Genomic DNA, 72,089 nt, shown 5'->3' with positions numbered 1-72,089 from the left:
AACGTGATGGTACGCATTTCTCCTCCTTACACGAGGCATCACAACAACGTTTCACCAGGCAACGCCGGTCAACTGCTGTTTGTGTATGAGAAATCGGTTGGAAACTTCCCTCATGTCAGCACGATGTCGCTCATGTAGGTTTATATAAGCGCAGATAAGCTATTGCCAACGTGAAACACTGGTTCATTAATAACCGGTGTGACAGCCAGAATGTTGAATGCAAGTATGCAAACGTGCATGCATTGTGTTGAATAGATCCAGGTTGTCAGTTTGTGGGATGGAGTTCCATGCCTGTTGCACTTGGTCGGCAGTATGGTACAGTTAATGGTGGCTGTGGATGGCGCTGCAGTTTTCGTCCGATGCTGTCCCATATGTGCTCGATGGGAGACAGATCTGGTGATCGAGCGGGCCAAGGCAACGTGTCGACACTCTGTAGAGCATGTTGGGTTACAACAGCAGTATGTAGGCAAGTGTTATCCTGTTGGAAAACACCCAATGTAACGCTGTTCATGAATGGCAGCACAACAGGTGGAATCGCCAGACTGACGTACATATTTGTAGTTAGGCTGCGTGGGACAATCACGAGAGTGCTCCTGCTGTCATACGAAATGGCCCCCCAGACTAACTCCAGGTGTAGGTCCAGTGAGTCTAGCAAGCAGATAAGTTGGTTGCTGGCCCTCAACTGGTCTTCTAATGAACGCAAGGCCATCAGTGGCACCGAGTCAGAACCAGCTTTCATCAGAAAACACAACAAACATCCAACCTGACTTCCAGTGAGGTCCCACTTGACACTACTGTCCACCCCGATAGCTGAGCGGTCAGCGTGACTGATTGCCGTCCTACGGCCCCGGGTTCAATTCCCGGCTGGGTCGGGGGTTTTCTCCGCTCAGGGATTGGGTGTTGTGTTGTCTTGAGCATCATTTCATCCCCATCCGGCGCACAGGTCGCCCAATGAGACGTCGAATGTAATAAGACCTACACCATGGCGGCCGGACCTGCACCGTCAGGGGCCTCCCGGCCAATGACGCCAAACGCTCATTTCCATTTTACTTGTCACTACTGAAGTCGCAAACGGAGATTTTGTAGTCAGTTCAATGCACGCCACAGGGTGTCTGGGTCGTAGCTGTCCGGTGCCAACCGCTTCTCAAATTTCTGCTGCATATGCAGTACGATTCGCCAGAGCCATACGCCGAACACGATGGTCTTCTCTCACAGTAGTGCCCCGTGGCAGTCCAAAGCCCACTCTTCTTGTGACCGTACATTCTCGTGACAACCGCTTCCAGCAATAATGTACAGTGGCTACATTCCTGCCAAATCTTTCTTCAATGTCGCGGAACGAACATCCAGATTCTCGTTGCCCTAATAAAGAACATCGTTCAAACTCAGTGTCGTGTTGATCATGACGTCTTTGTCGCCTCAAAGGCATTCTTGACTAACAATCAGCTCACCACGTCCAATCTCAAGGTGCAAGCTATAGGCGTCACTTTTGTGCGATTGGCGCGAAATCTGAACAGACATCATCTTTCGTTTATATCGCATAGCTCCTTCCTGGTGCTGCGATTTTTTTTTGCCAGTGTACATCGGCGAACGGTGAGAAACAACATATTTTAATCGAGTTACGAATTCTAAGAGTTCGTCCACACATGATCAAAGTTAGTTGTTTAAATATATTGTAGAGCACGAGAATCTGTAATGTTGATTGTGTGTTTAGTATTAAATTGTCTGTTAGATGCTAAACTTTGGCGCACGTACCACATCTTAAATCTGATAGCTTGCGTAACGCTAACTGTTGGTGACAGAATTCAACTTTGAGAATGCTTCTTGCCCTGTCTGAAAGTCATTGTTAGCACAATATCTGACCATGAACTTTGATGAAAAACTGATTACTTTGAAACTTAAGTTAGTCCCTGTGAAGTTTAATTAAAGAAAGAATTTGTTTTCTACACTGTTTGGATTACCTGGGCTCACTGGATAACGACATGCAAATTGTTGACTTGATTAGAACGCGTCTCGATAACGGAACTGCAAAGATTAACTACTGAGTTTCGCAGAGATGCAATGCGTTCTCTAGAAACATTGCTATCATTCTTAGTTCATAACTTTTGATAATGGCTTAGATAAACTGAAAACTAATTGACTCTTGGGATGTGGCAAATGACTCAGGGTTAAATGAACTCAATAACAAACTCATTTGACTTAATAACATTTAATGATACTTCAACAATAGTTAAGCCTTCTCCGAACTCAAGTAACTATAACCCAATAATTCCAAACATTAACCTTCACATCTACAAACTTAAATAAAATTCCAAAATCTAGTACCTAAATCCATTTTTCTCACAATATCTATAAATCCTAAGAAAAAACAGAAAAGCAAAAAGATTCCTGATCAGCGTGACTTTCGAACAAAGACTGCTGCATTATCAACCCGCTGCCGCCAATAAAAGAAACTTAATCATTACCTGCAATCCATTCCTCACAAAGAGTGTAATAGTACCAATGTAAAAATCAATTCTTTTTGTCTCCGCAACAAACCTTCCATTACCCCATAATATAATTCCCAAAAATCTCCATTGTGTACTTCTTACTGTTACGAAACCAAAACTCGACTGTTCACATCTGACACTAAAGCTCAACTACATCTCCTCTTCTCACTTCGCAACCAACGGAAAAATCTGGCACGCATTGTCGCAGATCAAATATTACCGCTAAGTCATCTCCGTGCACGGCAGCTTCTCTGCCGAGGCTGCGCGCTCATTTCTAAGCAGTTCCGACATGATGAGCGCGATTCCAGACATCCAAAACGAGATAAATTCCTACTAAAATTTACACACACGCACCTTCGAACGGAGCATGACGATTCCAAATCGCACACAAGAGTGCTGTGACAACTACAACAATTCGACGCCTCGGGTTTACTGTCGTCTATACAGCCCCGACTTGGCCCCATCCGATTATAATGTGTTTCCAAAACTTCAATAAGACATTCGAGGACTTGAATGTGATAGCGCTGAAGAGGTTCAAGCGGAGGTGAGTTTGTGGCTTCACCAACAAAGCCAAACATTCTACAGTGGCAGTGTCAACAAATGGTCTCTCGCAGGCAGAAATGTTTCGTCGTCAGGGTGACTATATTGAGAAATAAGTATGTAGACATGAAGAATAAAGACGCAGATTGATAATAACGTTTTTTGTTTAGAAATCTGTAAGAGTTTTTACTTTTCAGCACACCCTCGTATCTTACCTCACCGTCTCAACACCAGCATTCGAGAAGCACCGAAAAATCTGGTTGATCTTAGATAGTGTTCGAACAGGCAGTGGTAGATATGCTCACTCGTTCCGCTGATGGGAAAAAACAACTTCTCCCAAGTGAAATTGTACAGCTGCTAGGCAAACTTTTAAATATTTATTTGAAGTTGCCTATTGACAGCCTTCAGTGCTGAACGTTTCGGGTTTCTACATGTTGCCGAAAAGGCAGCAGACTATGTCAGTCGTGTTATACTAAAACATATTTTATGCCTTTTTATATCTATCCTTCTTTTTCTTTTTATGTGACATGTGTATTTTATGTGTGTACTTTATGTTTGTATTGTAGAATACTTACATTCATTCATGTGACGTACTATGCCCAATGCTAAATAAAATGTAGAAGTGTGCAGGGAGGAGACCCCCCAAGAGGGATCATTGCCGACAAAATTTTATTAAATAAAATTTTCCATGCATAATGTTCGGCCGTAGCATACTGTGGTGGAAGGTGCTGGCCGGAAGACCATGGTCGGCACATTCCTGCCACGTGCTCCTAGGTCAGACTCAAGTCCCACGGGTTGGTTGCGCTGACGGGGGTACGCTACTAGCAAGGCACGTTGGCGGAATCAATCCTCCAATCAGAGACTAATCGTGTGATCACGTGTGGACGCGGCCGGTAGCGGCGAGGGCGGCTCGGAAACAGCTCCGCGCTCTCTTAGCTTCAGACCTCGGCCCCGAGTAGTCGCTCCTCTAGCCTCTGCCTCTCTGATGAGCAGACGGCAACCCCTCTTGGGGCTACTCAGCCCAACGTAGGCACCAATGTATCATCGTTACAGGAATAAACTGGATCCATTCCACTTCATTACTTTTAATTTTACAACGCCCTCCGCTCCTGACCTCTATCCTGACGAACAGAAGCCTCAAATAATACAATAACGTCTCTTGGTATTTTTTTATCTGTCCAAGGCTTTTGATTGTGTAGATCATATTACTCTCTTAGTAAAACGTTTTTTTTTTGTTTCTTATGGAAATGATGGTCCTACAAGCACTTAATTTGTATTATACTTAACAAACAAATGTTGTGCTGACTAAGTCAACCAATATTGGGAGGAAAGAAAATTTTATTGAGTGGAGAGAAATCACGGAGATCCACAGGATTCTGTTTTGGTTCCACTCCTATTCCTTATAGTGAATGAACTTCCACTTAACGTTCACCAAGTGAAATTGGTACTTTTTTGTAGACGATACTGGTGTTACAGAGATCAAAAATTCATGTAGCATCTCAACAGGAGTCAGTAAAGATCGCAGAATGTTCGAGGTTTCTCGGTGTATACACTGATGAAAGTTTGAATACTGAACTTCGGTTACAATTCGGTTAGGCTATTTTTGTTCCTGGTACAGTTGCCAGTTTTTAAACAAACGAGTAAACTTCATAAAATACTTTGCATATTTCCAGTCGATAATGTCTTGCAGAGTAATTTTTTTAGGGTGCCTCGTCACTTGGAAAGAAATTATTGATTGCACAAAAGCGAGTAGCAAGAATAAAATGTGGTGTTCAGCTGCAGTCTCTTGTGGGATTCTCTCCACGGAGTTGGGCATTTTTACTGCACCTAGCCAATGTAATTTGTCGAAGATAATGCAGAGAGCTGGAGAAGAATAACGATGTCCGTCCCTACAACACTGGAAGAGAAAAAGGCCTTTGTTGCTTATTATTAAAGCTGTCAGTGGATCAGAGATGTGTTCAATGTGCATAAGCAGGAATGTTTGATCATTCACCCGGAAACAAAAAAATCACATAGTTTTTACTGTAGTTCCATGAGAAAGACCGAAAAATAATGTGTTCGTTAATACAGAACGAATCATTACTCTGCAATGGAGTGAGTTCTGATTCGGAAGTTCCTGCTAGGTTAGTACTGTTTGCGAGACCAGGACTAGAGTGTGGTGTGCGTACTGTATGACCTTCGGTACACACACCATCAGATTATTTGACTTGTTGCTCTAATGAAGTAGGCGAGTGTCAGCAATATGTCTCGTGGTCTTATAGTGGCGTGTTTATCTTCTGCCGTTAGGTCAGACGATAGAAATGCCACTTGCACGCTTAGAGTAGCAGATTGACGGTGACCAACTTTCAACAGAACTTGATTAATTTTCAAAAACATTTATTAAAATAGTAAAGAACATAGACACTACGTAACTTGATTCTGGATGCTGTTTACAATTGACAATCTGAAGTTCCTTTGGTCTTGGTACGTTAATCTTATTCTCACATATCTCTGATACTTGACAAGGTGTCTATTCATTTATCTTCATGGCTATGTACAGGAATATGATAATCTTATTAGGCACAGACTGTAACTGGTACAGACAAATGTAGACTGGTGCAGATAAATGCAGACTAATGCAGACTGACTAATCGGAGGTCTGTACACTCGTTGTAATACCTCGAGCATTCAGGTATCACTGCGCGAGTGTGATCCACGAGGAGAAAAGGTTCTACAGTAGCAGCAATCTCATTGGCTGCGTTACATATTAATACGTGGATCGGTGGAAGCAGAATTTGGTCCGTTTCTAAGACAGCGCCATCTCGTAGTGCGGAGACGGACGAGCGCTGCGCCTGCGCTGTTATGCTTAGCGGGGCGCGCTCTAGTGGGAAAGTTGTGTACGCGCTGACTACACGGAACTATGTACACAACATAGAGCCTTGCATCTCTGCCTTTCATAGTCAAGTTCTCTACTCACTGAGACAGATATCCAAATACAAATCGCGACTCATCATCACAGTCCACTCCCGACGGTACCTCATCTCATCTCCTACCTTCTAGACTTGGATAACTCAGTCAGTAGAGTACTTGTTCGCGAAAGGCACAGATCTCAGGGTCTAATCACGGCCTGGCACACATTTTTAATCTACCAGGCAGTTTTATGTCCACTAATGTTACTTTTTGGGCAAGTGCGGCGTTTAAGAACTTGTGAATTACCAGCATGTAGCCATATGTCAGTAGTGTCATTCCCCCTGAGATGGAATCAAGTTATGCTGCGAGCTTAAAGGGAGACATGCATAAGACGACGATATAAGCAAGTGGAAAGCGACATAGGACGTATTGTGTGGGGCCGGTGAGCGTGCACGGATAACCGAGGCAACCATTCGAGACAAACGGGCAATCCGCGTTTGCGTCTCGTTCCAGAACAAGTTTTCATTTGTTACATTTACGTAATACATCTGTATCCATTCCAGCTTTCAGCGAAAACTTGGAATAATTTCTCTTTTCGGCCGTTGCCGTTGTCTCCAATATTAGTCACTTGACCACAAGTAACAGGAATATTTTGTGAATCCCTGTTGCTGGCCTAATATCAAACAGATTACTTGCAAATCATCATACAACAACCAAGTTGGATGTTCAACGTATTTAATTTTCTCCAAAACATACTTTAAACTTTCATAATTCTCCTTCAGCTGCATTCAGTGTGCTAGTGGAAGCGAAGACAGAGTACTACTGCTAAGATCTTTTACTAGAATCAACAAATAGTCTCGATTCATTTGGATCATATTTAAGAGGTCGCTATTTTGTTTATTAAATCTCGAATATCACTACAGTAAAGTAGATTTTCATTATCACGTAAGTACTGATAGAGATCCTTTTCTCTGTACCTTAGAAAGACACCGACCTGCCAGCTGTAGGCGCAGTGGATTCCTATAGTCTGGAACCTAACAGCTAAGTTGAATCCTTGAGAAGGTTAGTAATCGTGATTGTGGCACTTTTGATACACTACTGGCCATTAAAATTGCTACACCAAGAAGAAATGCAGATGATAAATGGGTATTAATTGGACAAATATATTATACTAGAACTGACATGTGATTACATTTTCCCGCAATTTGGATACATAGATCATGAGACTTCAGTACCCAGAACAACCACCTCTGGCCGTAATAACGGCCTTGATACGTCTGGGCATTGAGTCAAACTGGAGGCGCAGCGTTCCTGTTTATCGTTCTCTGAAGGCGATAGACATTGATCTTGCTGGGCAGTTCAATAAACAACAGCTAATTAGAGGACCAAACGTATTTCGTGGACTACGTTTGAACTTTACATGTGATGTACAAGCCGTGTTTGGAGGTAGTACATGGCTTGCAGTTGTGTGGGGCAATCATTGTGACTATGGTGGCCTTGAAGCATTTCCAGATGCAAATATTCTTACATGGAAGACGTGGAGTATAGCAGAGACAACAGGACTTTTGGCTAAACAGCCAAATGGTACACTTGTTCCAAGTATGCCATTTGTGTTGAGTACTAGAAGCAGCTTCAACACGATACCACAGTTCATCGAGAGTAGTGACTGGTGTATTGTGACGAGCCAGTTGCTACGCCACCATTGACCAGACGTTTTCAGTTGGTGAGAGATGTGGATAATGCGCTGGTCAGGGCAGCAGTCGAACATTTTCTGTATCCAGAAAGGCCCGTACAAGACCTGCAACATGCGGTCGTGCATTATCCTGCTGAAATGTAGGGTTTCGCAGGGATCGAATGAAGGGTAGAGCCACGGGTCGTAACCCATCTGAAATGTTACGTCCACTGTTCAGAGTACCGTCAATGCGAACAAGAGGTGATCGAGACGTGTAACCAATGGCACCCCATACCATCACGCCGCATGGCGATGACGATTACACGCTCCCAATGTGCATTCACTGCGATGTCGCCAAATACGAATGCGACCATCATGATGCTGTAAACACAACCTGGAGTCATCCGAAAAAATGACGTTTTGCCATTCGTGCACCCAGGTTCGTCGTAGAGTACACCATCGCAGGCACTCCTGTCTGTGATGCAGCGTCAAGGGTAGGCGCATCCACGGTCTCCGACCTGATAGTCCATGCTGCTGCAAACGTTGTCGAACTGTTAGTGCAGATGGTTGTTGTCTTGCAAACGTCCCCATCTGTTGACTCAGGGATCGAGACGTGGCTGCACGATCCGTTACAGCCATGCGGATAAGATGCTTGTCATCTCGACTGCTAGTTATATGAGGCCATTGGGATCCAGCACGGCGTTCCGTATTACCCTCCTGAACCAACCGATTCCATATTCTGCCAACAGTCATTTGATGTCTACCAACGCGAGCAGCAATGTCGCGATACGATAAAGCGCAATCGCAATAGGCTACAATCCGACCATTACCAAAGTCGGAAACGTGATGGTACGCATTTCTCCTCCTTACATGAGTCATCACAACAACGTTTCACCGGGCAACGCCGGTCAACTGCTGTTTGTGTATGAGAAATCGGTTGGAAACTTTCCTCATGTCAGCACGTTCTAGGTGTCGCCACCGGCGCCAATCTTGTGTGAATGCTCTGAGAAGCAAAATCATATGCATATCACAGCATCTTCTTCCTGTTGGTTAAATTTCGTGTCTGTAGCACGTCATCTTCGTGGTGTAGCAATTTTAATGGCCAGTAGTGTATTTCAGGAACGAATTCGTTGGGCACATGTGACAGTGATGAATGTTACTGTCTGTATCTGAAATAAGCTCACTGCCATCTGTAGGGGGCTTAGTTATATAAATACCAGTGCTATGGGCCAGTGTCTCACAGCAGACGAAAGATTTAGGTACTTAATTCCTGTTTTTGTTCTTTGCATTAAAATTCACACATCATGTACGGAAGTAACAATCAGTGCAGCGATTTTGTGATTCGGGCCGCACCATCGGTATTCCAAAACTTAATATATGTTTCTTCCCTTTTGTCCAGTTTCGTAAGTCTTCAACGCAAACACTACACACAATATGAGGTGTCCAAGTTCGAGATTAATCTCCTAGTTCGATTCCGTGGTACTTCGTGTAAGAATTTTTTTTTACAAAACGGTAGTATTTATATCTTAATTTCTTGCTTTATAGAACAGCTGTTGCGGCCTGTATAGATGAAGTCACAATACAAAATACAAAATGGTGTAAGCAGCTTAGGATGGGCTCCCATCTGCCTTAAAAAGTTAACTGTTTCCTTTAAGCAGAGTTATTCCAGTAGATGACATCGTTATAATGGTGCAATGGTTCATGCTTAAACTAAAGATATTAAAACAAATTTTATCTATCACGTTTTATACACAGTTACGACCTTGAAATAAATAAAAATTGAGGCTAGAATATCATCTTACTTGAGACACATATGTCTCAATTTTAGCTTCGATAATGATGGCAGCTCGAGAAAATGAATTACAGTTTGTGTCCTAGCCAGAAATTGAACCCAAGTCGCCTACTTGTTGGGCATATATGCCAACCGTTACACCAAAGTAGCAGCATGGATTATGCAGCTGCACGGACTTCGCAAGTTTAGTGCCCTCCTCGAAACAAACTTCAGTTCACGCCTTCAGCCCTTTTTTTTCCCCTTCTCAAATCAACAGTATTGCTGAGGCCGAAGGTGAGAATTAAAGTTTGTGTTGAGGAGGGCATTAGACTGGGTTGGTCTGTGCTGCTGCACTAGTCATACTTCTACGATGGTGTAATGGTTAGCATATCTGCCTAGTAAGAGATCCGGGCCGTGGCACAAACTTTGAATCATTTCTACAGCTTCAATCATTACGAAAAAAAAAAAGAATGGAAAAAGAAAATCGAGTATTTTAATTTTGAAAGAAGCGGTATGTGATACGATTATATACCCTTTTTCTTAGAATCGCGACATGTGAATTACTGCAAAATGACCTCAAAATCCAAAACAGCAAAATCAGGTGGTCCAGCAGTGTCGCTAATGAAGCCGTTCGCCATTCAGTTAGCGACGGTGCTTTCCGGGAGTGTTCGGCGGGATGGCCGGAGTGCTAGGCGCTAGTCGCGTTTTCACTGTGGGGTCGACCTCGTAACTGCCCTGTCCTTGCACGCGATTTTGGTTCGGTTCCGTGGCGTCGTACCTCACTGCCCGGCACAGCTAGGCCTCGCAGGCTACAAGGGAAGCCACGGTGAAGGTACTGCGGTACCACAAACAATTACAGCACATCGCGCGTTCTGCCGTGATGATTGGTTGGTTACACCGTGGTCGCTGGAGGGCACAGAAGAATATTCTTCCTTATAGAAGTGTTCTAGCTCAACTTCTGTTCTACATCTATACGTACGACTAACCTCTAACGCCAGCCAGAAGAAGCTTCCTGTACTTCCTTGCTGCACAGAGCAAAAGATTTGACACTGTGGAGCGAATTCTCTCAACTGCCCTTGGAAATTTATTAGGATATGATAATCGGAAACACGAAAGGCCAAACCCTTCCACGACGCAAGTCTACTCATTCTAGCTACGAGACCACAAAAGCAAATAGTAATCTATACACGGGGCAATTTAGCCAAGCTAATAACCTCGGAAATTTTCTGAACCGTTTAACAGATCGTAATTCTGTTTTCATCCAAAGGAATCTTGGGAATGTCCTCATTAATCGGCGTATAGTGTCTTTTAATGACTGTCTGAACTACAATATTAGTATCAACTTAGCTTTTCCGGATGGTACCATAATAACTTCTGCTGTTAGTAAGGTAATTCTGAAAAATACGAATTCAAAGGCGTTCACCTCTTCAAAATTCGATTTGTAGTTTCGGAGAAATTACAATACTTAAAAGTGAGAATCTACCTGTTTTGAACACGATTACGATTTCTGTCGAATGCGGAAACTCACAATAATATGCCCACATATGTCAGGTGTAATTACGTGGTCAGGTCGGACTAGGACACCAAGTGTTGTACCGCGGCGACACTAGTCTAAAAGGGGCAACGAAATGTACCTTTCATTGTGTCTGTTGTGCCATTCACGCGTGCCAGTACTGTTTAGTTTTAAAAAACACATTCTGAGACACAAATTGATATTCATACAGATATCGATGGACAATGAAAAACGGCAAACTTTGGCGGCCGCTGAATGAATGAGTGACGCTGCAGCGCGATTTCACCGCACAGCTGGCAAGGACAGTAAACAGGAGACATGTCGATACCAGGGCATAAAGTCTTTGCGAATTCCATTCCGTGTACTGAGTTCGACAGTGGCTACGCCGCGCAGAGTGGCACGTGAACAATATGCTGAGATGTCAGCATTTGAAAGAGGGCACGAACAGCGAAGTATCCTTAGACGCCATGGGCAACTGTGGGATATCAAACTGACTGCGACTCGACGATAAGGAGTGATGGTCTCTGATGACGTTTCATAGCAGGACCTCTTTGGTTGTCATCCGCGACATCCTTTCAGCACAGCGGTTCGTCGACGACTTTATGATGCCCGTTTCGTTACCTTTCGTGGCAAGCCATCCTGTGGTTGTATTTCAGTACGATAAAGCCTGCCCGCACACAGCGATATTTTCCACTGTAGTCTTCGTGCTTACCAAACCCCATCTCCCGAGTTGAGAACGTTTGGAGTATTATGGACAAGGCCCTCCAACAGGCTCGGGATTTTGACGATCTAAGACGCCAATTGGACGGAGTCTGGCACTATAACCTACAGCAGGATATCCAATACCTCTGTCAATCAATACAAGGACCAATAATTGCTTGCATAAGGGCCAGAGGTGGACCAATGCGCTATTGACTTGTTTAATTTCTGAAGCTGTTTCGCTTGAAGAAATCATCCAAATTTTCTGAAACTGTAATCATTTGTTTGTACATTTAAGTCACATCTACAGATTTCTGTCCCATTCGGATAATTCTTTCGTGGAGCGTCCTTTTTTTTGTCTTAGAGTTTAAATACGAGAGCGAATCTGAAAGTCTATGTCACTATTTTTTTAGCCAAACTACGCCAGCAAATGCGAAGTCAACGTATGCACACCTAGCGCTGGACTTTCCTTTCACCAGACCGCCTTATCTGCCGGTAGCTTGACGCTGCTGTCAGTTGTTGAAGATGGCGTTGGTACTTAACACGCCCATGGCGTACGGGCAACAAAGTGTGATTAGTTTTCTATGGAGCAAAGGATAAATGCCCATCGAAATCCACATGGAGATGCAGCCCAAGTGTAGAGAAAAGTGTCTCAATTTGAGAAGTGTGAGGTATTGGTGGTGTGAGTTCGCAAAAGGCCGGGAAGACTTGCATGACAACGGGAGTTCGGGAAGGCCGTATTCGACGCGGCCTGATGACAACATTTCCCCTCGTGGATGCAATGGTGGAAGCGGACCATCTTGTACACCTTGGCATCTCATATGAGAGTGTTATCCACTTAGTTCGCGGGCCCTTAGGATACCAGAAGGGTTCATGTTGGTGAGTGCCTAAACGGTCGCTTGGCATGATGAAGGGCAGGCGAATGATTGCTACACAGCAACGGTTGCAGTAAGATCAATGTTTATTATGGTATCTGTGTTCTTCGGTTTTCTGAACACTCCAAATGAAAGTTTATCTTAATAACAATACATAAAGTAACTTTGTTGAAGGACAGCCTATTCGCAATTGACTGTAGAAATAATTTGTTTCACTATTGCAGTTTCGACTTTAAGGTCATTACCAAGTGGTACTACAAAACATGTGAACATGTCGTCGTCATAAGAGAGGATTTTCATTGTAAGAATACAGCAAAACCTTTTGCTGTACCACTTGATAATAGCGTTAAGGCCGAAACTTCAATTGTGGAATAAATAATTTCTTCATTCAACTGCAAATATGATGCCCTTTAAAACATTTTATATGACTGTGAACCGCAACTATGAGAACTAAATAAAATAGCCTCAGGCTGTAGTTATGGTTTTATAACTTTTATTCCATGATCGATTTCGAGACTTCAGGTCTCATCTTAAGATGTACCTTAGTACAAATACTATCGACGGTTTTGCGCTGATTACCCAGACTGTGAGCCGAATGTTAGGTGAACACATCCAGCGTTCGCAACACTGTCCAAGGCTACGCTGCACCGGTGGAACAGAGACCCAACGCCGTGAATGCCACTGCGGACGCGGTGTGTGTTCATCTGTCTTTCTGCTCACAGTCAGAGAAATCAATGAGTAACCGTCGATTGTATTCGAAGGTACATCTGAAGATGAGAGGTGATGCGTCGAAACTGGTCATGGAATTTAACTTATAAAACCATAACTGCAGCCTCAGGTTATTCTAGTTATTATTAATCGTATTACCATATGCGGCTGCGTTCCCGTCATCCATTATGATTGATAATGAAGAATGTTTACGGTATTTATTGCTAACCGAGAGACAGAGAAAACTAATGCTATCCTCTTTTTCGAGTCCACAAGTAAATTTAATTTTTGGGTGCATTTCGCTTATTTTTTTCCGGCTGTATCACACAAATCGTCCTTTCTACAGGGTGTTTGGGCTGTAAGTGCAGATATTGTGATAATTGATACCTTAATGTGTATCCAGTGTGTTAGTTGTTTGTCTCTACGTGTAACAGTCTTCCTAAAAACATGTCACATGATTTACTAACTGATATTTTCAGCATGGTCGCAACTGTACCACTAATTACACGCGAAAGTCGGTATAGACTAACCCTTTTGCATCCAAGTGTCCGAACTTCAACACCTAATCTGCTTCTCAGGGAAGATAAACGTTAATGGCTTGCTCTTGCCACATTTACTTGGAGATACTAAACAACCTAAAAACACACTACTCCTCATAGCTATAATTATTCGTCTGCAAATGAAGTAAATACTGATGTAATGTTATTCAGTACGTTGTCCTAAGTCACCTGTAAAAATATCTGTACTTATGCCCCTAGCACCCTCTATGGTAATGTAACTTCATCCACAGATCGTCTTAACAAACATGTATGCATTCGTGACGAAAAAGCCAAGGTTCGTGCCAAACCCTTTCCCATGGCTAATCCCTCATGTTGATAAAATATTTTGTTATTAAATTTAAAATAATTAAAAAAAGAGCTAAGTCTAAGATTTCTATCAGTTCAACACACTCGTCATAACTGATCTTCTTACGTGCCAAGACATTTTCCTTATGTTTGATCATAAATTTTTGATCTAGAATAGAGGGTAGCGGTTTATATCAGAGACAATCAATCCTTGGTTTCTCTCTACAGTTTTTCCCGACAGACACTTCGCTCCATTACCCAAGGAACTACCCATTAATGCCTAAGCATATTTCCTATTAACGGATGCCTTCTTTTAGTCAAGATGTGTCATAAATTTCTTTTCTTCCCTATACGACTCCGTATCTCCACCAGTTATCTGATCTAACCACCTAACACACACCTCAACAAAAGTTTGGAGTTTTACTACAATGACTTCTTATGGTACACCTTATTAACAGTACCTTCCGATAACAAGAACTGTTTCGGCTAGTTACAAAACAAAGGAGGCTGTCTCCTTAGTGTACATCTTGAAAACAAAAATTGCGAAAACCTTTATATTATGATGATGATTATGAGTCCTTAGTAGTCAGTATGTTTCCCCGCCAATGGCAGAGTTCTTCCACTCTGCACGGCATGCCCTAGATGAGAACATCAAGTTTATCTTGGGGTACGAAGTCCCACTCCTCAATGGCAGCATCAACAGGTCGATGCACGCTCAATTGCATTCAAGTTGCATGGGGGCTTAATTAAAATGTAATGCAAATAATTTTAATTTTTTGCTTTAGTAGCTGTCTGTTCGATTACGAAGTCTCGTAAACGGTTGGCCCTGACTAGTATTATTACGCAATCTGACTGCTTAGAACAATAACAAAGAATGAAATGGAAATTTTCATTAACACAATTAATTAATTAAGTCCCCAGCAACTATAAAAACCTACGAAACCAAAGCACAAGTGTAACTGTTCTGTGTGTGGAAGTATGACTCAACGTACGCATCTGGCACGGTTCTTCTTCAATAACACAAGAAATTTTAAATATCATTTATACTGAATTAATTAAAGAAAATAAAAATACCATAATTACTCAAGAAAACCAGAATTACACTCTAATACAAGAACACAAGCCAGATGCTTTGTTGACTGAACCTGTAATGACGCATTATTTAAAACATGGAAATAATGAAAAATAAATCAAGTTTCGTTACCTTCATATATTGACCAAAATCACTCTAATCACTATTACCACATCTCAACAAGAACTTTTCAGTATCACATCTCAGCAAGCACTCCCTACTAGCACATCTGAATACGAACTGACTACCACGAGTCCTGGACAAGCACTGCCCATTACGACATCTCAATAACCACTGCCAGTGGAGGCGGCGGAACAATGCTCTCTAGCGATCTCTGGCGCTGTGGCTCAGTGTAGCCACCTTTCATATGCCCTTCTTCCACGGCTAGAATTTGATGGTATTTTTGCCAGCATTGGTGGTGAAAATACCACCAAATTCGTCAAAAAAATACAGACAAAAATAAAAGATAATATTAATACGTAAATATCATATAACTAGATAAAATTTTGGCTTTGCACTGACCTTTCAATAACCTATTATATAGAATACAGTAAGCAATACAAATTCTTTCATGCATGTGACTTTACATAACAGTTTACACAAGTATTATGTGGTTAAACAGTTCAATCAATAGCTTCATTAATGACGAATATGTGCAGGTAAGAGTCTCATAACTTTTCACAAACAGTAATACACAAAAAATCAGTTTATACAAATATTCACATAAACTCTTTCCATAGCTCAAGAATAAGCAGTTGACAGTTCCAGCAGTAGCACCCAGCAATGGTCAACAGGTGCAAAAACCAACAAGTGGCATTTTTTCAGTAGAAACAGTCCATCAGTGGCACCCAGCAATGTTGAGCAGGTGCAGACATAAACAGGGAACACCATTTCAGTGTAAGCAGTTCCATTAGTGGCACCAGCAATGTTGAGCAGGTGCACACAGCAACAGGTGACATCTTTTCAGTAGAAGCAGTCCATCAGTGGCACCCAGCAATGTTGAGCAGGTGCAGACACCAACAAGTAACACCATTTCAGTATAAGCAGTTCCATTAGTGGCACCAGCAATGTTGAGCAGGTGCAGACATCAACAGGTGACATCTTTTCAGTAGAAGCAGTCCATCAGTGGCACCCAGCAATGTTGAGCAGGTGCAGACATCAACAAGTAACACCATTTCGGTAGAAGCAGTCCATCAGTGGCACCCAGTAATGTTGACCAGGTGCAGACAGCAAGAAGCAACATCATTTCAGTAGAAGCAGTCCATCAGTGGTACCCAGCAATGTTGAGCAGGTACACACAGCAACAAGTCACATTTCTCAGCAGAAGCAGTTCCATAAAATTCAGTATCACTGATCACACTGTTCATCAGAGTTTATAAGCAGAAATTAAACATGTCCTAGTGGCACCAATCATGTAGAAAAGGTACAAGTAACAGTCCATAATTTTTACAATCACTGATCACACAGTTCATCAGCAGAAATTAAACATGACTAAATGTCACACATCATGTTGAAAAGTGCAGCACCATCACTAATCAGACAGTTCAGGCATGAACAATAGTTTGAATACACATACAATGCTTTTGCACTAAACATACAAATCATAACAAACACACAAATGATATCAGATAATTGTCCTATTAACTATTACAATACACAAATAACAGTAAACCTATAATATTTATGGGTGTCAGTGCAAGCCACTACCAACAAATAAAATAATATTTAGGAGATAGGTGGGTAGGATTAGGAAAGGAAAACACACAAAACACACTCACTCATCTTTCATCCACATTAAGTACTACTGTGTAATTGAATAGTGTTAACTGTGTAAATGTAACTCTGTCCAAGATTTGATGTTCATCATGTGTACCAAGTACTAGTGGCAGCAATGTATAACAGTCAATAATAGTTAAGTCAACGTCATAGTCATCATGTCAAGACCAATGTTTGCCAAGCCAGATCAAAATGTACGGTTGCTGAACAACTGTCAGTGTACCAAGATATGCAAATGCTTCCTCTCTCAAAAAAAAGTATATACTGCTTTGTGATTTGACAAAGTGTGTGTGTAGACAATCTTCCTTCTACTTGAGTGTTCTAGTCTGCCATCTTCATCCTCCTTGTTCCATATGGACCAACAAAAAAAATATGCTCCTCACTTACTTTACCTCTTATCCACCAAAACTCCAATAATCATCAGCATAATCTCAATACTTCACTAATACCTCTTCAATACGTCGATACATATAAACCTTATCATCAATATCATTTACCTTACCTCTTGTCCACGAAAACTCCAATAATCATCACTTAATCTTAATACTTCAATAATACCTCTTCACTACGTCGATATATATAAACCTCAGCACCAATATCATTTCACTTCCATAACAACTCTTTCCTCTAGTCAGTCTCCTCGAACAAGTACAGACAAAATTCTAGTGCAAACTTCAATTCATCATCTCATACAATCCGAAGACACAATGTCAACACACAACCTCTCGTGTAATCCATCTGATCCAAATCTGCTACTCATTATAAATTATAAGATACATTTTGGTTCCTTGTCCATCATTAAATAAAAGAAATGCATACATGAGCTCTAACAGACTTAGTTCGAATAACTCTCAGTAATTAAGTACGATTACGGAGTGTGAATGATCATAATGTTTCACAGTGTGTACACCACTTCAAGAATCATAGCAGAAGCAAACATGTGGAGTGTTTTTTGTGTCAAGTGTCACTTCCTATTTCAATTGCTCACGAAGAATGCAGTGTAATGACTGTCAATAGTCTATACCTAGTTTCGGTATGTCATGTCGTTAGCTTCCCTCCTAGTAACATAAATTTATACAGCTTCCCTAAAACCTCAGCTCATGTGACTTCTATGAAGTTTCTTGTACTAATGTCGTTCGTCGAATTATAGCAGTTCATTTTCTTATCTTAAAATATAAGGCACTGAGCGTAAGCAAAACATGCAATAGCGAGTAAATATACCAGTAGAGAACTGAATGTCAACAAGTGGATGCAGCACAATTCCTACAACGAGGCTCTGCTAAGTGAACAATCTATAATTAATACCACAGTGTAACCTAAACTCTATGTTCGTACACTGTACATCAGCATTGCTATATTCAAAATTGAAGAGTAGTTATGACAACAAAACAGAAATGTGTAAATATGCAATCCATACAAAAAGCAGCAAACATATATCTTACGTGATAAACAAGTCATTAGCATCATATCAGCATAAGCAAATAAATGTTCATACGTAACCTTAATAAGTAAATATGAAGGCGCAAGCAGATAAATCACAAAGTATAACTTACATACATAACAGCACAACTAATCAGGTGGCAATTATAATTTAAATAAATAAGCACAGCAGGCACATAATTAAAAAATATGACATCAGTGAAAAAGCATTGCAGCCAAGCGATGCATAATATACACAAGTAACAACCCTCCTCATTAATAAAACATTGTCAAAATCAGTTAATGTGCGCAAGCACGTCGCTTCACAAGTAAATTCATAGAACATGAAATTTAGCACAAAGTATGAATCACGTAATCGGGAGCAGCAAATTACGTCTAAAGTACGTACCTAAGTGGAAATATGTTACCTGAAAAATAAACTCAATTAATCGTTACCTTTTTGGTTTGTTTTTACTTCCTTTTTTTTAAAAAATTACATTATTCCTGAAATTTTCTCCATAGCAAGTCGTCTTAACGTCGGACACGCACAGAATTTACCTAAAGGTCTTAAATATTTTACACAACCGTATCCTGAAAAATACTGAACGTTAATAACATAATTTATAAAGTCACCATAGCATTATACAGAATTTAGTCGGAAAAATTAGACTGTGTATTTATTTACGGCTGTCAGTGCATTCACACTGTGCGCTCGATCAGCTGTAGGCGCGTGACGTATGAAGTAATTGTTTGCGGTCAACGACTGCCTTTTGCGGCGCGCAGACTTCACTGTTGCTTTGAGTATCTGCCGCCGCCGGAACACGGCGCGGTATCCTTGCATTCTCCACCTGTTTACGTATAACTGTTGGTTTCTCAAAAGTATGTCATTCCACAAAAATTTTTACGTTAGATATGTGATGTATTCCCTTAGGGCGTCGAGATTTAAGAGTTTCTACTTCAACAGTGTTATCATGTATAATTTTGCGAACTCTATACGGACCGTTATAAAGCAGAAAAAAATTTGCGACACAAGCCTTTTCCTTTATGAGACAAACGGTGAGACTTAATTAACACCTTTTGACCAACTGACAAGATTTTTAAACGACCAGGACGTTTAGCTGATTTCTCTCTTCTTGCAGCCAGGTTGACAACTTCAGAATGCCGCAGTTTCCGTGAAGGCGGAAAAGGAACGATTTCAGAAATGCGATTTGTTGGTACTTTATTTTTTAATATCAATAGAGGCGGTAAAGAAGTTGAGTCATTAGGAAGTTCATTCATAATGTTTTGAAAAATATGAAGATACTGATCCCAAGTTCTGTGATTCTGATGACAATAAAGACGACACAATTTATTGATTTCCTTCATCCATCTCTCTGAAGCATTAGATTGAGGGTGAAAAAGTGAAATAAAAATTGGTTTAATCTTACGACGCCGTAGAGTACGTAGCCAAATTTTAGAGCGAAACTGTGATCCATTATCTGATATAACCTTATCAACATGACCAACTTCTTTAAGAAAATGTTTGATGAAAGCGTTAGATACTGAACGAGCTGTTGCTTTGCGTAAAGGTGTAAAACACACTTTTTTTTGATGTTAATTCCACTGCTACGAAAATGTACGCAAAACCATTAGTAGAACGAACCACTGGACCGAACAAATCGACTGCAGCCATGTCCTTTAATTTCGCTGGAATGATAGGAAACAACGGTGCTCTGTGAGAAACAGTTGGCGGCTTAGCCTGTTGACATAATTTGCATTTGGCAAGAACAGAACGAATACGTTTTTCCACATTATTGAAGTAGCAATTTTCTCGTAATTTATGAAAGCATTTTCTGGGACCAAAGTGCGCATAACTAAAATGTGTGTACCAAATCAATTTATTGACCCACTCATCAGGAATACAAACTAACCAAACAGAGTTGTCGACCGATTTTCGTTTGAAAAGAATGTCATTGCGAACTAAATAATACTGTCTGATCGCTACGCTTTCCTTTCTCCTCCACTTTTCCTTAATGTCCTTCCAGATTGGATCCTTATTTTGCTCCTTAGCGATGTCCTGGAGCGAAGATGAAATAAAGTTCTCAAACGCAACACCTTGAATGTACATCAAACAATAATGGTTTTCTTTGCAGTCCTCTTCAGCACTTTGTTTCAAACCCATAGGTGCACTTGATAAAGCATCAGCAACAATATTTGAAGATCCCTGTATGTAAACAATACTAAAATCAAATTCCTGTAGATACAGCGCCCATCGTGACAATCTGCCATGAGTTAATTTTGTCGACATAAGAAATTCCAAAGCTCGATGATCAGTGTAAACCTTAGTATGTCTACCAAACAAAAATGTGCGAAATTTTGTGAAAGCCCAAACAACAGCCAAAGCTTCAAGTTCCGTAATCGAATAATTCTTTTCGGATTTAGAGAGAACACGACTTCCAAATGCAATAGTCTTCTGTACTACAACGCCGTTTTCTTCTATCTCTTGAAATAAATGTGCACCTAGGCCTTTGTATGATGAGTCCGTCGCCAAACAAAAATCTTTAGATAAATCCGGATGTGAAAGAAGTGGAGCAGCAACTAAAGCGTCACAAAGTTGTTCAAATTCTGATTGAGCTTCATCATCCCAACACCAATTAGAATTCTTTCCAGATAGTTCACATAAACGAGGTGTGGCCAAATTGTCCAATCTAACAAAGCGTCTAAGAAAATTACAGACACCAAGGAAACTACGAACATCACGTTTTGTGGTAGGAACAGCATAATTACGAATAGCGTCTAGTTTTTCTGGATCAGGAAGAATACCTTCTGTAGAAATAATGTGACCGAGAAATTTCACCTGTGAACGACCAAATTCAGATTTTTCCAAGTTCACTGTCATGCCAACTCGTGCAAAAATACGTAATAATGAATCCAAAATTTTGTTATGCTCACTCCAAGAACGTTTAGCAATAAGAATATCGTCAACATATGAAGTAATATTGTCACGAAGATAAACAGGTAAAATTTCGTTTAAACTACGAATGAACGCTGCTGAAAATATAGTAAGTCCAAACGGTAATTTCCGAAGTCACTTTTGGGTAAAATCGTCATATCCAGTTAATCTTTACCTACTGTTTAGACAGATGGATAGTAGAAGAGTTGTTTTTATAGATGCAAAGAATAGTGAAAGAGTAGGCAGCGGTGCTGAAAACTAAAAGGGAAATAGCACCACTACAGCTCGGGGCCCTGTGAGCGCTACGGCACATATTCACTTAGTGTAGTGAATCCCCTGAGGACTTTAATAGCTGCACATAATTTCCAGTTTGTGACACTGTGGCAAATCTGGCGGAAGTGCGCACGTAAATCGATCCAACCATGAACATGGACGTATGTCATTCCTAGAATTGCAAAAGATCTTAAATTTCCGAACAGTCAAGAAGTGTTTACAGTCAAAGCTTCCGCCTCGCGGCGACAAAGACCTACCGCGTCTGTCCCAGTCCCAATGTCGATTATTGTCAAGTTCCCGCGCCTGGGGCTCTCTTGTTACATCCCGTAAATGAAACAAATTACTTTCTTCAAAGCCCTCTGCTATCTGTGATACTAAATTTCGTCTGCTGTCTTTTCCTGCGATTTCGCGTTCAATATATTTGTCTTGCTTTTCTAATGCCTCAGATTCCCTTTTGACGCGTTCATTAACTTTTCCCTGATTTTCAACATGCTTATTTATGTTCTGGTACTCTTCGGTTTCTGCAAATGGCAATGGTGCTGTATCATCTGAGTCTCTGTCCCCATTTAAGTTAAGACTTGTCAATTTATCTGGAATCTCCTCAACTCTTTCCGATAAGTTTACGTCTTCCGTCAGTGTCGCAACTCGGGTTTCGGTATTGTCACATTTAGTAGTTGACTGTTCACACTGTTGCGTTAAGTCATTTGTTACGGATTCCTCGATTCTCTCAAATATTTCTTCCTTATCATGTGCAAGTTGTAAATTTAACTCTGAAAATTTTTGAACTATCACGCAATTTTTTTCTTCCCGTTCTCTGTCCTGTTCCTCTTGTCTGATTTCTGTTGAAATTAAGCTATTATTGTGAGCATTCAAAACCGGTTGTACTTCTTCTCTAATTTCTTTGTTTGATTCATCATTCGTATTTTTGAAACATGTCCCTATTCGTGAGTCTAACCGTGTTGTCATTGCTTTCATCGTGGTTCTAATTGTTCCTATATCTGTTTTAAATTCAGATCGAAACTGCTCCATTGTTCCCATACCAGTTGTAATTATTCCTATTTGTGATCCCTGTGAGTCTAACCGTGTTGCTAAAGTTCCTATCTCTCTTTAATTGTTTCCATTCGTGCTCCCAAATTTAATATAGCACTCATCAACTGCTCCGTAATAGCCGGTTCGAAATTCTTTTCGCCCCCAACATTTCCCGCGAAACCAACTTCTTTCGTCATGGCTGTAAAGCTATCTGTGTTCGATACTATTTCAGAATCTTCTGTCGTTAATCTCGGATTCTGTGAATTTTCTGATTGAGAAAAATTTTGAAATGGTTCCGGACTACTTTCCCGACTTATTACATTGTTTTCCACTTCATTATCCATCATACTGTTTTCCTCTGTTGGTGAGTTCGCCATGTTAACAATTTCGTCATTCTCACTATCCATCATTTTCGCCTTTTTCATTGATCGCGTAATCATTTACAAAACATACAAAACTCGTCACTGTACGGAAATTATACACAATGACTCTTTATCTCCAACAATACCATTCACTCGAAATGTTTCCCTCAAACACGATTAACGAACAATTGAAATAATTGCACTAAATCGTCAAACGCGTATACAAGACAGCAAATCAAATTCAGAGAAAAAAAAATACCGTTAGAAGAATGACAATTACCAAATCTACACATGCAAAATAGACTACAATTACTAAACTACAAATTACTACAACAATACTACTGTCTACTATTTTTACAATCAGAAGAATTCCAAGGGACGATCCGAAGCAGCGGTCGCCACGTGCATGGGGGCTTAGTTAAAATGTAATGCAAATAATTTTAATTTTTTGCTTTAGTAGCTGTCTGTTCGATTACGAAGTCTCGTAAACGGTTGGCCCTGACTAGTATTATTACGCAATCTGACTGCTTAGAACAATAACAAAGAATGAAATGGAAATTTTCATTAACACAATTAATTAATTAAGTCCCCAGCAACTATAAAAACCTACGAAACCAAAGCACAAGTGTAACTGTTCTGTGTGTGGAAGTATGACTCAACGTACGCATCTGGCACGGTTCTTCTTCAATAACACAAGAAATTTTAAATATCATTTATACTGAATTAATTAAAGAAAATAAAAATACCATATTACTCAAGAAAACCAGAATTACACTCTAATACAAGAACACAAGCCAGATGCTTTGTTGACTGAACCTGTAATGACGCATTATTTAAAACATGGAAATAATGAAAAATAAATCAAGTTTCGTTACCTTCATATATTGACCAAAATCACTCTAATCATTACAATATATCTCCACACCGACTCGCTATTACCACATCTCAACAAGAACTTTTCAGTATCACATCTCAGCAAGCACTCCCTACTAGCACATCTGAACACGAACTGACTACCACGAGTCCTGGACAAGCACTGCCCACTACGACATCTCAATAATCACTGCCAGTGGAGGCGGCGGAACAATGCTCTCTAGCGATCTCTGGCGCTGTGGCTCAGTGTAGCCACCTTTCAACGTCTGTGAACTGTGCTGGCCAATGCATTCGGTTGATGTTGCATCTTTGAAGATACATGTGCACTGCTAGAGTACAGTGCGGTCTTGCATTGTCATCGACTAGGATGAAGCTGACGTCACATCTGTAGGACCTTACAATCGTATGTAGGACCACTTGGAGGTATCGGGGCCAGTCAAATTGCCGTAGATGGTACTTTGAGGGGCCCGTCGTCCCATCGTTATTGCCGCCTGGTACACTTCCACCTGCAAACGGATGGACTTCCTGGACGTATCGGTGTTCCTGGTGTCTTCTAGTGCTTCTCCAAACCTTAACACGTCTAGTGGCCGGTCGTGAACCAAACAGCAAACATCACATTACTCCATTCTGCAATGGTCCAATGTTGACGTGTAAGAGCCTAGGTCCTCTGACCCGGTCGGTTCCATTGGTTCAATGCATAACTTCTCATTGGCCTTGTGGGATGACGACCACCCTGATGTAATCTTGTACACACTGTCTGGTCTGAGATACGAATCCCTGTTGTCCGGGAAAAAGTCGTTTATAATGTTTTTGTCGGCTAATGTTGGGCCCCTGCGAGCCGACAGTTGGAGGAAACTATTCTGTATTGTTGTTGTCATACGAGGACGACCATTGCGCGGTCTATCGTTCATATTTGCCGTCTCTGTGTAGCTATTCCACACCTTAGACACATTACTCTGGCATGTAACCGATCGACAACATTATGTTCGAGTATAATGACTTTTCTGGAGACTAGAAATCTACTCTGTAGGAACCAGCATGGGTTTCGAAAAAGACTATCGTATAAAATCCAGCTGGCACTATTCGTCCACGAGACTGAGAGGGCCATAGACACGGGTTCCCAGGTAGATGCCGTGTTTCCTGACTTCCGCAAGGCGTTTGATGCTGTTCCCCACAGTCGTTTAATGAACAAGGTAAGGGCATATGGACTATCAGACCAGTGATTGAAGAGTTCCTAGATAACAGAACGCAGCATGAAATTCTCAATGGAGAGAAGTCTTCCGAAATAAGAGTGATTTCAGGTGTGCCGCAGGAGAGTGTCATAGGACCGTTGCTATTCACAATATACATAAATGACCTTGTGGATAACATCGGAAGTTCACTGAGGCTTTTTGCGGATGATGCTGTAGTATATCGAGAGGCTGTAACAATGGAAAATTGTACTGAAATGCAGGAGGATCTGCAACGAATTGACGCATGGGGCAGGGAATGGCAACTGAATCTCAATGTAGACAAGTGTAATGTGCTGCGAATACATAGAAAGAAAGATCCTTTATCATTTAGCAACAATGTAGCAGGTCAGCAACTGGAAGTAGTTAATTCCATAAATTATCTGGGAGTAGTGATTAGGAGTGATTTAAAATGGAATGACCATATAAAATTAATCGTCGGTAAAGCAGATGTCAGACTGAGAAGTTGTTCACCCACTGCTTGAATAATGCTCACCGGTGTGGGATCCGCACCAGATAGGGTTGATAGAAGAGATAGAGAATATCCAACGGAGAGCAGTGCGCCTCGCTACAGGATCATTTAGTAATCGCGAAAGCGTTACGGAGATAATAGATAAACTCTAGTGGAAGACTCTGCAAGAGAGACGCTCAGTATCTCGGTACAGGCTTTTGTTGAACTTTCGAGAACACACCTTCAGCAGTATATTGCTCCCTCCATGAGGGTAAAATCAGAGAGATCAGAGCCCACACAGAGGCATACCGACAATCTTTCTTTCCACGAACAATACGAGACTGGAATAGAATGGAGAACGATAGAGTTACTCAAGGTACCCTCCGCCACACACCGTGAGGTGTCTTGCGGAGTATGGATGTAGATCTTGCTGTGTATGACCTGCTGAAAGTAAAACCACTATCCTGACTCTATCAATGTGTTTTTATGCCACTACGTGTCATGTTTCTGCAGTGCTGAACATAAATTGAATGATGATATTGTTGATATTGGACGGCTTGCAATGTGACGCTGCGGTAGCGGCATGTTTACATGGCTGAAAATGGCCACAAAGCATGACACTAGTAAACACCGCCCAATATCTGGCCTCTAACCGGATAATGCATGAAGTCAATGAGACCTCTAGTATCGTAGACTACATTTTACGATATTATTCCAAACTCTTCTATTGCACCACGTTTCAAAAGTATCCTTTCTTCTCCAGTATTCACTATTTATCTTTCCGTACAATGCGACAATCCAAACAAATACATTCAGAAAAGTCTTCCTAACATTTGATTTTATAGTCGATGATAGTAGATTTCTCTTTTTAACAAATGGTTTTCTTGCAATTGCCCATCTGCATTTTATATCCTCTCTAGTTCAACAATCGTCAGTTTTTTTGCTGCCCAAATAGGAAAACATATCTACTACTTTTAGTGTCTCATTTCCACATCTAATTCCCTCGGCATCACTTGATTTAATACAACATTCCATTACATTCGTTTGACTTTTGTTGGTGTTTACTTTATACCCTCTTTCAAGACACTGTTCACTGCGTCCAACTGCTCTTTCACGTCCATTGCCGCCCCTGACAGAAATACACCATCATCAAATACCAAATTTTTTATGTCTGGTGCCTGACCTTTAAACCACTTTCCAAATTTCTCCTTTGTTTCCTTCACAGCTTGCTGAATATACTGACTGAATAACGTTTGCGGTACGCTGTAATCCGGTCTCACTCCCTTTTGAGCTACTGCTTCTCTTTCACGTCCTTCTACTCTTAGAATGAAGTCTGTATCTGTGTATGTTGTAGACAATGTTTCATTCCCTGTGTTTTATCCCAGATATTAGCAGAATTTAAAAGAGTGTCTCTAAACATAGAAATGCTGTAAATCTATGCTCATTTTCCTTTAGCCTGTCTTGTAAGAAAGTTTCTTGGTTAATACCACCGAACGTGTTCCTACATCACTCTGGAACCGAAGCTGATTATCCCGGAGATCGGATTCTAACAGCTTTTTCCATTCTTCTCTAATTACTCCGTGTCTGTATTTTGCGACTATCGTTTATTAAACTGATGGCTGGCCAACACTGACACCTGTTAGCACCTACCTTCTGCGAAACAGGAATTATTCTTCCCAAACTCTTCTCGAAGTCTGATAGCGTCTCGCCTGTCTCATGCATACTGGACACCAGGCATAATAGTTTTCTCATAGCTGGCTCTCTCAAGAATCTCAATAATTCAGAGGAAATGTCCTCTGCTCCAGGCACCTAGTTTTGATTTAGATCTCGTAGTATCATATCTCCCATCTCATCTTAATCCTTTTCTATGATACTGAATTCAAGATCGTTTCAGTTGCAAAGCCATAACATAAATTCCTTCCACCTTAAGCTTCCCTTCTGTGCTTATTCACACAGGAGAACCCATTCGTCTTCTATCGCATTCCTACCCTCTGTTTCAGTCAATCGTTGTCTAATTTTTTATTCGCAACTCTTAACTACGTCTGGTTCCATCAGTTTATCCAAGTCTCATCTCATAGTTGCTTACTTTTGTCCAATTTCTTCAAGTCTAATCTTCAGGTCATAACAAATGGATTGTAGTCAAATTCCACATCTGCCCACGGAAATCAATTACAGTTCAAAACCTGGATAATAAACTTCTGTTTTACTATTATATAATACATCTGCAACCTTCCGGCTTCTCCAGGTCTCTTCCACAAAGACAATACCTTGACCAAGCGTTAGCGACGGTTGCATTATCCAGTGTGCAAAATTCACCAAGCGGCTTTCCCTTTAATTCCTCTTCCCCAAGCCATGTTCTCTTCCTTTTCCTATTATCTAGTTATGCCTCCCATCACAATTAAATTTTCGTCTGCGCTAACTACCTGATTAATATCCCTTACCTCATCACACATTTCTTCAATCTCTACAACGTCTGCGGAGCTAGTAGGCACATATTCTTGCACTACTGCAATGGCCGTTGGCTTTATATCTAACTTGACAACAAGAATGCGTTCACTATACTGTTCATACTGGGTAACCATCATTCGTATTTTCTTGTTCATTGTTAAACCTACTCCTGCATTGCCTATATTTTATTTTGTGACCAACAGTCCTGTCCATCTTGTTACCGCACTTCAGTAAGTCTCACTATATCTTTTAGTTATTCAGTTCTCTCTTCAAACGATCTAATCTACATACCCGATTAAGAGACCAACACTTCAACACCGACCCATTTAACGTCATATTTCATCTTACGTCTGGAATATTCTACCCAGTGGGATACCATCGACAATAAACCATATCGTAGAGCTGCATGTTACCCTTGCTTTCAGCCTTTCGGAGTACCAACATAGCAATGCCACGATGGCTAATGTTAGCGAGGCCAGAGAGCAGTCAAGCTTCTAGACTGTTGCTCAACAGCGGGACGTAAGAGAGGCATTTCATAAATAATGCACAGTTTGGTATTACTGTGGATTGTTTGATGTAACAACAATGAAAATTACATAGGACGTGGCTGGTAGCTTGGAAAAGAAGCACGTATTTTTGATATTTCGCTGTGTACTCGAACATAAAATTGGTGAGATCTAGAAACGGACGTTGCCGGGTTCCCGGGTACTGTGATTGTTGAACACCAGAGGTCGTACATCAATATCGAAACATTACCCGGAAAAAACGCAACAGAAATCCAGAGAGCGTTGAGTGAAGTTTGTGGTGAGTCTACAGTGGACCGTAATCCAGTTTCACGTTGGGTTCATCGCTTTAGTGGTGGTCGTATGAGCAAAGACGATAATCCAAGATCCAGAAGGCCAAAAACGTCAACAGATGAACGAAGTCTGAAACTTGTGGCAGATTCTCTTGAAGAAGAGCGCAGTGCATCTTGTGAGGAAGTCTCTGAAGTCGCGGGAATTCCCCCAACATCAGTATTCTGTATTCTGACAAATGACTCGAAGAAGAGAAAAATTTCTGCATGATGAAACCCACCCTGTCTGGTTGCTGAAGAGAAGCAGAAACTCTGGGACATTGCAGCCTTGGTCAAAGAACGATTCGACCGTGAAGATCAAGGATTCCTGTGTCGAATTGTCACTATTGGTGAAACGTGGATTAGGGGTTTTGAACCGGAATTGAAATCACAGTCCAATGAGTGGAGAGCTTCAGATTCTCCACGCTCCGAAAAATTTCTACTCGCTCAAATAAATGATGAGTTTTGATTATGATCACCAAGGAATCGCCATGGTAGATAGAGTCCCATGTGGGATAAGTGTCACAGCAGTGAATTACTGCAACTTCATGCAAAACCTGGACAGAAAAATACACATATCCTGACCTCAGTTGCTCGGGGCTAGGCCACTCGTTCTCCAAGACAATATTCCTCCGCTTATGGGCAACGTTGTAGCCCAAAAACTGCGCGAATACGTGTGGGAAGTGTTGCTGCATCCTCCCTACAGCCCGGACATAATTCCAACAGACTTCGACTTGTCCGTGAAATTGAAGAAAACCTGTGAGTGTACGTTGTTATCTTTCTCTGGAAGAGATTTCTGCCACCGTTACCTGAGCCATTCGACAGATGAATTGAAATTGTATCCTGAATGGAGTAATAGAGCTTCCGAGACGTTGGGATTCAGTCATAGAGAATCAGGGAGACTACACTGAAGGACTGTAAGAAGATATTGAAAAAAGTGTAAGAAAAAAGTAGTTTACTGAAACCTGGTAATTAAGGAAGGCTGGACTGGGTTACGATTGTGGACGGGGTCCGAATCAATTACTATTGGCTTGCTTTGCAATTTCACTCCTTTATTTTAATAAATAATTTTTGAAAACAAGCCAATGAGCTCGCAGTCGAACTTTTAAGGCAAGTAACCACAATCACGGCTGAAGGCCTTAAACGCGAATAATGGCAATTATTTAAAATTTAACAAATACATAAAATACATACAGCCAATAATTTGCTCTCCAACTTACACGCCTCATTTACATTATTTATGAAACGTCCCTCGTATATTCACCCGTACAAATTTCCATAGCCGTCATTCACCTCTGCCATCTATGGCCCACGGTGCACCAAAGATACTTGGATAGCGCCAGTTAGCCATGCACGCTGCACTTTAACCACGGTGGTACCAACTTAGTCTTTCGGAAATGTTACTACCCTTGGCCCGACCGAAAGCCAATGACCGTGCCCTTTTGGACACCAGATAAATCGCTCCGTTACGACAAGGACTGCACTGTTTTTTCCGGGTCCCCCCCCCCGACACGCTTTATATACCCTGCCCTCTTAGTATTTACCGTCTGGCGGCTGTGAGTGTTTATTACATGTTGACGTCAAATATAGGCGGCGGTTACATCAATGCGACTTGAAAGTGTAATTTTAACCTGAAAAAAAAAAAAGGTTACACATTAACTTTTTGGTTCGTTTGCAGGTGCATTTCTGCTGCCCTGGTACACAATGAAGTCCTGGTGCCGCAGTACCGTAGCTAGAGCAGCGGCGGAAAAGTGTCGCAGCCCACTGATAACGTGTAGTAGCGTGCCGTAATTGGTTTCCTGCATTTGAAGAGGAATATCGGCGCAACGCTCCACCCTGGGTTGGTGAAAGTGTGCGGTAATGACGCACCATCGTATTACGTAGTGGTTAGGTGGCCCAGACGTTCCTAGTGCGGTCAGCTGTGTCAGAATCTTGGAGATGTTTCAGACCGTCTCTCTGAAGACAAGACAGAGGCGCTGGTCCTCCAAGTCTGGCCTGTCAGAATAGGGACGATACTGTAGTGGGTTAAAATCAGTCATGGATCAGTTTTCGACATCTTGCACGACATTTTGAACATGACAAATGGCGCTGCTTGTTGCTTTCCGCGAATGTTCACATTCATTAAGACAACTATTTCTTTTCTTTTTTTATTTCTTTCACTTGCTGCTCGATATACGAGGTGCGACAATACAGTAATGAGATTGATGTGAAAAAAATGTTGCTTATCGTTTTAGTCAAGTTTCGTGTTGTCTCCTTCAAAGTAGTACCCTTCAGACTGCACACACTTTTTCTAGCACTTCTGCCACTGATGGTAACATTTCTGGAACTAATCTTCTGTAATATCCTCCAAGACCCTCGTCACAGCTTTTTGGACATCTTGTGTTGTTTGAAAATGGTGTCCTTTGACCGCCGTTTTGACTCTTACAAAAATTTTGCACGGAGCGATATCTGGCGAATAAGGTGGCTGTGGTAGTACTGAAATTTGTTTTGAGGCTAAAAATTGCTGTACTGACAGAGCAGTATGGGGTGGCGCAATATCGTGATGCAGAATCCAATTATTATTAGACGAACCGTTTCTCGATTGATGTTCAGATCTTCTGCAATCATTTTCACGGATAATCTTCGATCTGGTCGTACGAGTTCACGCACCCTGGCCAAGTTGACATCCGTCCGTGGTGTTAATGGTCGTCCACTGCGGTCTTCATCTTCAACATTCGTTCTGCCTTCACTAAACATTTTATGCCAACGAAAAAGCTCTTGACATAACCTCCTTTCCAAAAGCCTTCTGAAGTTTACCGTAAGTTGTCGTCACGTTTTCACCCAATTTAACGCAGAAAGAAATGGCATACCGTTGCGCAATATTATGCGGTTCCATTTCCGGGACCAGAGACACAAACACGTGTTAACTTATTACAGCACAACTCACGATTGAGCAGTTGCATCGATGTGCTGCTTGGACTAGAAGCAGCTTATAGACCAAGGTCAAAGATATTGTGCCTACGCAAGCCTGCAGGGTTGCCACATATTGCAAAGAAAATTACTCTCATTTATTGTCGCACCTCGTAAGACCCACCGCCTATGCCGGCCGCGGTGGTCTCGCGGTTCTAGGCGCGCGGTCCGGAACCGCGCGACTGCTACGATAGCAGGTTCGAATCCTGCCTCGGGCATGGATGTGTGTGCTGTCCTTAGGTTAGTTAGGTTTAAGTAGTTCTAAGTTCTAGGGGACTGATGACCACAGATGTTAAGTCCCATTGCGCTCAGAGCCATTTGAACCATTTCAACCCACCGCCTAATTTCTCATGGCAGGTCGTTTCTGGCCTCTTAGATGCTGCGTCCGTTCGCTGGGCTGTAGGAGCCGAAACTGGGCACCTGCGTCCACACACGTGCCATTTTCCAGTGTCCTTGACCGCCACGTGGATGCGGTCCATTTATTTTACTCTTCTGTTCCTGCTGCAGCACCATTTTAATTGTTTTATTGGAGGACGTGCGCCCCATATCTACAGCGTTAACATTGCAATATTGAGGAGCCATTACCTCAGAAACTTTAATAGATGGAGACCTGAAATTTTTAGGAAGCTTTCTATGAGGGTGCGTTTCTCTGAAAGCGTTTTGCTTCTGTTCTGGATTCCAATACATCACATTATCCCCACTCTTTTGGCTAAGCTCTTTCAACATAATCTACGGTCAATGCGACGGCCTTAGACCACAGTACTTGGAGGGTCTGTACTCTACTGATCGGAGCCAAGGTCTTACAACATCAGCAACCTCCCCCTCATATATGTGCTGCTTCGGCACAGATGGTCCTTCGTTGATCTTCGTCTGTTGGGCTGCCAGGAACCCAGCCGGCACATACTTTTGAGTATCCGAACTGGTGGACGAGTACCGACGGAGACGTCCAGTAGAGTGGCGAGGTGTTTGATTGTGATGCGTCGTTCACTTCGAACGAGAGTGTCCGCACGTTCAAACACCGCAGGAGCCCCAGCTGTGTGAGGCAGGCTGGCACGCGGAAGATCGAACAGGTTTCCGCGACCTTGTTGCGATGGTAACACACGCCTTTCCCAACGACTCATCGTGCTTTTGTTCACTGCCACGTTTCCGTAGACTTTCTACAAGCGCCTATAAAAATCTGCTATACCCTGGCTTTCCACTGAAAGAAACTCAATGCCAGTTCTCTGCTTGGAACACACCTCCGTTACAGACGTCATTTTGAGGCTACTGGAACTTCACGAAACTATAGCGGCTGATCGGGAATATTACCCGACGTCCAACAAAAATTCCGCATTTTTTTTAAACAAAACTGGCCAACAAAATAACGTTTTGCATTACTTATTGAGCACCACTCGTATAACTCCTTTTCTGATTACTATGTTACATCCAGAACATTCAGACAAACAATTAATTAGTCAAGTATTTTTATATTATGTTGCATTTGTATGAAGATGGTACGTGTTCCCGAAAGAACAGATACCACTGATGACCGTGCAGCTTCTCGAGAATGAAGTGATAATTAAATCGAAACCCTTAGCTGCCGACAGATGTTGTTGACATACATCAGTGGGGACAGCTGAAAATGTGTGCCACGATCGGGACTCGAACCCAGAATCTCCTGCTTGCATGGCAGACGCTCTATCCATCTGAGCCACCGAGGGCACGATGGATAGTGCGACTGCAGGGACTTATCCCTTGCACGCTTCCCGTGAGACCCACATTCCCAACTCACCACAACCTACGTTCGCAGTGTTCCTAATAGATATTTACCTACTCACTCATTACTCGCGCCAGACTAATCTGACGAGTCCCGTAAGAATTAGGGCAAAGCGTGCCCATTCGCATCCCGGGTTCGAATCCCGGTAGGGGCACACATTTTCAGCTGTCCCCATTGATGTATATCAACAACATCTGTCGGCAGCTAAGGGTTTCGATTTAATTATCATTTTATGTTGCATTTTTTCGTTAAAAACTCCACTATACCTCTCCGTTAGATATATTCTGGCGGTTCTGTAGCTGCAGTGTACTGCGGTAACAAATCGTAAAATTAGGAATGGGTAACTGTAATAATTCCTGAGATAATGCGTCAAACAGTTAAAACAAGTCCTTTTCGGAACATCAGGTTCGAAGTTTATATCAATTGACTAATGGAGGCAATGGAGTTCTTAGAAACAGCCAGGCCCATAATCAGCTTTGTCTATATCCTCTTCGGGATCATCCTGCAAGCCTAGACGCTTTCTTCTTTTCCTCACTCTTGCTTCTTTTGTAATTTGGACTACTGTACGCTGGGCTTCAATGATTCTAAATCGATCCAGTCGCTGGAATGCTTGAAGAGTGTTGGCTCCTGCAGTGCTATCAAGTTGCTGTAGGACACTAACTTTTCCATTGTTACCGTCATCAAATGTTATCACAGCAGCACAAACACACAGCTACAGAGTTTTCATTCCTACAAAGGCATTTTTTGGCATGCAGATGCAAATTATATTATTGAAAGACTCGTTTGGGTTTTTGCGTTTGGCCATGGAGACACTTGGACAAGCTACCCCTCTATACACTCAATTAATAGCTTCCATTACTGCAGATAATACTCTGATTTTGTGCCGCTTGCGCCGTTAATCAGTATGCGGTGGACAAAGATCATGTATAGTGGATGATTTGTGGAAGAGTACAGGCCACAGTGCTGATTCCATTTCTTGTAGGTGATATGGGTTCATTGCCATTCCACAATAATGCTAGAGTTCATCTATGATTTTTTGTTAAGCCTTCCTTTGCCATTTACAAATTATTTTCTTTACAATTCAACACTGCCAATGCACTAGAAGCACGTGGAATTCCGCCGCTTTTGATCACACAATGCCTCCAACCTCTTAACATGAATATGAAGTCAAGGAATAAATAGCTGAATAGCACAGCCTTCGGGATTGACTACTTCAAGAGATAAGGATAGTCTAATAATTACAGTCATGACAGTCTGTGCTTCGAAAGTCTTTACGTCTGAGAACTGGAGCGACACTAGCGCTCCAAGCGGTGAGGAGGCAGACAGTGACACGCGTCGTAAGCATAATTTTGCTTTTAATTATTTTCATGCTTAAGTTACAAAATAGTTGTTATATTTTTGCGTTCCATGTATTAGTAAATTACCAAGAGACATACATGGCTTATCGTGAAATAAATTTAAAAACAGTCGAATCTCACTGAGTCAGTGATATTAACTACAACTTATTCTTGAAGAAGCTCTTCCGAATATGTGTATAATTATAACTTACTCCGCTGAAACCAAGAGAATATAAACACACATTATTTCATGCATGAGAAGTATATAATTCTTTTGTTGTCTGTCCTCCTTATGATAGGTGCTTTCCTCATCACGAAAAAGTGTTTGTAGTGTCCAATGATTTACTCATTCTTACACTTCGATCAGCTTTTTTTGAAAGTATAATTACTTTTGGTTTTAACGTGAATATGGTGAATATATTTGCCGTTTGTGATGGAGATTTCACAACAATTGTGGAATTTGTTTCTCCTAAGTTGGGAAACAATTTTATTTTTTTATTGTCACGTCTGTGTGGTTTTACATTCAGCTACAAGTGTGGGGGCTTATTTGGTACGTTAAATAATGTAGGTAATACACTCCATACAGGTTTCCTACTTCCACATTCACAGATTTGGATGAAAGTGTAGCGAACAATTCTCCACTTTGTTGGTAAGATACGCGACGTCTTTCTGAAAAAGGTCAGATAGTCTGGTATTTACTGGCAATTTTTCGTTACTAGAAGAACTACATTATTGACTAATATCTGAAAGTTACGAGAGAATCGTAATAAATTGTCCTGTAATGTACCGTTTCGTATCTCACAAGGTGGATAAAAACCTAAAGAGTGACACATGTGGTGTCATTTTTTAATTACTGTCGATTTTTATGACAACGCGTACACACCCTATTGTAAAAACTATGTTGCAGATCAGTATAAACGTTAGTGCTCACATCATAGCATAGCGCGTTGAGAAGTGTTGCTTCCTGACCGCTTTGGGTAATAAAAACGAGACGAAGTGTCACGGTTGTTATGTCAGATTGTGGAGACAGATAAGTAAGTCAATGCAGAACGACTGGATTTTATTACGTTTGTAAAAACTACACTTCGAATTCGAATTACTTGACAAATAATGCATCAAAAAAAAAAAATGGTTCAAATGGCTCTGAGCACTGTGGGACGTAACTTCTGAGGTCATCAGTCCCCTAGAACTTAGAACTACTTAAACCTAACTAACCTAAGGACATCACACACATCCATGCTCGAGGCAGGAATCGAACCTGCGACCGTAGCGGTCGTGCGGTTCCAGACTGTAGCGCCTACAACCGCTCGGCCACCCAGGCCGGCAATAATGCATCAAATTGTTGAGGAGAGATCACATATTATTCAGAGATAATAACTGGAAAATCTCACTTCTAGATCAGTTTCATCATACCTATTCCCCTTAAAATAAAATAATGGTTTAGTAAAGTGGAAATGTAACTAAATCGTTTGATAATTTAGATGAGGAAAAAAAAAGCAGAAGATAGGGCATATGACACGTAGATGTTGCCGCCGTCACCTTGATGAATGCGGGTGAATATGTCGGTGGATTGTCATCGAGTCGATCTCCAGACTGCATACTTGATCGTGTGTCAGTGGTAGGGCTCTTAAACAGGCCGCGGCAGCGGAAAAGACGCAACTGCGTCAGAGCAGTCCAGTGGTAATATGGACGAGAACGAGGCGATACGACCCCCCCCCCCCCCCCCCCCGACACAGACGAGCACGTTATCGACTCCACTTTGGTTGTGAGCTCACCTTCGGGGTGGCCACGGCGTCTGCTGAGGGCAGAAAAGCCGCTACAGAAGTGTGTTTATGACGTGAGAGCACTTTGGTAGGGGATTTTGTTCCCGTGTGAGCTAAGTGTTAATGCCACGGGGACGCCTCTACGCGCCCGGTATCGATGGACGACGTGCCACTCTGAGAACGAAGTCTTCCGCGATGGCACTGTTGTATAAAACATTCTCCGACTTCTTGCCATCCCAGTCCAGTGTAAAACCTTGAGCTATCGACGATTACCTCCACCGCGTGCGACAGCAGCAAGTGATTATCTACAGCGGCCACGCAGAGCCCACAGACGGGCTTGTGATTCGTCGGCAATTGCGTAGTGGTATCGCAGATGGCGTCGTCTGCGCTGGTGGGCCACCGTCCACATAGTAGTGTAAACATCGCGACGTCTGTCTCTGCCTCTTCTCTGCATCGAGAACTCGCTTCCGTGCACTTCCGTGTAGCAAACTCAAGTGGCAGACTCTTCAAGAGAGGCGCTCTGCATCGCGGTGTAGCTTGCTGTCCAGTTTTCGAGAGAGTGCGTTACTGGATGAGGTATCGAATATATTGCTTTCCCCTACTTATACCTCCAGAGGAGATCACAAATGTAAAATTAGAGAGATTCGAGCGCGCACGGAGGCTTTCCGTCAGTCGTTATTCCCGCGAAATATACGCGAGTGGAACAGGAAAGGGAGGTAATGACAGTGGCACGGAAAGTGCCCTCCGCGACACACCGTTGGGTGGCTTGCGGAGTATAAATGTAGCTATAAATGTAGATGTAGATGTAAGGTTATATCCGCTATCACACTTGAAGTTCTTCCGAAACATATTTTTTTCACAACGTCTTTAATCACAGAGTCCCAGTACACAGGAGCCTGGGTCAGAAAATTTGTTTCGTGAAACAATATTTTGTGTTGAAACTTCCTGGCAGATTAAAACTGTGTGCCGGACCGAGACTCGAACTCGGGATCTTTGCCTATCGAGGGCAAGTGCTCTACCACTTGCCTGTGAAAGGCAAAGGTCCCGAGATCGAGTCTCGGTCCGGCACACAATTTTAATCTGCCAGGAAGTTTCATGTCAGCGCACACTCCGCTGCAGAGTGAAAAATCTCATTCTGGAATATTTTGTGTTAAGCTGTATAAGGCTGCGCTCAGCAACTGTTGACTTCTCCAGTCTTGGGAAAAGGAGCTATGCGACCGGTTTTCCGACCTCCTAAGAAGATAAGGGAGATCCTACACCCTGTCAAGGATAGTCTCGGCCTCATGGTCCCTGGGATTTGACATCCCTTGTGAGTGTGGAACCAGTCCACCAGTACCGTTTCCAACCACTGTGCAGAACATCAACAGCATATTGAAAATGCCGAACTGGAGAAATCTATAGTTGATGATCACACCTTAAAAAATATATTGCTTGGCGAAACAAAAATTTTGTTGCAGCACTATCACCACGCTTTCATTGGCACAGCTTGATTTTTTGGAGTTGACAGTCGCAACTTTAACACTACCCTCATACTGATACTATATCTACGGAAACAATAATACAAATGCTCGCTATACACAAGTGCCATGTTGTTGTTGTGGTCTTGCAGCTCTCCATGCTACTCTATCCTGTGCAAGCTTCTTCATCTCCCAGTACTTACTGCAACCTACATCCTTCTGAATCTGCTTAGTGTATTCATCTCTTGGTCTCCCTCTACGATTTTTACCCTCCACGCTGCCCTCCAATGCTAAATTTGTGATCCCTTGATGCCTCAGAACATGTCCTACCAACCGGTCCTTTCTTCTTGTCAAGTTGTGCCACAAACTCCTACCCAATTCTATTCAATACCTCCTCATTAGTTATGTGATCTACCCATCTAATCTTCAGCATTCTTCTGTAGCACCACATTCCGAAAGCTTCTATTCTCTTCTACTCCAAACTATTTATCGTCCACGTTTCAGTTCCATACATGGCTACACTCCATACAAATACTTTCAGAAACGACTTCCTGACACTTCAATCTATACTCGATGTTAACAAATTTCTCTTCTTCAGAAACGCTTTCCTTCCCATTACCAGTCTACATTTTATATCCTCTCTACTTCGACCATTATCAGTTATTTTGCTCCCCAAATAGCAAAACTAGTTTACTACTTTAAGTGTCTCATTTCCTAATCTAATTCACTCAGTATCACCCGACTTCATTCGACTACATTCCATTGTTCTCGTTTTGCTTTTGTTGATGTTCATCTTACATCCTCCTTTCACGACACTGTCCACTCCGTTCAACTGCTCTTCCAAGTCCTTTGCTGTCTCTCACAGAACTACAATGTCATCGGCGAACCTCAAAGTTTTTATTTCTTCTCCATAGATTTTAATACCTACTCCAAATTTTTCTTTTGTTTCCTTTACTGCTTGCTCAATACACAGATTGAATAACATCGGGGAGAGGCTACAACCTTGTCTCACTCCCTTCCCAACCACCGCGTCCCTTTCGTGTCCCTCGACTCCTGTAACTGCCATCTTGTTTCTGTACAAATTGTAAATAGCCTTTCGCTCCCTGTATTTTAACCCTGCCACCATTAGAATTTGAAAGAGAGTATTCCAGTCAACATTGTCAAAAGCTTTCTCTAAGTCTACAAATGCTAGAAAAGTAGCTTTGCCTTTCCTTATTCTATTTTCTAAGATAAGCCGTAAGCTCAGTATTGCCTCACGTGTTCCAACATTTCTGCGGAATCCAAACTGATCTTCCCCGAGGTCGGCTTCTATCAGTTTTTCCATTCGTCTGTGAAGAATTCACGTTAGTATTTTGCAGCTGTGACTTATTAAACTGGTAATTTTCACATCTGTCAACACCTGATTTCTTTGGGATTGGAATTATTATATTCTTCTTGAAGTCTGAGGGTATTTCGCCTGTCTCATACAGCTTGCGCACAAGATGGTAGAGTTTTGTCAGGACTGGCTCTCCCAAGGCCGTCAGTAGTTCTAATGGAATGTTGTCTACTCCCGGGGCCTTGTTTCGACTCTTTCAAGTGCCATACCTCGATCTAATCCACAGCCGTGGAATGATAAGCCCACCAGCGTCTTCGTGATTTCTAGGTGGTTTCCAAACTCCACCTCACAGAATACGACACACAAACAGTTAAAATATATACACTATGCGATCGAAAGTATCCGGACACCCCTACGTTATGCGGTGTTGAGAACTGTATGTCATGGGAGCTGAAGCCGTCAGTATAAAAGGAGAGGAGAAGTATCATGTTATCAGTAGAGAAGCAGTAACAACTGAATACGTGGGTCAGGAGAGCTCAGTGACCTCCAACATGGACCTGTCATTGGACGTCACCTGAGCAACAAATCCGTCAGGGACGTTTAAACCCTTCTAAAGCTGAGCAAGTCGATTGTCGGTGATGTGTCTGTGAAGTGGAAACGCTAAGCAACAACTACGGCTAAGTCAAGACCAGAGAGTCCTCGTGTACTTAGGGACAGGTACGGTCGAGTATTTCGTAGAGTGGTTGCAAAAAGTGGCATGAAATCAGCAGAAAATGATCACTCGTGAGTTCTAGAGTTCTACCGGGGAGTCCATCTGGCAAAATGACTGTGCGTTTGGCGTTGAATGGAGCGTAATAGTCGAGCAAGCTACTCATGAGCAGAACATTTCTGTAGTAAGTGTCAAGAAACGCTTGAGGTGGTGTAAAGAGCGAATGACAGGAAACGTGTGGTTTCGAGTGATGACTCACCCTATATCCTGTGGCAATCCGATGGAAGGGGTTGTGTTTACTGTAGTGCGCATGAGGTGCTGTTACGGTGGGCCTGTTTTCTATGGTTAGGGTGAGGGTTCCCTTGTTGGGCTTAAGAAAACGCCAAATGCCGAAGGATAATAACACAAACAGTATTGTGGGTACTGTGTACTCTAGAGGAACAGTTCGGAGATGATGATTGTATCAGCGTGACAATCAACTCTGCTGCGTGAGGCAATGTTTTTTGGATTATAAAGTTCCTGAAATTGACTGGCCTGCCAGTTTCCCGACTGGAATCCAATGGAATATCGTTGGGACGGGCTAGAACGTCGAATTCGCTCCAGACCCCCACATCCAACATCACTACCTCCTCTGGTTTCGCCTCCGCAGGATTAATGGGCAGCCATTACTCCACAGACATTCACACACTTCAGTTAAAGTGTCCCCAGCAGAGCTCAAGAGGTCATAAAGGCGAAAGGTGGGCACATCCCAAATTACTAACAGGTGCTCAAAAATGGTTCAAATGGCTCTGAGCACTATGGGACTTAACTTCTGAGGTCATCAGTCCCCTAGAACTTAGAACTACTTAAACCTAACTAACCTAAGGACATCACACACACCTATGCCCGTGGCAGGATTCGAACCTGCGACCGTAGCAGCAGCACGGTTCCTGACTGTAGTGCCTAGAAGCGCTCGGCCACCCCAGTCGGCACTAACAGGTGTGTGGATACTGTTGATGAGATGGTCCTGCTTCCACAATTCACAGATAGACAACAAACACGACTTCCTAGCCTTTAAAGCTCTGTATAGGGGTAGTACGGCGAACATGGCGGCGGCAGAGAGACTGCGTCTATCACACTGCTGCTGACACATGGATCACTTCTGTATATTTAATCGTCTTTACGGAACGAACGAGGTCAGGTAACTCGTGCATTGATGAGGTTGAGCACAAGCTTCAAACTGAACGTCTCGAATTTAAAATGAAAGCGTAGTATGTGAACAAATACATTTACTCGCTGGGACAAATTTCAGTTTCCTTCATGTTCTGCATTATGAAGGTAGTTTGATATCTTGCCACATGCTCTTAGAATAGCATGTCGTAGTGATTCTTTTTCGAACATTTTAACACCTTTATCACATTTTACTTGACAACTGGCATGTATAAAATTCTTTAATCCAATATTCAACACTGTATGGCTACACAAAAAAAACTAATTTTAAAATCTCCATCTACATTCTACTCTGCAAACCACTGTGAAGTGCATGACAGAGGGTATGTGCCACTATACCAGTTACTTGGGTCTTTTCTCGTTCCATTCATATATGGAGTGGAGGATAATGATTTTTTAAAATGCCTCTGTGCATGCTATAATTAACATAATCTTGTCCCCACCAGTGGCGGATGATAGCGGTTGGGGAGGAGAGGGGTGGAGTGAGGCAGGATGGTAATGTTGGCCCCTGGTCCTTCGAGGCCACCCAGGACCAGATCATTTTAATCAAATCAGACACAAGATCAAAATATGTTCAGTACCTAAGAGGTAGTTGGACTTGGAGGTTCCACATGTATGCAAAATATGAAGATAGGTATCTACTTACCTATTGTCAGGCCATGGCAATTGTCAATGGGTGTATTCAGAATTTTTACAATTTTTATAAAGTTCTGTACGGAACATAAAGTCTGTAGAATGATAACCAGTTATCTGCTAGACACAGTTATTCTACATGATAAGTTTTTTGATGCCTATATCATCCACACATGAATACTGAAATGTACAGTTTAAAAATGTGAGTATAAATTAATGAGGAGACCAAGAAAAGGAGAAACAATTTAAATGGCCTTTTTAGATATTACACTATTTTTTGGCCAGCAGAACCTTGTTTTCCACTTTCATCGTGAAGACATTTCATTAGAAAACAGATGAAATTACTTAGAACTTGTGCAACTGATGATGATAGATGATTCAGTTATTTTTTTTTTTTTTAAAAGCGCTGTTTAGAACTTGAGGATTCCACCTATGGTCAAAGAGATTACCTTCCTATTTGTAAAAAGGGATACAAAATGAATTCATTTTTATTTTTGGTGAATGTGTTACGGCAAAAATTATCTCAGTTGTAAAAAAGGCTAAAAATTAGGAAATAATTTTTGACAGCACTCCTGCTAAAAGCAGAATTGATCAAACAAACCCAATTAATCAGATATGTCCATGCAAAAGACAACATTGTGGAAGTTCTAGAACTCTTCTTAGGTTTTTTTGCATGTCGTGAAAGACTGCAGAAGGTATGTCAAAAGATATTCAAAAGCAGCTGTAAAAAGATGGGCATTGCTCAGGGCTCAAGATTGTGACAATGCCGAATCAGAGGCAGGAGTAAATGGAGGAATACAACGAAAACTTCAAGAAGTAAATTCAAAGGCTATGTTCATAGCCCCTGTGCTAGTCATTCCATAAATATTTGCAGAGTTCACGCATTCTCATGAGTTCTCTCTAGCACCATCTGTATTGGAACTGCAGAGAAGTTACACTGATGCAACAAAAGTCATCGAAAACCTCCATGTAAAATGTTGGACCTCCTTTTGCCTGGCATAATGCAACAACTTGGTGTAGCATGGACTCAACAAATTGCTGGAAGTCCCCTGCAGAAATATTGAACCTTGCTGCCTACATATCTGTTCTTAATTGCGAAAGTGTTGCTGGTGCAGGATTTTGTGCACGAACTGACCACTCGATTATGTCCCATAAAAGTTCAATGGGATTCACGTTAGGCAATCTGGGTGGCCAAGTCATTTGAGTGAACTGCACAGAAAATTCATCAAACCAATTGTAAACAATTTTGGGCCGGTGATATGTCATATCGTTTGTTGTTGTTGTTGTGGTCTTCAGTCCTGAGATTGGTTTGATGCAGCTCTCCATGCTACTCTATCCTGCTCTATCCTGTGCAAGCTTCTTCATCTCCCAGTACCTACTGCAACCTATATCCTTGTGAATCTGCTTAATGTATTCATCTCTTGGTCTACCTCTACGATTTTTACCCTCTATGCTGCCCTCCAATACTAAAATGGTGATCCCTTGATGTCTCAGAACGTGTCCTACCAACCGATCCCTTCTTCTAGTCAAGTTGTGCCACAAACTTCTCTTCTCCCCAATCCTATTCAACACTTCCTCATTAGTTATGTGGTCTATCCATCTAATCTTCAGCATTCTTCTGTAGCACCACATTTCAAAAGCTTCTATTCTATTCTTGTCTAAACTATTTATGGTTCACGTTTCACTTCCATACATGGCCACACTCCATACAAATACTTTCAGAAACGACTTCCTGACACTTAAATCTATACTCGATGTTAACAAATTTCTCTTCTTCAGAAACGCTTTCCTTCCCATTGCCAGTCTACATTTTATACCGTCTCTACTTCGACCATCATCAGTTATTTTGCTCCCCAAATAGCAAAACTCCTTTACTACTTTAAGTGTCTCATTTCCTAATCTAATACCCTCAGCATCACCCGACTTAATTCGACTACATTCCATTATTCTCGTTTTGCTTTTGTTGATGTTCATCTTACATCCTTCTTTCAAGACACTATCCATTCCGTTCAACTGCTCTTCCAAGTCCTTTGCTGTCTCTGACAGAATTACAATGTCATCGGCGAACCTCAAAGTTTTTATTTCTTCTCCATGGATTTTAATACCTACTCCGAATTTTTCTTTTGTTTCCTTTACTGCTTGCTCAATATACAGATTGAATAACATCGGGGAGAGGCTACAACCCTGTCTCACTCCCTTCCCAATCACTGCTTCCCTTTCATGCCCCTCAACTCTTATAACTGCCATTTGGTTTCTATACAAATTGTAAATAGCCTTTCGCTCCCTGTATTTTACCCCTGCCACCTTCAGAATTTGAAAGAGAGTATTCCAATCAACATTGTCAAAAGCTTTCCCTAAGTCTACAAATGATAGAAACGTAGGTTTGCCTTTCCTTAATCTAGCTTCTGAGATAAGTCCTAGAGTCAGTATTGCCTCACGTGTTCCAATATTTCTACGGAATCCAAACTGATCTTCCTCGAGGTCGGCTTATACTAGTTTTTCCATTCGTCTGTAAAGAATTTGCGTTAGTATTTTGCAGCTGTGACTTATTAAACTGATAGTTCAGTAATTTTCACATCTGTCAACACCTGCTTTCTTTGGGATTGGAATTATTATATTCTTCTTGAAGTCTGAGTTTATTTCGCCTGTCTCATACATCTTGCTCACCAGATGGTAGAGTTTTGTCAGGACTGGCTCTCCCATGGCCGTCAGTAGTTCCAATGGAATGTTGTCTATTCAGGGGGCCTTGTTTCGACTCAGGTCTTTCAGTGCTCTATCAAACTCTTCACGCAGTATCGTATCTCCCATTTCATCTTCATCTACATCCTCTTCCATTTCCATAATATTGTCCTCAAGTACATCGCCGTTGTATAGACCCTCTATATACTCCTTCCACCTTTTTGCTTTCCCTTCTTTGCTTAGAACTGGGTTTCCATCTGAGCTCTTGATGTTCATACAAGTAGTTCTCTTATCTCCAAAGGTATCTTTAATTTTCCTGTAGGCAGTATCTATCTTACCCCTAGTGAGATAAGCCTCTACATCTTTACATTTGTCCTCTAGCCATCCCTGCTTAGCCATTTTGCACTTCCTGTCAATCTCATTTTTGAGACGTTTGTATTCCTTTGTGCCTGCTTCATTTACTGCATTTTTATATTTTCTCCTTTCATCAATTAAATTCAATATTTCTTCTGTTACCCAAGGATTTCTACTAGCCCTCGTCTTTTTACCAACTTGATCCTCTGCTGCCTTCACTACTTCATCCCTCAAAGCTACCCATTCTTCTTGTACTGTATTTCTTTCCCCCCCCGGAATTTTATCATTGTTTGGGAACAAATGGCTGCAAATGGTCTCCAAGCAGCCAAATATAACTATTTCCAGTCAATGATCGGTTCAGCTGTAGCAGAGAATCCAGCGACAGTGGTAAATTCTTTAGGTCTTATTACAGCAACGATTGCAAATACTTAGTGTTACCGTAAATATCTATAGGTTCCAACAGATCGTCTTGAACTGTCAGAAGCAGAAAAAGACAACCAATATTAGGTCGAAAAACAACGTTTTTAAAAGGAAAATTCAAAGCTGCACGACAAATGTAAGAATTCTGAAGCAGTTTCTGTGAGAATTTAGAAGAAATTAGCCAAAGAACCATACAGTGATACAGGAGCTACGTTTGCCTGGCAGCAAAGTTTAAAGAAGAGCCCAGACTTTAGATACCTCCTGCAAGGTCACGCCGGAAATTGCATCGCAAATTTGTTCAAGTTTAGAGACTATAGATCTTTCTTACAGTCGTCACTCTTAAATCTTACAATTTACGTCAATGCATGGAAATTATACTTACTGCACACTATCAAGTTACTCTTGCAGACTGACAATTGCTGTTTTCCATCAGTCTGATTCTTCTTGTTACTGCGTCTCTCCGTTCATAAGTCAACCCTATAAAGTCACTCACTCTTCCAGGCTTGAAAAATACAGCTGAAAGCACTGCAGCATCACTCAGCACAAAATGTAGGAAAATACACAAACCCTCCAACATTACACAAGCAACCAAAAGGTCCAGTATGGCGGAACATATCACGTGACTTGATTTCAGCTAATCACAACCGAGCGAGGTGGCGCAGTGGTTAGCACACTGGACTCGCATTCGGGAGGACGACGGTTCAATCCCGTCTCCGGCCATCCTGATTTAGGTTTTCCGTGGTTTCCCTAAATCGTTTCGGGCAAATGCCGGGATGGTTCCTTTGAAAGGGCACGGCCGATTTCCTTCCCAATCCTTCCCTAACCCGAGCTTGCGCTCCGTCTCTAATGACCTCGTTGTCGACGGGACGTTAAACACTAACCACCACCACCAGCTAATCACAAACGTTCATGGCAGCAACAGGCAAGGAAATGAATGCTCAGACTTTACCTACACTGAGATTTAGCAACCTGACGACTACGGTGCCAGGTACGGCATCTGGCCTCAAAGTTAAGCACTCTTCTACATTGTGTATGTATATCCAGCATCTCCTCCAAAACAAGTTTTATACGCAAACATCAAACTTGAGTATGATGGGCTGCTCTGCACCGGCCTGCTTTGTGGATCAGCCAGTATGTCAGTTCCATAAAAATTGTTTTCAATCCCTTGACTTTTAGGCTGCCATGCATGACAGGCATGTTGTGGGAGTAGTATCACTGTGCTAAATACCCCTGTTTTGCTGATGCTACACATGTGGATGGATGGACGCAGCTGGGGGAAGTATGAGATGGATGGAGAAAGATTGAATGGATAGTGGAGTTAGGAAGAGGTGAATAGGAGAGATAGGGTCATCGGCAGAGAGAGGGGGTGAGGGAATGGACAGAGGGAGGGTCAAGGATGACAAGGACTGACAGAGGCGGAGGTGGTGATGGTTAGGGAGAAAGGGGAGGGGGCGATGAACAGGGAGAGGTTGGGTTTAGGAGGTGGATAGGTAGAAGGAGCGAGGTGTTAATGGAGCTAGAGAGGGGAAGCAAGAGGTGAAGAACAGAGAGAGAAAGACAGAGTGGGGGGGAGTGGGGGATGGACAGAGAAAGAGGGGGGATGTGATGGACAGAGCGATAGGAGTGGAGCAGATTGACGGGGAGAGGGAATAGAGAAGCGGGAGAAATAGATGGACAATGGGAGGGAGAAGGACATTTGTAATATGTGTAGCATACAGATATGCGAGAGAAGCTTCAGGGAAAATAATAAAAATTAAAATCTGCCAAATTATCAAAAAACAGAAAGGAAAAACATGAGAAACACTGCAATGTAACTAGAGCTGGTCGTACTGGTACAAGAAACAAAACATACCACATTGTAGAAAAGATATTTATTAAAAAGAAGTGACATCAGTGCAGAGTCTCTAGGAAAGACGAAAGGTAGGACAGGAAGGAAGAAGTCTAGGAACCATCAGTCTGCTCAGGCTGCTTCGACGGAGACGGTGTCGTCAGACGAGACGGCGGCATCGCTGCTGGGGGCGGGAGCCGCCGGTGCGGGGGCGGACGCGGAGGCGGAGTCACTGGCGGGAGCGGCGGCGACGGGGGCGCCGGCGAAGATGAGTCCGGAGCCGGGGATGACGGCGGGGGAGTGCACGAAGGAGAGGTGGGCGGGCGCGACGGCGGGCAGCACGGCGTGGCCGACGGGCACCTGGTGCGCCGTGTAGGACACGGCCACGGGCCGCACCACGTTCTGCACCACGGGGCTGACGGCGGCGTACGCGTGGCCCTCGACCGCGCTGTACGCGAAGTTGCCGCCCAGCCGGTCGGACTGGATGACCGCCGAGTCGAGGCTGGGCGTGCGCACCAGCGCCGCGGGGCCCGCCAGCAGCCCGGCGCTGCACACCGCCAGCGCGCACGACAGCACGAGAGCCACCTGCCGGCAGAGGGGGGCGGCGTCAACACGCACAGTGGGTGCACGGGGTGAGGGGCGAGTCAGAAATGTGTGTGACATCTTACGGGACTTAACTGCTAAGGTCATCAGTCCCTAAGCTTACACACTACTTCACCTAAATTATCCTAAGGACAAACACACACACCCATGCCCGAGGGAGGACTCTAACCTCCGACGGGATAAGCCGCACAGCCCATGACTGCAGCCCCTTAGACCGCACGGCTAATACCGCGCGGCAGGGGCGAGTCCCCGTACCCCTCCAACCCCTGTTTAGCATTGTCACTAAGCAAGTTGGTAGCTATGTTACTTCTTATCAGTTGTTGGTATCTTTTGCAGGAATTCACATTTAAACGTTTTCGCAGTCGCAGTCGAGTTTCAATCTGTAGTCACTGCAGATGTGAGCGGTCACTGTTACACAATTGAGGAGCGCCTAGTGACAAGTGTGAGCTTTAAATGCGAACATTTTATTTTGTTTACAAAATATGACAGTACACATGTGATATGTTACTACTCTGAAAGAAACCTGTGACCACTGGAGACAGTGCCACAAGTTCCTCCAAAAAATCGTAGCACAACACACACACACACACACACACACACACACACACACACACACGAATGTCATATTAACAAATGTAAATCCACCTGATGATGGAGGTTTAAACATTTGAAACGCGTCGTGGAGATAAATAAACAGTGACTGGTAACAGTAAACTTGTTGTTCCATTTAATGACAAGTGTGTGGGTGCGCGAACGACAACACACAGGCCAGACAGTGAGATAGATTACGGGAGTATTCCAGGTGTTACGACGTATAATCAAGTGCCAGCACACCAGTCGGGGACGACATGTCCGAAAGAACAGATACCATCTTACTAAAGATATAGTTCAGGCTCACCGGCCACTTGACCATCTTCTTCTTCTGTGCGAATGCACAAACAGTGCCCGAACTCTTACGGGAATCGGCAACGCGCTACGAGTAATGAGTATAATGGGCGGGGGCACTACGAATGTAGTGCGGGACAACACGTTGAGAATGTGGGTTTCGGGGCAGGCTTGCCAGATATAAATTCCTGCAGTCGCGTTATCGTCTGTGTCCTCGGTGGCTCAGATGGATGCCAGCACGGTAACAGCGTGTTCGGTCAGAGGGTCATTTGCCCTCCGTAAGAATAATAATAAAAAAAACTGAGTTAATGGATCAACGACGAACTGAAACGGTTGTCTTGCGACGTCCGCTCCGAGCAGATGCAACGATCGAAAACGAACAAAATGGAAAAAAAAGATGGATAGAGCGTCTGCCATGTAAGCAGTAGATCCCGGGTTCGAGTCTCGGTCGGGGCACAAATTTTCATCTGTCCCCGTTGACGTATGTCAACGCCTGTAAGCTGCTAAGGGTGTTCATTTCATTGTAATTTCATTCTAACGAGCTGCATGGTCACCGATGGTATCTGTTCTTTCGGATATGTCCGAAAGTACAGATGCCATCTTAGTATATATATGATCTTTTCTCCCTACGTAGGTCGGCGTCGACAAAATACTTTCGCGTTCGTATGAGAAACTTGGTGATTGAAATTTCATGAGAAGATCCCGCCCCAATGAGAAACGCCTTTGTTTTAGTCATTTCCACCCCAAATCCTGTATCATGCCAGTGACATTCTCTCCCTTATTTCTCGGTAATAAAAAACGTGCTGCACTCTTTTGAACTTTCTCGATGTATTCCACTAATCCTATCTGGTAAGTATCCCATATCAGTACACCAAAAGAGGACGGACAAATAGATCTGTTGCATCTTCTAAGTGTTCTGCCAGTTCAAGGCAGTTTTTGGTTCGCCTTTCCTACAACATTTTCTGTGTATTCTTTCCAATTTAAAGTGTTCGTATTTGTAATTCTTGGGTATTTAGTTGAATTTACGGCCTTTGGATTTGTTCCCTTCATCGTGTAACAAACGTTTAACGGATTCCTTGTAGAGTCATGTGGATGACCACACACTTGTCATTATCTAGGATCAAATGCCTATTTTCGCACCATGCAGATATCTTATCTAAATCGTTTTGCAATTCGTTTAGATCTTCAGATGACTTTACTAGCCGATAAACGACAGCATCATCTGCAAACAAGCTAAAAAGGCTGTATAGAATGTCTCTTAAATCATTTATATAGATAAGAAGCAACAGAGGACCTATAACAATACCCTGGGAAACACCAGAATTCACTTCTGTTTTACTAGATGACTTACCGTCAGTTACTACGAACTGTGACCTCTCTGATAGGAAATCACGAATCCAGTAGCATAGGTTAGGTTAGGTTAGTGTTGTTTTAACGTCTCGTCGACAACGAGGTCATTAGAGACGGAGAGCAAGCTCGGGTTAGGGAAGGATGGGGAAGGAAATCGGCCGTGCCCTTTCAAAGGAACCATCCCGGCATTTACCTGAAACGATTTAGGGAAATCACGGAAAACCTAAATCAGGATGGCTGGAGACGGGATTGAACCGTCGTCCTCCCGAATGCGAGTCCAGTGTGCTAACCACAGCGCCACCTCGCTCGGTCCCAGTAGCATAATTGAGACGATATTCCACGAGCACGCAGTTTAATGACAACACGTTTATAAAGAGAACCAAAATTTGAGGATGACTGCAGAACGATTCTACTGCCGCCAACGAGTATTTGACATGAGGATCACGAATATAAGGGAGATTAGGACTCGTACGGAGGTATTTAGTCAGTCGTTTTTCACCCGCTCTGATTTTGGGATGGAACAGGGAAGCAAATGCGTCGCAACGTACGCTCTGCTGTGCACCATACAGTATGTTGCAGAAAATGTGTGTAGATGTAGAAGCAGATGTGACGCTTCTGCGGTAACAGGTTACATGGAGGAGTGTGGCTTCATTAGGCAGTCCTGAGGTCGTGGAGTAAGTTACGCGGAGCGTGCTGTGCCGTGAGTGGATGACCTTGCTCGGCGGGCGCGGGAGCTGCAGAGGTGCAGAGCAGTACAGGATGGGACCGTTGGCCCAGGCCGAGACATCCGGCTGCGGCCACGCCCAGCACGCCGTGGGCCGCCGTTCCGGTGGGCGCCTCCACTAGCGGCATTCCCCATTTTCTGGTCGCCACGTGGGGTGAACAATGGCGGAGGCGTGACCCGCTAACGACCACGGCAGCAGCTGGGGTACTGCGCCGTCTGCTTTGTTTACATACGCCTATAAGCTGCGGGAGAGTACGCCAGAACCTGTCTTTCATACTACAGCGCAGTGTACTCTGAAAGCAAACTTCCTGACAGGTTAATACAGTATACTAAACAGGCAGTGCTCTTTCCAGCTAAGCCATCGGAGCGTCCCTCGCACGCTAACTCAAACCTCCACGTCACCAGCAATAGGTACGACGTATTTTGACGTATACGATATGTGAATTCGATTGAAAAATCGGAAATTTACACGTTTGACGTTGTTGTTGGTTATGGACAATACAACAGAATGGAGTGAGACTTTAATATTCGTTATTTGATGAACGCCTACATCTACATCTACACTACTGGCCATTAAAATTGCTACACCACGAAGATGACGTGCTACAGACGCGAAAATCAACCGACAGGAAGAAGATGCTGTGATATGCAAATGATCAGCTTTTCAGAGCATTCACATAAGGTTGGCGTCGGTGACGACACCTACAACGTGCTAACATGAGGAAAGTTTCCAACCGATTTCTCTTATTTAAACAGCAGTTGACCGGCGTTGCCTGGTGCAACGTTGTTGTCATGCCTCGTGTAAGGAGGAGAAATGCGTACCAACACGTTTCCGACTTTGATAAAGGTCGGATTGTAGCCTATCGCGATTGCGGTTTATCGTATCGCGACATTGCTGCTCGCGTTGGTCGAGATCCAATGACTGTTAGCAGAATACGGAGTCGGTGGGGTCAGGAGGGTAATACGGAACGCCGTGCTGGATCCCAACGGCTTCGTATCACTAGCAGTCGAAATGACAGGCATCTTATCCGCATGGCTGTAACGGATCGTGCAGCCACGTCTCGATCCCTGAGTCAACAGATGGAGACGTTTGCAAGACAACAACCATCTGCACGAACAGTTCGACAACGTTTGCAGCAGCATAGACTATCAGCTCGGAGATATTGGCTGCGGTTACCCTTGACGCTCCGTCACAGACAGGAGCGCCTGCGATGGTGTACTCAACGACGAACCTGCGTGCACGAATGGCAAAACGTCATTTTTTCGGATGAATCCAGGTTGTGTTTACAGCATCATGATGGTCGAATCCGTGTTTGGCGACATCGCGGTGAACGCACATTGGAAGCGTGCGTGTATTCGTCATCGCCATACTGGCGTATCACCCGGCGTGATGGAAGGGGATTGGGGGGGGGGGGGGTGCCATTGGTTACACTTCTCGGTCACCTCTTGTTCGCATTGACGGCACTTTGAACAGTGGACGTTACATTTCAGATGTGTTACGACCCGTGGCTCTATACCCTTCATTCGATTCATGGGAAACCCTACATTTTAGCAGGATAACGCACGACCGCATGTTGCAGGTCCTGTACGGGCCTTTCTGGATACAGAAAACGTTCGACTGCTGCCCTGGCCAGCACATTCTCCAGATCTCTCACCAATTGAAAACGTCTGGTCAATGGTGGCCGAGCAACTGGCTCGTCACAATACGCCAGTCACTACTCTTGATGAACTGTGGTATCGTGTTGAAGCTGTATGGGCAGCTGTACCTGTACACGCCATCCAAACTCTGTTTGACTCAATGTCCAGGCGTATCAAGGCCGTTATTACGGCCAGACGTGGTTGTTCTGGGTACTGATTTCTCAGGATCTATGCACCCAAATCGCGTGAAAATGTAATCACATGTCAGTTCTAGTATAATATATTTGTCCAATAATACCCGTTTATCATCTGCATTTCTTCTTGGTGTGGCAATTTTAATGGTCATTAGTGTACATCGATACTCCTCAGTCCACCTTATGGCGCATGGCGGAGGGCACCCCATAACACTAAATGTCATTTCCTTTCCTGTTCCACACGGAAATAGAACGAGGGAAAACGACAATCTCTATGCCTCCGTATGAACCCTTAATCTCGTATCTTATCTTCGTAGTCCATACGTGCGATGTATGTTGGAGGCGGCAGAATCGTCTGCAGTCGCTTCAAAAGCCGGTTCTCTAAATTCTCTCAACGGTATTCCCATTTGAGTTTCCGAAGCATCCGTGAATCCCTGCTATTCGAATCTACCAGTGAAAAACCTAGCAGCCCGCCTCTGAAATGTTTCGTTGTCTTCTTTCAATCCGAGCTGGTACGGATCCCAAACACTCGAGCAGTACTCAAGAATAGGTCGCACCAGCCTCCTATATGCGGTCTCCTTTATAGGTGAACCATCTTTTCTAGAAATCTCCCAATAAACCGAAGTCGACCATTCGCCTTCTCCACTACCATCCTCGCATGCTCGGTCCACTTCATATCTCTTTGCGACGTTATGCCCAGTAACTTAAACGAGGTGACTGTGTCAAGCAGGATAATACAAATGCCGTATCTGAACTTTACAGGTTTGTTTTTCGTACTCATCAGCATTAATTTACATTTTTCTGCATTTAGAGCTACCTGCCATTCATCATGCCAAATAGAAAAAAAATGGCTCTAAGCACTATGGGTCTTAACATCTGAAGTCATCAGTCGCCTAGACTTAGAACTACTCAAACCTAACTAACCTAAGGACATGACACACATCCATGCCCGAGGCAGGATTCCAACCTGCGACCGTAGCGGTCGCGCGGTTCCAGACTGAAGCGCCTAGATCCGCTCGGCCACCGCGGCCGGCCATGCCAAATAGACATTTCGTCAAACTCATCTGGTATCCTCCTACAGTCACTCAACTTCGACACGTTCCCGTACACGACAGCATCATCAGCAAACAACAGCAGATTGCTGCCCACCCTGGCCGCCAAATCATTTATACACTCCTGGAAATTGAAATAAGAACACCGTGAATTCATTGTCCCAGGAAGGGGAAACTTTATTGACACATTCCTGGGGTCAGATACATCACATGATCACACTGACAGAACCACAGGCACATAGACACAGGCAACAGAGCATGCACAATGTCGGCACTAGTACAGTGTATATCCACCTTTCGCAGCAATGCAGGCTGCTATTCTCCCATGGAGACGATCGTAGAGATGCTGGATGTAGTCCTGTGGAACGGCTTGCCATGCCATTTCCACCTGGCGCCTCAGTTGGACCAGCGTTCGTGCTGGACGTGCAGACCGCGTGAGACGATGCTTCATCCAGTCGCAAACATGCTCAATGGGGGACAGATCCGGAGATCTTGCTGGCCAGGGTAGTTGACTTACACCTTCTAGAGCACGTTGGGTGGCACGGGATACATGCGGACGTGCATTGTCCTGTTGCAACAGCAAGTTCCCTTGCCGGTCTAGGAATGGTAGAACGATGGGTTCGATGACGGTTTGGATGTACCGTGCACTATTCAGTGTCCCCTCGACGATCACCAGTGGTGTACGGCCAGTGTAGGAGATCGCTCCCCACACCATGATGCCGGGTGTTGGCCCTGTGTGCCTCGGTCGTATGCAGTCCTGATTGTGGCGTTCACCTGCACGGCGCCAAACACGCATACGACCATCATTGGCACCAAGGCAGAAGCGACTCTCATCGCTGAAGACGACACGTCTCCATTCGTCCCTCCATTCACGCCTGTCGCGACACCACTGGAGGCGGGCTGCACGATGTTGGGGCGTGAGCGGAAGACGGCCTAACGGTGTGCGGGACCGTAGCCCAGCTTCATGGAGACGGTTGCGAATGGTCCTCGCCGATACCCCAGGAGCAACAGTGTCCCTAATTTGCTGGGAAGTGGCGGTGCGGTCCCCTACGGCACAGCGTAGGATCCTACGGTCTTGGCGTGCATCCGTGCGTCGCTGCGGTCCGGTCCCAGGTCGACGGGCACGTGCACCTTCCGCCGACCACTGGCGACAACATCGATGTACTGTGGAGACCTCACGCCCCACGTGTTGAGCAATTCGGCGGTACGTCCACCCGGCCTCCCGCATGCCCACTATACGCCCTCGCTCAAAGTCCGTCAACTGCACATACGGTTCACGTCCACGCTGTCGCGGCATGCTACTGCGATGGAGCTCCGTATGCCACGGCAAACTGGCTGACACTGACGGCGGCGGTGCACAAATGCTGCGCAGCTAGCGCCATTCGACGGCCAACACCGCGGTTCCTGGTGTGTCCGCTGTGCCGTGCGTGTGATCATTGCTTGTACAGCCCTCTCGCAGTATCCGGAGCAAGTATGGTGGGTCTGACACACCGGTGTCAATGTGTTCTTTTTTCCATTTCCAGGAGTGTATGTATAAAGAATAATATCGGCCCTATCACACTTCCCCGGTCCTCTCCTAACAATAACCTTGTCTCTGATGAACATTCACAGTCAAGGACAACATATTGTGTTCTGTAACTTAAGAAGTCTTTGAGACACTCGCATATCGGTAAATCTATTCCATATGTTGCTACCGCATTCGCGGCGCAGTGTGTGGCGTACCTAGCTGTGCAGTTCCCCCAGAAGTGCACTGTCGTAGCGGTGCAGTGGAGTTGCCACCACGTTCTCCAGATTCAACTCCTTTGGTTTTTTCCTGTGGGGTCGCGTCGAAGCACTCTATTATGCCGGATCCGGTGGGGTCGCGTCAAAGCACTGGTTTATACGGGGTCTGGTTCATCTTAAGCAGCTGATTGCTCATGCGTGCGGTCAAATTTGGCCGGACCTGTTGGTTAAAGTTCATCAGGACTGGATTCGGAGGATAGTATTAACCCTCCGACTTAATGGACAGCATATCGGAGCGTTCCTGTGACTGTTGGTGTTCCCTCTGGAGTATGTAACGTCGGTTTAACGCCTTTTCGGTACGTAACACTCTCGCTGCCGAGGGTATCACTTCTGCCACACAAAGTTGGTTATGACTCGAGACTGAATAAAGCTATGTCCAAAATAACAACGCCATCGCTTTTCTAGTGAAATTCTCCATGTGTTTGATATGTCGCATGACCACGTTCCCATTCAAAATCATCGACTTGAATCCAAGATGGCGGCTTTCAAGATGGCCGCCAAGTTTACCCCTCTAATCTTTTTCTTGTATAGGCGCTTTGTTTTTGCGACTCCGTTTGGATTTTATGAGGGTGTTTGCCGGCCGAAGTGGCCGTGCGGTTCTAGGCGCTGCAGTCTGGAACCGCGAGACCGTTACGGTCGCAGGTTCGAATCCTGCCTCGGGCATGGATGTGTGTTATGTCCTTAGGTTAGTTAGGTTTAACTAGTTCTACGTTCTAGGGGCCTAATGACCTCAGAAGTTGAGTCCCATAGTGCTCAGAGCCATTTTTTTTATGAGGGTGTTTCCGGACTTGTACTATACGTAGAGAAGATCATCACAAGTGAACGGAAAGAAAGCCTTTGACAAAGAATTTTGTGAAACTAAGTGTTTCTGAACACTTAATTCGAAAAGAGGTTTCCTTATTTTGTGGATGAGAACACGGTCTTCTTGCTGACGTCAAACTCTGTGCCTACGTAGTGATATTAGAGATCTGCAAGGTGAGGACGGTGCTTCGGAAAGAGACTTCGGGACAGAGGATGAGATGGCCGGCTGCGAGGAGACGCCTGCTGGCGACGTAGATCTGCGGCTCTCGGCCGCGACCTCGCTGTGTCTGTGTTAAGTCAAGGTGGGACGCCGGCGGTTGCGTCACGCACTCTCATTTTCATCGGAGGCGAACCGCGGCGCATCGTTTCCACACGGCTCACGGCCGCTAACGGCGTTCTCCACTTCTCCGCGACAGTTTCGAATGCACCGCGGGCGAATCGACTAAGATGTTATTCGGTTTTCGAATGTATTTATTTTGTAACATTATCGTTATTTATTTTTGTCTACAAGGACCAGAAAAATTCAATACATTTGCCTAAACTGGTGGAGAAATCTAACTCAGTTCTGATCAAATTCCTGATCAACACACCATTACTTGTAATACACAGATTTTACTCAACCCCTTACCGTAAATTACCGCTCAACGAGATCCACTACTATTAGAAACGCGTCGTGAAAGCAAGTAAGCAAAGTAAACGAGTCTGTCACCATCCTGAAAGCTGGTTTCAACACCAAGGTGCTTCACCCTGCGTTGTCCTATTGGATGCGGTGCCGCCTTGCCCGACTCTGACCTTTTAAACTTAAACACTCTGTCCCACGTGGACCTGTAGTTTGACGTAGGCTCTCAAAGAAGGTACTGCTGTGTATTTCTCACATTAACAACACACTGACAGTGGTGAAAAAACGACAAATGTTTGAAAAAATCCGCCGCGCGGAGAAGCCGTGCGGTTTTAGGCGTCATGTCACGGACTGCGCGGCCACTCCCACCGGAGGTTTGAGTCCTCCGTCGGGCATGGGTGTTTGTGTTGTTCTTAACATAAGTTAGTTTAAGTAATGTGTAAGACTAGGGACCGATGACCTAAGCGGTTTGGTCTCTCAGGAATTCACACACATTTGAACATTTGATTTGGAAAAATCTTTGGAATCACTGAGGCAACACATCGAACATTTCAGATTCGTAATTTCTTACTTTTGCTGCCATCTAGCCTCACCCAAAGAATACATAGCCAGATGAAGAAAGTGAAGCACCCAGAAGACATGTAACTTTGCATATGTACACACCATCGGCGAGTATAAAAATGATTATAGCTGCAATTCCTTGGGACAGGCAAACGGCCACCACAGCGCAGTGTTGTTCGTATTTTGTGTTGTCACCACACCTCGTAGAACATATACACTGACGAGCCGAAACATTGTGACCACCTTCTAAATAGCTTGTTGGGACATCTTTGGAGCGCAATACATCACCGATTCTGCGTATCATCTGTTCTACAGTTTGTTGGGAGGTATGCGGGAGAGGATGTCCGAGTGGAGGTCATGTAATTCCCGTAAATAACGGCCCGATGATCTGTCTACATGGTGATGGCACCTTATAGCGACCCAGATGGGTTCGATAGGATACACATCCGGCAATTCTGGTGACAAAGACATCAACGTGAGTTCACTGTCGTGTTCCCCAAACCACTGTAGCACAATTCCAGCTTTGAGACACGGACAATTATCCTGTTGAAAGACGACGTCGCTGTCGTGGAAGACATCAAGGATGAAGGGGTGCAGGTGGTCCGCAGCCGTCAACGTGTCTTCGATTACTACGAAAGGGCCCATCCAGGAGCAGGGGAATGTCTGTCATAGCATCAAACTGTTCCGATCAGTCTGCGTCCACAGCGCGGTGCACGTTATGGAGATGACCATCGTCCTGGTGTAACAAGTGTCCATTAATCCGCGATCCAATCCCACTGATCCCGTGCCCACTGCAATTGTAATTTATGATGTCGTTGTGTCAACATGGGAAGACGTAGGGGTCGCCTGCTGCGGAGTCCAATGTTCAGCTCGGTGCGCTGAATGGTGTGCTCCGGAACACTTTTGTCTGCACCAGCATTGTGCTTTTTTGCGAGATATGCCATAGATCGCCGTCTATCCTACGTTACAGGGCAGGCAATTCTCCGAAGTCCATGTTCTGTGTGGACGGCCAACCGTTTAGCGCCTAGCAGTAGTTTCACTGTGGTATCAGTTTCCACAGCTGTTCACGACAGTAGCACGTGAACACTCGGCCAGCTACCCCGCTTTCGAGATACTCGTTCATGGGCTCTGGGTAATCATGATCTGGCCTGTGTCGAAGACACATTGCTCCATTTTCGGCCCGTATCGTCGCGAGAATGTCTGCCCCATTCGCTTCTGCTCCGCTTATATACTTTCCTTACCTCGTTACTTTCCCGCAACGTCATCAGACGACATCCAATCTGACGGTGGGCCATGGGAATAAGGCTTTGGTTTATCAGGGTACAGGGCGTCAAGAACGTCAGATGTTGCACGATCAACGTGAAGGACCCGGAGATGCTTGTTTCTCGTGCGAGACAGCACTTCACAGAACTTGAAAGGGGTCTCAGTGTCAGTAGCTATGTGATCGGCTGGTCGAATAGTGGCATATACAGATTTGTGGACCATTTGGATGTGACAGTGCCGCATTGGTGGACTGCATGGGAACGAGAGTTCAGGCAGACTCGTCGTCGGGGTTCCGTTCGGCCACGCCTGACCAGCACAATGGACGATCGCCGTACTGTGCACCGTGCACATCGTGACCCCTTCACATCTGCAGCAGCCCTCGAGGACAGGTAATGGACTCCTTGCAGCACTGTGTTATCCCACATTATATGTCGGAAACTAGCAGCAACTGGACTAGACAAATATTGACGAATGTGTAGACTACCATTAACACCACAACACAATCGACTGCGTTTGGAGTGGTGCCGTGAACGCGAAGCCTGGACTCTGACGAACGGCGTCGCATTGCGTGGAGCGATGAATCGAGCTTCTGCATTGCCCAGATGACGATCGTCGGGCGAATATGGTGGCGACCTGGGGAGAGCTGCCATTGTTACAATCTTTTGTAGAGGCACAGCGGTGTTATTTCCGGTGTCATGGCCTGGGGAGCCGCCTGTTATAGCTTAAGATTGGTTGGTTGGTGGATTTGTGGGAGGGGACCAAACAGCGAGGTCGTTAGTCCCATCGGATTAGGTAAGGATGGGAAAGGAAGTCGGCTGTGCCCTTTGAAAGGAACCATCCAACCATTTGCCAGAAGTGATTTAGGGAAATCACGGAAAACCTAAATGAGGATGGGCAGACGCGGGTTTGAACCGTCGTCCTCCCGAATGCGAGTGTGCTAACCACTGCGTCACCTCGCGCGGTAGAACTTACGGTCATGGCTCCTAGTGACTGAGGTAACTCTGAATGTAGATGTCTCTTGTGACAGCATAGTAGTAACATTTTTCAACAGGATAATGCTTGACCTCACACGGCACGTGTATCCATGAACTGTCTGCGTGATGTCGAGGTACTCCCGTGGCCAGAAATACCCCCAGATCTGCTACCCATCCCTCCATAGAGTTTGCGTGGCACCTGTTCGAACGTCCACTCTGTCCCCGTTGTAGTATGCAGGATATCAAGGACCAGTTACAACAGCTGTGGACCAACATTCCCCAACACAGAAAACCCTTAAAACCTGAATCGCTGCGTGCATCCAGGTCGAAGGGAATGCAACGTTACGCAGATCAGTGGACTCATACTGCGTACCTCTTTGTAAATTTCACACGATTTGTAACCACTGAAAAGAATCACATGCGTTCTCAAGTCAAGCTTCATTTCGTTTCCTCTTCCTCTTCTAGGTGCTTCCCTCTTTTTGGCAGATAGTATGATTCAGTTTCTCACCGATGTTTAAGCGTCCTTTCAACAAGTGTACCTTAGTCATAACTGTTAATTTGCCAGTTTCTTTTTGTTTTCCTTTTCCTGTGGAAGACCAAAGAAATTTGTCGAGGCATAACACAGCTTTGTGGGTCTTGAAATTGTAACAATAAACACAACTGTAAACTACCAGTGGCTAGTAAATCTGTACCTATCTTTCACAATCCCCGTGCCGGCCGGAGCGGCCGAGCGGTTCTAGGCGCTACAGTCTGGAACCGCGCGACCGCCACGGTCGCAGGTTCGAATCCTGCCTCGGGCATGGATGTGTGTGATGTCCTTAGGTTAGTTAGGTTTAAGTATTTCTAAGTTCTAGGGGACTGATGACCTCAGAAATTAACTCCCGTAGTGCTCAGAGCCATTTGAACCATTTTTGAACAATCCCCGTAGCTAATTGTTATTATTGTGGTCTCCAAGGCCGAGAATACATTACTGGAGCATTCCATGATGGTGTAACCTATGCAAGCCTCTTCATCTCTGCATAGGTATTGCAACCAACATCTTTCTTCAATTTTATCTCCCACACTTCCCTCCGTGATAAAATTCAAATGTGAGGGTATTAATTAATACCAAACAAAACTTGATGAAAATACATCAACAGTCTCATTTTGTCTTTTCGGGACTCACTGAATATTTGGTGTAAGACTATACGCGAATGTACAGCCAAGTTGAGATGAGCACAGATTATTACTTTCACAAATACTCTCATACGTCTTTTTTAAGGTGAGGGAAAAGCGATAGTGGATAATACTTTTAACTGTATTCTCTTTCGGTCAGTTTTAAGTCGAATTTCTGTAGAAAATATACCATCCGGCCGTGTATTCATACGTTTCACATTGACATTCTGGCGTGAAACGTAAACCATAAGTACGAGAAGAGTCGCTCCTTCCCGTAAAGAGTTTTGACATCAATTTCCACCAGGAAGCGCGATCTCGTGTTATGCACTGAGACGCGTGGATACATCTGTAAGAGCGCATTATTGACAAAAGTAACTAATCTATGATGTTAAGCCATTAGACTGATATTCCTTATCCCCTAACCCGATGTTATTGTTTGGATACACGATAAATTAAGACACAGCTTTCGATAAGTTGGTAAGAAAACATTTCGTGGGTAATCTTCATTTTCTCAGTAGTCTCTCAATATTTCCTATCTGTATGTCTTGATTAATCCATATAATATTATACCAACACATGTGTCAAATGAACTCGTGTTAAGGATTATTTTTGCCTACCGCCAGAAGAAAAAGGTATTACTTTGTTATTAACACGGTCTAGTTTTGAATTTCTAAACTTGAGCATCTAGGTGGGGTGCTACATCTGCGCCCGCGGGATTAGCCGAGCGGTCTAGGGCGCTGCAGTCATGGACTGTGCGGCTGGTCCCGGCGGACGTTCAAGTCCTCCCTCGGGCATGGGTGTGTGTGTGTTTGTCCTTAGGATAGTTTAGGTTAAGTAGTGTGTAAGCTTAGGGACTGATGACCTTAGCAGTTAAGTCCCATAAGATTTCACACACATTTGAACATTTTTTTGTTAGCTCTGCACAAATGACTCACGCGGCAATAATATTGAAGCAGTGCTATTGCATGTTTTTGGTGTATTTAGCAGGATCATAGATAACAGATTATTGGAATGTGTTAAACCCTTAGGGATTACAAACTCCCTGTTGGATTCTGTCTCAGGTTCTTCGGCCGACGTTTGTTTCATGATTTTTCTGACATTTTGCAAGCACAGGTTGGTGCCACTGTTAAAATTTCTCCCTACATTATTGCTGGTGAGAGTGAAGCTTTAACAATGCTAGCCACACGTGCTGGCGAAACGCAAGAAAAATTATCAGATAAACATCGGCCGAAGAACGCGAGACAGAAGCCAACAGGCAGTTTGTCAACAAGTGACCAGGAAAGCCTTAATAACCTTAGGCATTAGTTTCAGTGCAGTCAGAAGGAGCAATAGAGGGCAATAATTGTAGAAGCAGGTTACAATATATACAAGAAATAACTGAGAATGTTGCTCGTAGGTGACATTCTGAGGTGAAAAAATTACCACAAGGGAGATACCAACAGCAATACATGAAAGAAAAATAGTAGAGGTAACAGAGTGAATCCCCGTGGGAGATCAATTTTCTGAGGAGGTTTTCGAGTTTAGAGTGCTGCATTAAGTCTCAGATGACGGAAATTCATGGACTAATAGCTCTTTTGACGCGACTTCTCATTTTGTGTATAAAGGCAATAGGTGAGAACTAAAAGTAAGGCTGTCAGTGGGTCACTACCTGAAACTTCTTGTATATTGGATAGACATAACTCGAATGTGATACATAACTGCGTCATCCACTAACAATAAGACACCAGAATAGTTTCCATGGTACTAGATGGGTCCATAAAGTATATACAAGGAATCATTGAGGATTTTAGATGTACTTACTAATATGAGATGGGCAGAATGTTACATAAAACATATCAATCAGAAGAGTGATAAAAAATAATAGACGTAATAGAATGAATACCTGTGGGACATCCGTTCCCTGTGCACCATTTCCAGTTAGGAACGTTACATTGTATCAGAAATTAATAACTCATTTTTCGGTTGCTACTTCTTTTGTGCATGAAGACAAAAGGCTGCAACTAAAAGAGAATTTGTCAGAGGGTCACAGCCTGGAAGATACAGCAAGTATCTCTGGCACATATTATTTGAGTGTGATACATAACGGCATGGTCCAGAAATACCACTGAAGCAGCGTCATCAGTCTTTCGTCCTGTATACGAGGGTCGTTCAACAAGTAATGCCACACATTTTTTTAAAAAGCCATTAATATATGTAGACAAACGTCGTTGTTGGTGCTTCACATTTGATGTCTGTTCCGTGCGCCGGTGAAGTTTAGAACCGTTCTGGCAGATGGCAGAGTCGTAGTACAGCGTCAAAATGGCGTCTATATACGACTTACGTTACAAGCAGCGTGCTGTTATTGAATTCTTGTGTACAGAAAAAGAAACCGTGATGAACATCCATAAACGTTTGTGTGCAGTGTACGGCGATGCAGCAGTTGATAGGAGTACAGTTGGGCGATGGGTAAAGAAACAGAGCTCCACGATCAGCCACGCTTGGGACGTATTGTCACAGCCACTGCTCCAGACAAGCTGAATCGTGCGGATGCCATTATTCGTGCCGACCGGCGCATCAGAACTCGATAACTGGCTCTACAGTTGTCGGTCACGATTGGCAGTGCGTCTGCAATGATCGAGACTCTCGGATATTGAGAGAGGTGCTCCCGGTGGGTTCCACGAATGCTCACGGCAGACCACAAGATACAAAGAAAGGCTGTTTCATCTGAAATGTTGGACCGTTTTGAGGCCGACGGAGAGACCTTTCTGTCACGGATCGTTATGGTGGGCGGAAGCTGGGTGCATCACTTTGCGCCGGAAACAAAAAGGCAGTCAATGGAGCGGCATCATCCTCATTCACCACAAAAGAAGAAATTGAAGAGAATCTCTGCTGCCGGAAAAGTCATGGTGACTATCTTCCATGAGCGTGATGGCGTCATTCCAGTGGATGTGATGCGAAGAAGGTCAAGCATCAATTCAGCGGCATACGTGACCTCTGAATAAACTCAAGAACAGTTTCCGACGTGTTCGATCGGACAAGAATCCAGCATAAATCTTTGTCCAACACGATAATGCACGCCCACACACAAGAACCCGGGAACACATTGTCAAACTGGGTTGGAAATCATTGGCTCACCCACCGTACAGTCCAGACCCGGCACGCTCGGAGTACCATCTTTTTGCGTCGCTTAAATATTCTCTTTGGGGGAAACACTTTGAAGATGAAAGTGTCAGTCATGCAGTGGAAACATGGCTTCGCCTTGTAATGGTTCTTTATTCACGTGACCATTACGGCACTCCAACACCAGTTCTCGATACCAGTAATATCGTACTACTTTTCTGCGAAGTAACAAACATATTTTTGTGACAATATTCACATTTGGTTTTATTAATGTATAGGTACCCCGATGTATCGATATATTACAGTGATATGGTTCTTGTGTGTATTCAATTCTGTGAGACTGTCATAATCTTTAACCTACTTGTAACCGTTTTGGCGCGAATGCGCACAGAACAGTCTTTATTTCACTTTGCAGAAGTGAAGTTGTTATTTCGCTTTGTAAAAGAACAGTCAAGTCTTGTGTTTGGTTAAAGCAGAAATTAAATACATGAAGATTGATACAAAACTGTTTTCTTGATGATGTGACAATCAAGAAGAAGTATATGTGAATTTACAAGAAGTTTAATAAAAATGTGGACCGTGAACACAAAGTCAAAAATTATTTCTACCATACCATTGTTCTGATCTGGGATTGTTTGATTATTAAGAATTTCCTGAAAAAGACGCATTTGTTAGGACTTCAAATATTGCTAAAATACAGATCTGGACCTTCTAGCAGTCAAAGTGGAATCACCCTTGAATCAACAAGATGAGCCATAACAACTCGACGAAATCTACGTAGCAATCCATTCAATATAAGTGCCAAAATTAATGACTTTTTTACAGTGACTTCATTATTTCCGTTCTGACGATACCATCCACAGTCAATAACTTTTTTGTTGCCCGATAAAGCGAACATATGCCGCGTGAGCAACATTATTAATCTGATTTATAACCTACTTTGAAAGTGGTGGTATTGTTGGAGCTTTTACCAACAGGGAATACGTGCTCTTCCACAACGTTGGCGTATGGCCATAGACTACGTGGAAGAAGAGGAAGTGGACAAGGCATGTTGAAGCATATTGTCATCAAATTCTGGCTCTTAACAGTAAACATATTCTGAGAAAAAAAGTGGGTCATTACTTATTGAACGAGCCTCGTATATCAGCACAATGAGTAGTGGAGGACATAAAATGAATCCCTTTGGAAGGTCACTATGAATTTAGTGTGTTTCTTGAGTAGTAACACATTTGGACGTTTCTGCGTGTTTTGTATAGGAAGACACCTACAGTAAGCTACTACCTGGAACTTCTTGGTACTTCCCGTCACATACAGCTAGAATGTAGATGTACAGAGACAGAGAGAGAGAGAGAGAGAAAGAGAGAGAGAGAGGTAAAGGTGAGATGTGAGAGCGGCTTGTACGCACCTTCATGTCTGCTGCTGGGTGCTGATGTGGAGCTCTGCGGTGCGAGTCAGTGCTTCGGGAAGCGCGGCCGCGTCTTTTATAGGGCGCGGCCCGCCGTCCCGCCACGCCCAGGCGTGTAACGCGACGCTGCCCGGCCACATCCCAGCCGCGCCGTTTGGGCGGACCGGCGCCCAGCGCGACGCGGACCGCTGCAAGGCCACGCCGGCCGAGTCGGTGTCCGCTTCCAGCGGTTCCAGCGGTGGCTGGAGCTGGAGGCCGCACCGCACAGTGGCCGCGTCACACGGCCGCTAGCTGATCCGCCGGCGTCACCTCCACAAGGAGGACGGCGGGTGTCGTCGACACGGGCGGCGTCCACAGTACCACTAAAAGCAATGTAGTCATTATTGGCCAGATATAGCAATCGCGCCCCGTACAAATTTAGTGACGCACGGGCTGAACATTAACCTTAGCCTTGAAGACAGCTTCCACTCTCGCAGCATACGTTCAATCGAGTGCTGTAAGGTTTCTTGGGGAATGGCAGCCCATGCTTCACGGAGTGCTGCACTGAGGAGAGGTATCGACGTCCGTGGGTGAGGCCTGGCACGAAGTCGGCGTTCTAAAACATCCCAAAGGTGTTTTATAGGATTCAGGTCAGGACTCTGTGGAAGCCAGTCCATTACAAGGATGTTACTGTCGCGTAAGCACTCCACCACAGGCCGTGCATTATGAACAGGTGCTCGATCGTGTTCAAAGATGCATTCGCAATCGCAGAAATGCTCTTCAACAGTGGGAAGCAAGAAGGTGCTTAAAATATCAATGTAGGCCTGTGCTGTGATAGTGCCACGCAAAACAACAAAGAGTACAAGCCCCCTCCATGAAAAACACGACCACACCATAACACCACCGCCTCCAAATTTTACAGTTGACACTACACACGCTGGCAGATGACGTTCACCGGGCATTCGCTATACCTACACCCTGCCATTGGATCGCCGCATTGTGTACCGTGATTCGTCACTCCACGGAACGTTTTTCCACTGTTCAATCATCCAATGTTTACACCTCTTACACCAAGCGAGGACTCGTTTGGTATTTACCGGCGTGATGTGTGGCTTATGCGCAGCTGCTCCACCATGAAATCCGAGTATTCTCACTCCTGCCTAACTGTCACATGACTTGCAGTGGATCCTGATGCAGTTTGGGATTCCTGTGTGATGGTCTGGACAGATGTCTGCCTATTAAACATTACGACCATCTTCAGCCGTCGGCGGTCTCTGTCAATCAGCAGACGAGTTCGACCTGTACGCTTTTGTGCTGTACGTGTCCACTTCACTATCACATCGGATACAGTGAACCTAGGGATGTTTAGGAGTGTGGAAATCTTGCGTACAGACGTATAACACAAGTGACACCGATCTGCCACCGTTCGAAGTCCATTAGTTCCGCGGAGCGCCCCATTCTCCTCTCACGATAATGACTACTGAGGTCGCTGATATGGAGTACCTGTCAGTAGGTGGCAGCAAAATGCACCTACTATGAAAAACACATGTTTTTGGGGGTGTCTGGATACTTTTGACCACATAGTGTAAATCGCCGCGTGTTTTGATTTTATTGACTTAGAAGTTGACATTTCTTAGTGCTGCATGGGACCGCAGGTCTTAGTGTGTGACATAAATTGTAGCTTATTACCTCTACCCGTTTCTGAGGAAAAGATTTTTAACATTCGGAGAGACAGACAGACAGACAGACAACGAAGTGGTCCTACACGGTTTGTTTTTAGCGATTGTAGTACAGAACGCTGAAAACAGCCTGATAAAACGTATTTGCATACCAGCCATGACTACTATGTAACACTGTGAGGTTATGTGGTACCTCGAAGCTTGAAGACATGCTGTGACGGCGCCACTCAAGAGAACAGGTTGAACTAAGTTTGAAAACTCCCGGGACGGGTTCCTGACTGGAAATGGAGGAAGAAAGGTCCTCTGAAAATTGCCCCGAAAAACATCGTTCTGACGGTAGATGGCGCTGACTAATGAACGCTCCTCTGACGACGTGCTGTATGTTGCTTCGGCCAAGCAGATGGAAATGGTCGAGATGCAGCGCGACTGTAACAAAAGCAAGTACCGTCATAGACACCGACCACAGCACACAACATTTCAAGCAGTTTTTTGGTCGTTTGTGTGATCATGAGTCCTTTCAAACAGACGAACATGCAGGGAGGTGGCAGACTGTGCCTACACCAGATATGGAGGTCTGGATTCTACAGGATATTAGGACGAACCCCAGTACAAGCTCCCGGCAAGTAGCCCGCCGACAGGATGTAAGCCAAAGTACGATTATGTGTATCCTGCGCGACATTGTATCCCTTGGCGGTCACTTTGAACATCTGTAATTATTATTACTATTACACTACTGGCACTTAAAATTGCTACACCAAGAAATAATGCAGATGATACACGGGTATTCATTGGACAAATATATTCTACTGGAACTGACCATGTGATTACATTTTCACGCAATTTGGGTGCATAGATCCTGAGAAATTAGTATCCAGAACTACCACCTCTGGCCGTAATAACGGCCTTGATACGCCTGGCCATTGACTCAAACAGAGCTTGAATGGCGTGTACAGGTACATCTGCCCATACAGCTTCAACACGATACCACAGTTCATCAAGAGTAGTGACTGGCGTAATGTGACGAGCTAGTTGCTCGGCCACCATTGATCAGACGTTTTCAATTGGTGAGAGCTCTGGACAGTGTGCTGGCCAGAGCAGAAAGTCGAACATTTTCTGTATCCAGAAAAGCCCGTACAGGACCTGCAACATGCGATCGTGCATTATCCTGCTGAAATGTAGGGTTTTTCGCAAGGCTCGAATCTGAAATTGTCTCGTCCACTGTTCAAAGTGCCGTCAATGCAAACAAGAGGTGACCAAGACGTGTAAGCAATGGCACCCCATACCATCACGCCGGGTGATACGCCAGTATGGCGATGAATAATACACGATTCCAATGTGTGTTCACAGCTATGTCGCCAAACACGGATGCGACCATCATGATGCTGTAAACAGAACCTGGATTCATCCGAAAAATGACGTTTTGCCATTCGTGCACCCATGTTCGTCGTTGAGTACACCATCGCGCTTCAAGGGTACCCGCAGCCATGGTCTCCGAGCTCATAATCCATTTTGCTGCAAACGTCGTCGAACTGTTCGTGCAGATGGTTGTTGTCTTGCAAACGTCTCCATCTGTTGACTCAGGGATCGAGACGTGGCTGCACGATCCGTTACAGCCATGCGGATAAGATGCCTGTCATTTCTACTGCTAGTGATACGAGGCCGTTGGGATCCAGCACGGCGCTCCTGAAACCACCTATTCCATATTCTGCTAACAGTCATTGGATCTCGACCAACGCGAGCAGCAATGTCGCGATACGATAAACCGCAATCGCGATAGGCTACGCATTTCTCCTCCTTACACGAGGCATCACAACAACGTTTCACCAGGCAACGCCGGTCAACTGATGTTTGTGTATGAGAAATCGGTTGGAAACTTTCCTCATGTCAGCACGTTGTAGGTATCGCCACTTGTGTGAATGCTCTGAAAAGCTAATCATTTGCATATCACAGCATCTTGTTCCTGTCGGTTAAATTTCGCGTCTGTAGCACGCCATCTTCGAGATGTAGCGATTTTAATGGCCAGTAGTGTATTATTATTATCAGGCATTAGTATCATAAGGCGTGAACGTGTACCACAGAACTCCTTGCTAGTACTCGTTATTGATAGTAATACGGTTTGGGGCGTACTCATGATATATTGCACTACTGGAGTAAGAAAAAAGTCTCCATTGAGCTAGAAAAAGACGGTCAGCATGACTTTCACATTGCTGCGAACGTGTCTAGGTTGTTTGCATCGCGGGGACGATGAATGCTTCCATTGTGATGACTGGAACTTTGTTTCTGGGTCGTAACCATAAACCCAGAACTCATCAGCAGTGGTCACTGTGATAAGAGAGTTGAGATTCCTGTTCACAGTATCCAGTATATCTTATGCGATAGCCGAACGAAGTTGCTTCTTCTCAGTTGTTAGGAACTTTGGAACAAATTTTGCTGAGATCCTCCTGAGGTCCAAATGTTCCTTTATAATGGACTGAATGGATCCAGTACTAATTTTAAGCTCGTCTGCAGGTTCTCTGATTGTGATTGGTCTATCATACGTCACCAGCATCCTTCCTTGCTCAATAACAATTTCATTTCCAGGTGTTGAGGGCCAACTTGAATGTGATTCATCTTCACTGATGAGCGGCCATCCTTGAGGCTGTTGTAACACTCTGTTATCTGTGAGGTGTCCGTTTCTTCGTCTCGAAACTCTTGTCGAATCTTGCGGATTGTGTCAACTTGAGTACCGTCAAGGTTATAACGAAATTTGGTGCAATATCGTCGTTCATGTCATTTTGCTCTCAACTCAAAATCCGACGACTCCCGCTTACATGTGTTCACTTGTTAACGGCTAACCAGTGACTGGTTGTTTCCGAAGTCATAGGAAAAGGAATGACGAGATACGTTTGAAGTTCTCTAACGCTATAGATACAGCAATAAGGAATAGCGCAGTAGGCAGTACAGTTGAAGAGGAATGGACATCTCTAAAAAGGGCCATCACAGAAGTTGGGAAGGAAAACACAGGTACAAAGAAGGTAGCTGCGAAGAAACCATGGGTAACAGAAGAAATACTTCAGTTGATTGATGAAAGGAGGAAGTACAAACATGTTCCGGGAAAATCAGGAATACAGAAATACAAGTCGCTGAGAAATGAAATAAATAGGAAGTGCAGGGAAGCTAAGACGAAATGGCTGCAGGAAAAATGTGAAGACATCGAAAAAGATATGATCGTCGGAAGGACAGACTCAGCATACAGGAAAGTCAAAACAACCTTTGGTGACATTAAAAGCAACGGTGGTAACATTAAGAGTGCAACGGGAATTCCACTGTTAAATGCAGAGGAGAGAGCAGATAGGTGGAAAGAATACATTGAAAGCCTCTATGAGGGTGAAGATTTGTCTGATAGAAGAAGAAACAGGAGTCGATTTAGAAGAGATAGGGGATCCAGTATTAGAATCGTAATTTAAAAGAGCTTTGGAGGACTTACGGTCAAATAAGGTAGAAGGGATAGACAAAATTCCATCAGAATTTCTAAAATCATTGGGGGAAGTGGCAAAAAAACGACTATTCACGTTGGTGTGTAGAATATATGTGTCTGGCGACATACCATCTGACTTTCGGAAAAGCATCATCCACACAATTCCGAAGACGGCAAGAGCTGACAAGTGCGAGAATTATCGTACAATCACCTTAACAGCTCATGCATCGAAGCTGCTTACAAGAATAATATACAGAAGAATGGAAAAGCAAATTGAGAATGCACTAGGTGACGATCAGTTTGGCTTTAGGAAAAGTAAAGGGACGAGAGAGGCAATTCTGACGTTAGGGCTAATAATGGAAGCAAGGCTAAAGAAAAATCAAGACACTTTCATAGGATTTGTCGACCTGGAAAAAGCGTTCGACAATATAAAATGGTGCAAGCTGTTCGAGATTGTGAAAAAAGTAGGGGTAAGCTATAGGGAGAGACGGGTCATATACAATATGTACAACAACCAAGAGGGAATAATAAGAGTGGACGATCAAGAACGAAGTGCTCGTATCAAGAAGGGTGTAAGACAAGGCTGTAGCCTTTCGCCCCTACTCTTCAATCTGTACATCGAGGAAGCAATGATGGAAATAAAAGAAAGGTTCAGGAGTGGAATTAAAATACAAGGTGAAAGTATATCAATGATACGATTCGCTGATGACATTGCTATCCTGAGTGAAAGTGAAGAAGAATTAAATGATCTGCTGAACGGAATGAACAGTCTAATGAGTACACAGTATGGTTTGAGAGTAAATCGGAGAAAGACGAAGGTAATGAGAAGTAGTAAAAATGAGAACAGCGAGAAACTTAACATCAGGATTGACGGTCACAAAGTCAATGAAGTTAAGGAATTCTGCTACCTAGGCAGTAAAATAACCAATGACGGACGGAGCAAGGAGGACATCAAAAGCAGACTCGCTATGGCAAAAAAGGCATTTCTGGCCAAGAGAAATCTACTAATATCAAATACCGGCCTTAATTTGAGGAAGAAATTTCTGAGGATGTACGTCTGGAGTACAGCATTGTATGGTAGTGAAACATGGACTGTGGGAAAACCGGAACAGAAGAGAATCGAAGCATTTGAGATGTGGTGCTATAGACGAATGTTGCAAATTAGGTGAACTGATAAGGTAAGGAATGAGGAGGTTCTATGCAGAATAGGAGAGGAAAGGAATATGTGGAAAACACTGATAAGGAGAAGGGACAGGATGATAGGACATCTGCTAAGACATGAGTGAGGGAATGACTTCCATGGTACTAGAGGGAGCTGTAGAGGGCAAAAACTGTAGAGGAAGACAGAGATTGGAATACGTCAAGCAAATAATTGAGGACTTAGGTTGCAATTGGTACTCTGAGATGAAGAGGTTAGCACAGCAACGGAATTCGTGGCGGGCCGCATCAAACCAGTCAGTAGACTGATGAAAAAAAAAAAAAAAAAAAAAAGGAAAAGAAAATTAGCACGCTGCGTATCCCTACAAACAGAGAGATCGCGCGCCCCCATTCCATTGTTGGTTTCAATAGTAAAAAATAAGGTCGGATACCTTTTGAGCAGTCCTCGTATAAATGGAGCAGAGACGAATGGGGATCACTCTATCGACAATACGGATTGCAAATGGGAAAATTAACTGACATAAGCAATTTTGACGAAGAGCCTATGGTTATGGCCCGGTACCTGGGAAAAAGAACCTCGGAGCCGGCGAAGTTGGTCTGCTGTTTGT

General features: G+C 43.7%; 1 protein-coding gene across 1 annotated transcript; it reads right to left on the bottom strand.

The window, feature by feature from the left end:
* Positions 1 to 47,131: 47,131 nt before the first annotated feature.
* On the bottom strand, positions 47,132 to 65,383 carry LOC126262277 (translation initiation factor IF-2-like). Its single transcript, XM_049958790.1, has 2 exons — positions 65,209 to 65,383; positions 47,132 to 47,688 (listed from the first exon to the last, which is right to left on the bottom strand). The coding sequence occupies exons 1-2, from the start codon at positions 65,212 to 65,214 to the stop codon at positions 47,236 to 47,238; spliced, it is 459 nt and encodes a 152-aa protein (XP_049814747.1). The 5' UTR covers positions 65,215 to 65,383; the 3' UTR covers positions 47,132 to 47,235.
* Between the last annotated feature and the right edge of the window lie 6,706 nt (positions 65,384 to 72,089).

Source organism: Schistocerca nitens, chromosome 6 (genome assembly GCF_023898315.1).
Source record: "Schistocerca nitens isolate TAMUIC-IGC-003100 chromosome 6, iqSchNite1.1, whole genome shotgun sequence".
Lineage (NCBI taxonomy): Eukaryota > Metazoa > Arthropoda > Insecta > Orthoptera > Acrididae > Schistocerca > Schistocerca nitens.
Note: the sequence above shows the minus strand (reverse complement) of the source record. Positions and strands in the feature narration are given on the sequence as shown.